Here is a 72,089-nt window from a genome sequence, read left to right as displayed (position 1 = left end):
ACTCCCTTTATGAGCTTACTTCCTCCGACGTTGTCCGGGCACAATCACTGCATTGCCTGGGACCGGCCTTTAAGACTGTTTGTATTATCCTGCATTGGGATGAATTCCCCTTCGGTTTCTGGTAGTAAGCTTTGAAAAATCCTTTCAAGACACGTTTTAGGAAAAGAATAAAAGATATGGAAAGGAGAAAATCTTTCTGAACCAATAATTTTTGTGGGAGGAGACAATCAAAAGAACTTATCTGGAGGACACAACTGGTCCCCGTGATCATGACGTGCACCATAGATTCCCGACCCAGTCTATTTGTATCAATCGCTTTGCCCGATGGTCTGACTTGCTGGGGATGAAAAGGGGTGTCCGTTTCGGATCTTGTAGCTTTTGCTGATCTGTCTTGTCGTCTCATAGTGCCCTTCGAGGGGTTTTCACTAATGAGACTCTCTCGTTTCTCTCATCTCCCGGCGCCTTATGGCGCCTGTGAAGGTTTTCACCAATAAGACTCTCTCGTTTCTCTCATCTCACATCGCCTTATGGTGCCTGTGAAGGTTTTCACCAAGAAGACTCTTTCATTTCATATCCCTCATCTTACATCGCCTCTCGGTGCCTGCGAAGGTTTTCACCGATGAGGCTCTCTCATTTTATTTCTTTCGAGGAATCGGGGCGTTGTAGATACGACCCTCTCTTCTGGAGATTCCTTTGACTATCAATTCATTCCTAGTCTTACGATCCTCTTCTTTGTTGGGGGTCAGTGTATTATTCTCGGTCTTATTCGCCGGACTTGGCATCTCTCGAACATTGATCGGGAGGTCTTTTGGATGCTGATGTTGGTTTTGGTGTGGGTTTGAAGAAAGGCTATAAAAATGAAAACAATTTGAGTGGTGATGTGCTACAACTTTTGGAATCAAACCTTTGTTGGAACTTAAAACATAACCTCTGCCCCAGTTTTCTTGCTTGGGGCATTTATTTCGCTTATGTTGAGCTACGTGCGTTACGCACATTGTGCTATATTGTGCACACTATGTACATTATGCATCCTATATTCACTATGATGCATACTATGACCGAGCCGTGAGGCGCCTACGTATCCTCTTTGAGGAATCAGGTCAAACGTAGTTCCCACGGTTTTGTATTTGTGATTTTATCTTCTCTTTCTTTTCATTTTCTTTTCCTTTTCTTTTTCTTTTTCTTTTCTTTTCCTTTCTTTTCTTTTTTTTTCGTATCTTTCCCATTAGTGATTCCAAAAGAGGGGTATTGAAAGAATTTGCTTAAGGCTCAAAGGGGGAAGCGAGGGTTAAAAGTGTTTGGATAGAAGAAAGAATTGCCTCCGTCATCTCATTATTCAACAAATGCCAAATACAAACAAACAAACCGAAAATTGCCATAATTAAAGAAGTTACGCATAATATCTCTTGACTGCATCTGAATTGATAGCCATGTCGACACATCTACCTTCGACATCTGTCAAACACAAAGCACCGTTGGACAATACTCTGGTCACGATATAAGGCCCTTGCCAATTTGGGGCGAATTTGCCCTTTGCCTCGACCTGATGTGGGAGCATCTTCTTCAATACTTGCTGCCCTACTTCAAATTTCCTAGGGCGCACCTTCTTATTATACGCTCTTGCCATTCTCTTCTGGTACAGCTGACCATGGCACACTGCTGCCAATCTTTTCTCATCTATCAGGCTCAACTGTTCCAAGCGAGCTTTGATCCATTCATCATCATCAATTCCGGCTTCAGCGACAATTCGGAGGGACGGAATTTCGACCTCCGCTGGTATCACGGCCTCAGTTCCATACACCAACAAATAAGGAGTTGTGCCTATGGAAGTCCGGACAGTAGTGCGGTAACCCAACAAGGCAAAGGGTAATTTCTCGTGCCATTGTCTGGACCCTTCCACCATTTTTCGCAGTATCTTCTTGATATTCTTATTGGCTGCTTCGACTGCTCCATTTGCCTTAGGACGATATGGGGTGGAATTGCGGTGTGTAATCTTGAATTGTTGGCATACCTCTCTCATCAAGCTGCTATTAAGATTCGCACCGTTATCCGTGATGATCACTTTTGGGATCCCAAATCTGCAGATGATATGGGAGTGAACAAAGTCCACCACTGCCTTCTTGGTTACTGATTTGAAGGTTTTAGCCTCAACCCATTTGGTGAAGTAATCAATGGTCACTAGAATGAACCTATGACCGTTGGACGCTGCTGGCTCGATGGGCCCAATGACATCCATGCCCCATGCTACAAACGGCCAGGGTACTGACATCGTATGTAACTCTGTTGGCTGAGAATGAATCAAGTCTCCATGTATCTGGCACTGATGGCATTTCCTCACGAAAGTGATACAGTCGTGTTCCATGGTGAGCCAATAACACCCTGTTCGAAGGATTTTTCTTGCCAATACATATCCACTCATGTGTGGCCCACAAACTCCAGCATGTACTTCTGCCATAACCGTTGTTGCCTGCCTGGCATCTATGCATCTCAACAATTCCAGATCCGGGGTTCTTTTGTACAATATTCCCCCACTGAGGAAGAAACCATTCGACAAACGCCGGAGGGCTCTTTTTTGGTCTCCAGAGGCATGTTCGGGATATATCCCCATCCTGAGGTATTCCTTGATATCATGAAACCAGGGTTCGCCATCTGCTTCTTCTTCTATGGCATTGCAGTAGGCGTGCTGATCACGGACCTGGATGTGTAGAGGATCAACATACATTTTGTCAGGGTGGTGCAGCATTGATGCCAAGGTGGCCAAAGCATCTGCAACCTCATTGTGAACTCTCGGAATGTGTTTGAATTTCACCGATCGAAATTGCTTGCTCAGATCATGCAAGCATTGTCGGTATGGTATGAGCTTTAGATCTCGGGTTTCCCATTCACCCTGAATTTGATGTACCAAGAGGTCCGAGTCTCCCAAAACCAAGACGTCTTGGACATCCATGTCAGCAGCCAAGCGCAGACCCAGAATGCAAGCCTCATACTCGGCCATATTGTTGGTGCAATAGAAGCGTAGTTGAGCCGTAACAGGATACTGCCGTCCTGTTTCAGAAATGAGTACTGCTCCTATTCCAACCCCTTTTGCGTTTGCAGCTCCATCGAAGAAAAGCTTCCAACCCGGTTCCTCAGGTAATTCCAACTCATTCGTATGCATCACCTCTTCGTCAGGAAAATACGTTCTTAAGGGCTCGTATTTTTCATCAACGGGGTTCTCTGCCAAATGGTCTGCCAGTGCCTGGGCTTTCATGGCCGTCCTCGTTACGTAGATGATATAAAACTCCGTGAGCAGAATTTGCCATTTTGCCAACCTTCCCGTGGGCATAGGTTTCTGAAAGATGTACTTCAATGGGTCCAAGCGGGATATGAGATAAGTAGTATATGAAGACAGGTAGTGCTTCAACTTTTGAGCTACCCAAGTTAGGGCGCAGCATGTTTTCTCGAGTTGAGTGTACTTGACCTCATGCACTGTGAATTTCTTGCTAAGATAGTAGATGGCCTGCTCCTTCCTTCCTGTGTCATCATGTTGCCCCAGTACACAACCAAATGAATTCTCCAAGACCGTCAGGTAAAGGATTAGGGGTTTCCCAGGCTTAGGCGGGACCAATACGGGTGGATTAGACAGATACCCTTTGATTTGGTCGAAGGCCTCCTGACACTCTGCTGTCCAACCTACTGCAGCGTCCTTTCTCAGCAGCCGAAATATGGGCTCACAAGTTGCTGTGAGTTGAGCGATGAACCTGCTGATATAATTGAGTCTACCCAGCAAACTCATTACCTCTGTTTTGTTCCTTGGCGGTGGCAAATCTCGGATGGATTCAATTTTGGATGGGTCTAACTCAATCCCCCGTCGACTGACGATGAATCCTAGCAACTTTCCTGATGGAACCCCGAATGCGCATTTGGCCGGGTTAAGCTTGATATCATACCTCCGGAGTCTTTGGAAAAATCTCCTTAGGTCTGCCACATGGTCCTCCTGACGCCAAGATTTGATGATCACATCATCGACGTACACCTCAATTTCCTTGTGTATCATGTCATGAAACACCGCAGTCATTGCTCGCATGTATGTTGCCCCAGCGTTCTTTAACCCGAACGGCATTACCCGATAGCAGTAGGTTCCCCATGGCGTAATAAACGTTGTCTTCTCAGCATCCTCCTCATCCATTAGGATCTGATGATAACCTGCATAGCAATCCACAAAGGATCCAATCTCACGCCCTGCGCAATTGTCGATTAAGATATGAATGTTGGGCAGCGGAAAATTGTCCTTGGGACTTGCTTTGTTGAGGTTGCGGTAGTCAACGCACACCCTGATTTTTCCATCCTTCTTTGGGACTGGTACCACATTGGCCAACCACTCGGGATATCGAGTGACCCGAATGACCTTCGCTTGTAACTGCTTAATCACTTCTTCCTTGATCTTTACACTCATTTCTGTTTTAAATTTCCTCAGTTTTTGCTTGACCGGAGGGTATGCCGGGTCAGTGGGTAATTTGTGAACCACTAAATTGGTGCTTAATCCAGGCATATCATCATATGACCAGGCAAAACGTCTTTGAATTCCCTGAGAGTTTTGATCAATTCTGCTCTGACATTCGGCTCAATGTGGATGCTAATTTTGGTCTCTTGGACGTTATCAGCGTCTCCTAGATTCACAGCCTCGGTGTCATTTAAGTTAGGCTTGGGTTTCTCTTCAAATTGGCACAGTTCTCTGTTTATTTCTTCGAAGGCTTCACCTTCGTCACATTCAGATTCATCGTCACAAACGACCTTTTGCATCACTGAGTCGGTTTTAGATTGATTTATTAGACTAGGTCGAAGATCCGCTGTACATGCCATGTCATTAGAACCAGTAAAAAGAGAACTGTTCAGAAAGAAAAAGAACAAGACAAAAATTAAAATGAGACAAAAGAAGAGAACTTTATTAAATTTGCGGGATAAAAGGGTTCACACTTTTACAAAACGAAAGTAAAATTTGGATTACACCCTTGAATAATCCGATCAAACAAATAAACAAACAAAACATTAATCAAAGCCTACTACCAATACTCCCCTCGGACAGGAAGAGGAGTAACCGTCCAATTGTTGGTCTTGGCCTCAGGCCCCACAAATTGTATCTCTGCTCTGCTGGAACCTTTTCCAGCTTCCACCATACTGACATCCGCGAACAGCCTCTCAAAACTCTGATTCAGGTCTTCATTTATACCGATCAAAGGTCCTTGAATCTTTGGGATCACTGACCCCTTGGCACTTGCTTTAACAAAAGACCTTGAGAGGCGTGGCACTGGTTTAGGCAGAAACCAGACCCTCTTCTTCATTCTTCGCGCCTCCTTCCTGTCTGCTGCGGTTGGTTTGAACCCCAACCCGAAGGTTTCCAGATTCTTAGGAAGGGAAACAGGTTGGACTATCCCTTGAAGTTCAACTCCCAGGCCTTTTCCTGGTACAAATCCATTACCCAGCATTTCTGATACCATCATGGCTGTTGCGGCAGCTACCCTAGGGTGCGGGATGATTTCTCCTTCAGAAATTTTGTTGGCCGACCCTGTATCGAGAATCTGGTAGACCCAGGGACCCTTGTCACCAGTGGTCTCTATGAAAGACACAACGGTTCCGCCCGTGGTGCATGCTGTATCCTCGCCGTGCAACACGACCTCTTGTCTTTCCCACTCGAACTTCACTGTCTGATGTAGGGTGGAAGGCACCGCTTTAGCTGCATGAATCCAGGGTCGTCCTAACAGCAAGTTGTAAGATACCGTGGCGTCCAATACCTGGAATTCCATGGTAAACAGGACCGGACCAATGGTCAGTTCAAGTACAACATCCCCCACAGTGGCTGTTCCGTTTCCGTCAAACCCCCGGACACAGATGCTATTCTCCCGGATTCTTCCACGGTCAATCTTTAACTGGTCCAGGGTGGATAATGGACAAATATTGGCGCTGGAGCCGTTATCCACCAATACTCGGGTTACAACCGAGTCTTCACATTTGACAGCTAGGTATAGAGCTTTATTGTGCTCTGTTCCTTCCACCGGCAGGTCATCATCTGAGAACGTCACTCTGTTCACCTCGAAAATCTTGCTGGCAATGGTTTCCAGGTGGTTTATAGAAATCTCACTGGGTACGTGAGCCTCGTTCAATATCTTCAACAGGGCCCGACGATGTTCCTCAGAATGGAGGAGTAATGACAATAGTGAGATCTGGGCCGGTGTTTTTCTCAGCTGCTCAACCACAGAATAATCTTGTACCTTCATCTTCCTCAGGAATTCTTCAGCCTCTTCTTCAGACACTGGCTTCTTGGTTGCCACTGGGTTGGTTTTTCTTAGCTCCACCGGAGCAAAACATCGACCTGATCGAGTCAGCCCTTGCGCTTCACAACTGACTTCTTCCACCTGTTTTCCTTGATACGTCACCACTATCTTTTCATATTTCCAAGGCACAGCCTTGCTGTCAATCATCGGTAGTTGGACCACAGGCTTTATGGTCACCCGTTCTCTACATACCCCTTTCAACATGACTGCCAGTATGGGCAGGATCCCTGGTATTACCAACTTGCTTGGCTCGGGTTTGCTTGCTATGACGGACAGGCTCTTCCCCAATATCACTACCGGCTTGACGCCTTCTCCCTGCGACTGTACACTCGTTCCTCCACTGGTTAAGACTTCTTTCGGGGCGGCTTGGATCATCATCACTGTTTGTGAGGGTTTTCTTAATTCTCCTCCCTCACACACCAACTCAATCATGTGAGTTTCGTGGTGCGCTGGCAGTGGGTTTTGGTTGATGTTAGGAGCCTCCGGTGTCTGGACCTCGATCTTATTGGTGTCAATAAGATCCTGTATGGCATGCCTTAACTTCCAGCACTTCTCGGTATCGTGCCCGAGCATCCCTGAACAGTATTCACAACTGATTGAACGATCCAAATTTTGAGGCAGGGGATTTGGTTCCCGAGTATGGACAGGACTAACCAAACCCAATTGCCGCAGCTTATGGAACACAGCGGTGTAGGTTTCTCCCAGTTCGGTGAAGGTTCTTTGCTTCCGCAACCTGTCATTCCTAGCATCTGGATTTCCCCGGAAACCTGCCCTTGAAGGGTTTCTATATGCCCTTGGTGGAGGGTAGGTGTTTTGTGGCGGTGCATATATGTTCTGGGGAGCCGGTGCGCGCCATTGTGGGCGAACCGGAGGCTGAGTGTATACCTGGGCTTGGTGTACGGAACAATGTGGTTCTCGAGGTGGATAGAAATTTTGTGGTGGGTTGTATGGGTAATTTGACCTGTGAGGCCTGGGTTGGTTGTAATGCGGCCTGCCAGCCCTGGACCAACTGGCCTTGATCGTGGCAACCTCTTCTTTCTTTCTTCTCAGCGCACCTCCCATGCCGCTTTGAATAGCCTGGGTTGTGGCCTTAAGCGCCGAATAGTTCAAGATCTTGTCCGACCTCAAACCTTCTTCTATCATGACCCCAATTTTGACCACCTCGTTGAAAGATTTTCCAACCGTCGTCACCAAGTGACCAAAGTAGGTTGGATCCAATGCTGCAAAAAATAGTCCACCATCTCTCCCTCTCTCATGGGAGGATCGACTCTAGCTGCTTATTCTCTCCAGCGGAACCCGAACTCGCGAAAACTTTCCCCGGGTTTCTTCCCAGTTCTCAATAACGTGAGACGGTCAGGGACTATCTCTAGATTGTACTGGAAATGACCTGCAAAAGCCTGCGCCAGATCATCCCACGTGTACCACCTGCTGAAATCCTGCCTGGTATACCATTCCAGTGCAGATCCGCTCAGACTTTGGCCGAAATAAGCTATCAAAAGCTCATCCTTGCCTCCCGCCCCTCTCATTTTGCTACAGAATCCCCGCAAATGTGCCATGGGATCACCGTGCCCTTCATATAAATCAAACTTGGGCATCTTGAACCCAGCCGGGAGTTGGACATCTGGGAAAGGGCACAGATATTTGTATGCCACGCTGACTTGATTGCCCAGCCCGTGTAAGTTCCTGAAGGATTGCTCCAGGCTTTTGAACTTTCTCAACACTTCATCCTGTTCAGGGGCCTTAACCGGCTTCTCAACCTCTGCCGGTACTTCCAAATGGGGATTGTAAGCCTATGGTTCGGGTGCATGGAATGTAGGCTCAGGGGGATAGTATTGGGTGTCGTGAGCCTGAAACAATGGCTCACTAGTCGTTCGCTGCAAAGGAGCTGATGTAGGTCCCACAAAAATGGGAATGTTGGGTGTTGGGAGAGGTTGATGGGGTGGTGGAGCTTGGGAATCGTGAGGGCTTCTTTCTTGATGATAGAGGGGATTTGGGCGGCTTGTGGAAGGGCCAGAGTGAGGGTATTCCGGCATGTGTCCCAGTGTCTCAGGGCTCTTTTGTGTTTTGGCCAGGGCTAGCTGCATTGCATGCATCTCTAGTCCCATCCTTTCAATCTTTTCCATTGCCTCTTTTAGCAACTGGCCCATCGGCCTTTCTTCCTCATTACTATTCTCTGAAGTAGTCATGCTTGTTGCTACCGGTCCTTTGGATCTGGTTTGGTATGAATGTGTTGCCAGAATTCTTTAACAACTAACTGTCTGGTATCAGACAACAACAAACTTTGTTAGTGTTAGAGCTTAACAGATTTGATCATAACACATAGAGTATGCAATGCACCTAGGCAGTTAACCGTTTCTACATGCTTTGTTTCAAACCACATGCGTCATCCCGGTTTGTTCATTCGTCTCTTTTAAAGTATTTTGCGAAACCCTGCGTTTTATTCTATTTACATTTTCTTTTCTTTATTTATTAAAAGCGGTCGAATCTTATGGGGATTGCCTACGTATCACGTCCCCGCGTGAATCAGACCAGGCGTAGTTCTGCCTCAAAGCAAAGACACACAGTAATTCTTCTGGAGTCACTTAATTTCATTATCAAAATTTGCTATTACACAGTACTTAAAATAAAAATAGCAGAAGTACAGACTCCACGGTTTTAAACTTGGTTTAATGAAAAGAAAACAACATATGGAAAAACAACCAAAGCCAAATAAACAGGACTTGACCAAAACTAATTCTCCAATTTAAGGGCCCGCGAGGCATCATTCGGCCTTTTCGCGGCTCTAGGTGTAAGGTCTCTTTGCAGGCTCTTCAACTCGTTCATAATCCGGCGGACGCAGCCCATGATGGAAACAAGGAGGGTCTTCCGAGGTGTTCGCTCACATGCCAAGCATTTCATGTAGATGTAATGCCCTATTTCATCAATCCTTGCTCGAATGTTATCTCTTTCACTGAGCAACTGCCTGATTTGTTGGTTCTTTAACCCCAGTGCCTGAGCATCGTCGGCAAGTCGATCCTGAAATAACCCCATTTGTCTTTCCATGCAGGCCATTGCATCGTAGCACTGTCTTCTGTCGGCCTGGGCGTCTCGTGCTTGTTTGACGATCCGATCATGTAGAGTGGAGCTCGTCTCCCTTAATATTCTGACGCTCATTTCATAATCCCTTATGACCTGTTGCAAACGCTGCTTCCGGGCCATTGCGTACTTTGCCCCTCTGACCTTCATCCTTGTTATGCAAGCTCTTGATTGTTCTAATTCTTCTTGGCTTTGGATGACCTGATTTCTCAAACTTGCTATCAATCTTTCATCAGAGCGACGCTTCTGTCGGTCAACGTTACTCTTACTGGCTTGGCGAAGGCGGGCCTTCAAGGTTTGGTTTTCTTGGGCTAACTTGTTTCTTTCAGCCTGCTCCAAGGCGACTTGCACATTGTTCTCAAATACAAGCCTTTCAACTTGTTGCTTTAGCTTCCCGATTTCGACCCGGTAACCTTTCTCCCTTTTTAACCATCCCCATTGCTCTTGTGAATCATTGGTGAAGTGTTGGACGTGGGCCCTTTTAGCAGGTCTTTGCCGAGTCTGAAACCTTCTTTCGAACCAAGCATCGTACTTTGGGTCTACCTCACCTTTAGCTAGCTCTCGTACCATGGTTTTGGGCTCCAAAAATCTACATTCATGCCACAGTTTTCTAATCTTCCCCTCGGGGAATATGACTCCCGGGCTTAATTCCAAGGCATGCTTGCTCAGATTTTCATCATTAGGGACTACTTGAAACCTGCCCAGTTGTCGTAATACCCGATGAGGGGCATATGGCTGGATGCTGCGAAGCCCCATTAAGAGAACATGACATTCTTCAGCTGACATGTAGATAACCTCAGTATCAGTCAACCAACCAAATGCCCATTCAATTTGGTCAGCTGTTGTTGACCTTAACCGTGTAAACCATTCTTCGACACCTTCAGGAAATCTGGCGCCTGTCATGCGCTCTTGAATCCGCTGATACAATTCCTCTCGGTCAACCCGTGGTTCATGTATCCTACTCGGTGATGGAGGTGTTCCTGCATCCATAGCTGAAGTAACAGGTTGCAACCTTGGAAGAACGTACCTCCTTCTCGGCATATAGTCAGAGCCCGGTAGATTTCGGACAAAATCAAAGGAACCACAGTACTATTGGTTCTTTTGATTGCCACGTCAGCCATCCCTACTAGACCTATCTCTATCTTTTTGTCCTTCCTTGGGCAGACCATGACTCCCAAGAATGCTGTGATAAAAGCCAAAGTACGTCTTGCTTCCCATTTGTTTCTGTTCCCGCCGTGAGTTAGCCCAAGGTTCGGTTCCTCGAAACCCTGCGGGGTTCCGTACCGCTGATAAAAGAAATGGAGATCACAACACCCTCTCGATAAATCGTCATGTTGTACCTTCCGACTAATGCTTAGTAGATCCAGAAACGCATGCGGGGACACTGGCCTTGGCGAAAGCAAATATTGCCCTCTTAACTTCTCATTCAGTCCCGCATATCCGGCAACTTCCTCAAGTGTCGGTGAAAGTTCAAAGTCAACAAAACGGAATACATTGCAGGTGGGGTCCCAAAATGGTATTAGAGCTTCAAGAATATCTGTCATCGGCTCAACACCCAACAAATTTACAAAACCTCCCAATATTCTTCCTATTACCCCTTTGCTATCGGCTTCCAAGTCATTCCACCACATGTGGAGTTGTAGAGGGACCTCGCTGAGGGCTGAGAATGGTTCATTTTGCTCTGTGTTCATCCTGCACATTTATTAGGGTGACCTTTTAGGTGAAAACAAAAACCTTTATTTTGACTCTAACCAAAAATCTTTGGACAAAAACAAAAAATTTATTTATATACATGTGTATACATATATACATATATGCTTTATGGTATATCATTTTTGGTAAAAATGGAAAAAGAGTTGGACCCGATGAGGGTTGCCTACGTATCTCACATCCGGTGAGAATCAAACCGACGTAGTTCGGGTGATAAACTAACTGGTTTATTTATTTCTATATTTTTTTTTATTATTATTATTTTTTCTTTTTTCTTTTTTCTTTTTTTTAATTTTATTTATTTATTTATTTATTTGTAAAAATTTCCCAACATTCAAAACCGGTCATCATGCATGTTTGAAGCAAATAAATGCACAAGCAGTGAGTAGGATGCATCAGGATGGCCTTTTCTATTTCAGGTTGCTATTCCTAGACGGACCCAACCCCTGTGTTGAGTCCCCTAAGTCAAATGCACATGATGCAAATAAACGTTCCTACTAGGGATCCGGCATGTGGCTTTGTTATACTAGGTTCAGAACCTGGGTGTTTGTTCTAGACCTGGCTTACCCGAGCGGACAGCTCGAGCCGAGGGGGGCAGCGTACCGGGAATACAGAAGCTTCACCGGCTTAGCAACTTATCCGAACCTCGTTCTAAATTGGGATTTGACACTATACAGAAAAGAAGTCATACGAAGTATGCCCTTCTTCATGATTTAGAAGACTCAGAAAGTATAGGGATTTCGGCACAGTTTATATACAGTTCAGATAATATTAAAGCGGTAAAAGCATCATTAAGCACATTAAGTATATATTATGTAAAAATCAGATAATAAGTAAAGCCAAATAACAACAATTATTCTGAGCTCGAATTCTTAACCCTGAACCAGTGGTTCTGGGTACAGAGATCCCCAGCAGAGTCGCCAGAGCTGTCACACCTCCTTTTTCCGCACTCGAGGGCGCAGGGGGAGTTTTTCCAATTAAAGGACAATCGAAACGGGATTGGTTTAATTATTTCAGAGTCACCACTTGGGAGATTTAGGGTATCCCAAGTCACCAATTTTAATCCCGAATCGAGGAAATGAATGACTCTATATTACAGTCTGCGTACCAGAAATCTAGATAAGGAATTCTGTTAACCCGGGAGAAGGTGTTAGGCATTCCCGAACTCCGTGGTTCTAGCACGGTCGCTCAACTGTTATATTTGGCTTATTTATCTGATTTTAAAATACAATTATGAACCAATATGCCAATTTTAACTTTTAACCGCTTTATTATTATTGTATTTACAAGAATGTGAACATCGCTTAAAACACGTCTTTGGACTGCGTCACATGAAATGCACCCACAATTCGGAACGCATTTTATTTGATGTTTTGAGATTTGGATTTGGGTCGCATGAAATGCACACCCGAGTTTAAGAAAGTAAATTATTAAACGCGCGCCTAAAGAGACTATCGCGTTATTATTTTTGGGAAGGCCACGAAATTCACTAAGCGGCCCTCCTGAATTCTAAGTAATTTAAAACAAGTATTTACTGAGGGCCCCGCATCTGCGTTTTGTTTATTTTTATCGAGGCTCATCTCGTTGTTATTTTTAAAGGATATCCTATAGCACCTACGTTTCTTGTCGTGTTTGTCTCTATCAATTGAAAGCAGTAAATAGCCTTAGTCGATTATAAAATCGGATTTAAATTGCTTTTACAGGATAATAAAACGTGACTACACTTATGGACAACTAGTCGCAGATTATGGGCCCAAACTAGCTCATGCGAGATGGCCAGACTTGGGCCCTGTTTTTCCGATACAGGCCTAGCTGATCTTTCGATTTGGGCTCGGCCTTCCTGAGGCTGAGGCCTAGAACTGATTCTTTGTTCTTTATCAATTTATATGTGACAAACTAGCAAAAGGGGAAAGAACTTTAACTCATGTGGATAGTTTTCTTATTTTGGCCTACATTACAGCATATATGGCAAAGTAAACTAAATCTGAGATGCAAACTAATTCATTGAGACCACCCTTATCTGACAGCAATACATATACAATTATCATTCGATACCCTACATTGACATCTACTATGCTTGCAAGCTAACTTCAGTATCCCAAAATGTGGTCTATTAGACATTACATGACATTCAACACACCAGTACATATATATAAACAACATTTGCAGATCTTCTCTTTTATACTCATTGCTCAAACTTTCGAGTTACATTGGTAGTGTAATTGTGTACCTGGTATGGATGACAAAGAAGAAAGGAATGATCAGCTGGGCAGTATGCAGTAAACACAACAACAACAACAGGTACACAGCAACAGCACGGCAACAAACCAACAACCAAATGTTTTCCACAATCCACGAACAACCAACAATAATTCCCAGAACAAAAGAAACCAGCAAATAGTCGAGTGCCAAACCAGTAATTCCAGACGAAGAGTAATGAAATACCAGAAGTAAAAGAGTGTTCAATGCAGCAAATACCAACAGTTCAGCAACCAACACACAGCTCAGTCAATGCAGACGACAGAACTTGGCCAAGGCAGCTTGACCAATATGAGTTCTTATTCAACTCTCAGATGGTGTTTGGTTACAATCTATTTGGAAACTAACTTATGTTTTCAGCTTTCTTTGAACTCAGTAAACCTTTCTTTAGACTAAAAGTTTCAGCTTTAAGACTAAAATTCCAGCCCTTTTTCTCTTTTCTGAAGACTAAAAGTCCAGCCCTTTTCTAAGTTCTCAAATGGCCTATTTATAAGCCAAATGACTCAGTGCAGCTAGGCTGCCCTCGTGCTGCAACTTTGCAGCCTGCCCATACTCTGTTAAAGCCATGCCTAAGCATCTTTTGTGCCAGCCCCTTTGGTTCCCCACGCCTGGTTTTGTTTTTTCAGGAGTTATGGGCATCATTTTATTATTCAATTTAAGCCCCATACCCTTGTGTCTTGTTCCCCATTGGTATTAGTTTAATCCTAAATTAGTACCCTAGTTGTCAGCTCATTTAAACTAATCATTTTTGTTCTTTTCAAACCCCAGACTACCCCTGTCAAACCCTGCTTATTACTGCCCTGCCCCCTTGCAATAATGGGTTATTTTGGACTTCTGAAAAATTTAAAATCGAAATTGCCCTAGACTGAATCTTTTAGCTGTTTTGTAATGCAGTTTATAGGCTAATCTCAGGAAATGTCGAGCATTCAGTTAGTGACATGGTTCATTTAGTCATGTGAAATTATTAGCTTATTTGATCCATTAGTTATATAGAATTAATCGACGACATTTATCGAGTCGACTATACTAATTATAACATGTAATAATCAATCGTTCAAATAAACAAACACATACAGGGACCTAAAGGGCTTCGGACAACTTTGGTCGATCACTGGGAACCTATATAAGTTATTTATGCGACGACTATCCTAATCGGACATGCTTATCACAGGATACATTCAAATCATACATAGAAAACAATCGACCAAATAAAAAGGTCTTTGACAGAGATGGAAGAAATTAAGAAAACTATCAGAAAATAACAAACAAATACAACAAAGCATGCTAATGACTTAATCAGCAGTTGATATAAACGAAAAGGGAAAGAAAAACTTACCGACAAAGTTTGAAATCAAAATGGACCCCAAGTCAGACTCAACTTCGAACTCTTGAGGCCGAACAAACTTTAATCAAGGTGTTCTCACATGAGAACAACTTGATTAAGGTCTATTAGACCTCGAACCCCTGTTAAGGTCGGCTGGATTCCAAGGCTATCCGTGTTCTAGGTTTTGGATTCTCAGATCTGGATTTTTGGGAGTTGTGGGTAGATTCGGACCAAACCAAGTTTGGTTTGGTCACGAGGAAGGTCAGGGGAGTGTCTGGTATGAAGATGGGGTGGTTCGGCATAGGTCCAGGTTCGACTCAAATCTTCAAATGAAGATTCGATACGAAGGAAAGTGATTCGAGTCTAGGGAGTAACAGATCCATGTTCAGGAGAGTGAGGGGGTCTTAGGGTGTTCAGGAGGTGGCCACCGGCGTCCATGCCGCCGGCTTTAATGGCGAGGGAGACGGGGGCGGCTAGGGTTTCTAATGGGGGGTCCGGGTTTGAGCTTGGGGACGAAGGGGTGGGGTGTTGGTATAGGGGGCGTGGGTGTAAGGGAAGGTTTATATATGGTCTATGGGATTGGATCTGAGCCGTTAGATCATATGATCTCAACGGCTTGGATCCGAGGGTGAGAAATGATACGGGGTCGTTTGGTAGTGAAACGAGGTCGTTTGGTTTAAATGAGGGGTTGGGTCAGGCTGGTTATTTGGGTCGGGTTTTGAAACGGGTTACTGCTAGTGTCCTGAGCCGTTGGATTGGCCTGGACGGATGGCTCAGATCGAACTCCCTCATACGGCGTCGTTTGAATTGCTGCTTAGGCAGCCGGTTTTGGACTGGATCAGTGCTGGTTGGGCCTGTTTTCGTTTCATTTCTTTTGGGCCCAACCGATTTCAACTTTCTTTTGTTTTCCAATTTAAAGAAAAAATAAAAATAACTAATAAAACAAATGAAATTAAAACAAATAACAATATAGCACTTCAACATAATTATCATACCAAATAAAAATGTTTAAGTAAGTTAAATCACAACCTAAAACGGACGATGCACACATATATATTTTGAATTTTCTTTTAATGACACATATTTTTGTATTTTGTTTGATAATGATTAAAATGCAAAACGGACAGACCTACAAACGACTAATAACACATGTCACGGAAAAAATCGAAAAATTGTACAGCGAAATCATTCGTCACTATTTTTATTATTATTTTTTTCCTTTTGGAGTGATTGCTCGTGAAGCAAAAATCACGTGCTTACACCAAGTCACTGGGACTTTCCAAATCAAAGAACAGAGACTACAAAAGTACCTGTCAGAAATTCACAAACTGCTGTCAGAATTCGACGAATGCCGCCTCGACCAGATACCCAGGGCGCCAAAAATCTAAGCAAACGGTCTCGCCAAGCTAACGACATCCACCAAAAATATCAACAAGGAAAACATGGCCACCCTTCTCCATTTCTCAATAGACCAGGTCGAGGTACATTCTGTAAACCTAACTTGGGACTGGCGCAACCCTATCATAACATATTTGCAGGAAGAGACGCTCCCACAAGATAATAAAGAAGCCAAAAGCTCTGAATACAGACGGCCAGATACAACATAGTAAATTATGACCTTTATAAAAGGACATTCGACGGCCCCCTTGCCAAATGTCTTGGGCCGAATCAAACAAGGCGGGTAGTAGAAGAAGTATACGAGGGGCACTGTGGCGCCCATACAGGAAATCGTGCCCTCGTGAGATGCCTCATCCACGCAGATTACGTCAGGAAATATGAACAATGCCAGAAATACGCCCCTATGATACACCAAGCAGGAGAACTACTGCATTCCGTCACTTCGCCATGGCCATTCATAAAGTGGGGGATGGATATCATCAGACCTCTCCCTGCAGGACGAGGTAAGGTACGCTTCCTTTTGGTTTTAACTGACTATTTTTCTAAATGGATGGAAGCAGGTGCATACACGCAAATACGTGAGTAAGAAGTTATCGCATTCATATGGAAAAGTATAATATGTCGCTTCCGCATTCCCAAAGAAATCAGTTGTGACAACGGACCTCAGTTTGTCGGAAAGAAGACGACCGAGTTTTTTGAAAATGGCACATCAAGCGAATACTCTCCACACCATACCATCCCACCGGTAACGGCCAAGCCGAATCCTCTAATAAAACGATTTTGAATATATTGAAAAAGAAGCTAGAGGACGCCAAGGGGCTATGGCCTGAACTGCTGCCAGAAGTACTATGGGCATACTGCACCACACCAAAAACTAGCACAAGCGAGACGCCATATTCACTAGTCTACGGGACTGACGCGGTTATACCCGTCGAAGTAGGAGAACCTAGCCTGAGATACTCCAACGAAAGCGGACCAAGTAATGACAAAAGCAGGCTACAAGACTTGGATGAAGTCGAAGAACGAAGAGATATGGCCCACGTAAGAATGGTAGCCTAAAAGCAACAAGCAGAAAGGTACTATAACAAGAAGGCCAAAGTACGACCACTCAAGGTCGGAGACTAGGTTCTAAAGGCTAAAACACAAGCAGCGAAAGACCCTAATAAGGGAAAACTGGGAACAAATTGGGATGGGCCATACAAAATTACGGCGGCAGCAAACAAAGGAGCATTCCAGTTAGAGACAATGGAAGGAAAACTACTCCAAAACAATTGGAATGTCTCCCATCTCAAACACTTCCACTTCTGAAAAGTGGCACCGCCTAAGTCGTACTCTTTTTCCCTCATCTGGGTTTTGTCCCAATCGGGTTTTCTCGATGAGGTTTTTAATGAGGCGGCAAGGGAGACGTCTCAAGGTCCGAAGTGTTGTTCATTACCCCGCCCGTCGATGTGATCTCCAAGCCGAGTAATGAAGGGACTAGCTATAGATAGCCAAATCTCCATTATATGTACAAAGTCAACTTGTATTTCCTACAGGAATATAATCAAATCTCCAATGTATGAATGAAACTCCCAATGTCCAAAGCCATCGACAAAAATATGAGCTCGACTTCAATGTATGATCAAATCTCCAATGTATGAATGAAAATCCCAATGGCTAAGGCCATCGAATAAAAGTATGAGTTTGACCTCACTCGAACTACGACAGGACACTACTTCGGCGCAAGCCCAAAAGTAACATCCCAATGGCTAAGGCCATCGACAAGAATATGAGTTTAACCTCATTTGAACTACGACGGGATACTACTTCGGCGCCAGCTCGAAAGTAACATCCCAATGGCTAAGGCCATCAACAAAAGTATGAGTTCGACCTCACTCGAACTATGGCAGGATACTACTTCGGTGCCAGCCAGAAAGTTACATCCCAATGGCTAAGGCCATCGACAAGAGTATGAGTTTTGACCTCATTCGAACTACGACGGGATACTACTTCAGCGCCAGCTCGAAAGTAACATCCCAATGGCTAAGGCCATCGACAAAAGTATGAGTTCGACCTCACTCGAACTACGATGGGATACTACTTCAGCGCCAGCTTGAAAGTAACATCCCAATGGTTAGGGCCATCGACAAGAATATGAGTTTGACATCATTCGAACTACGACAGGATACTACTTCGGTGCCAGCTCGAAAGTAACATCCCAATGGCTAAGGCCATCGACAAAAGTATGAGGTCAACCTCACTCGAACTATGATGGGATACTACTTCAGTACCAGCCAGAAAGTTACATCCCAATGGCTAAGGCCATCGACAAGAGTATGAGTTCGACCTCATTTGAACTATGATGGGATACTACTTCAGTGCCAGCTGGAAAGTAGCATCTCCAATGGCGAAGGCCATCGACAAAAGTATGAGTTAAACCTCACTCAAACTATGACGGGACACTACTTCGGCGCCAGCCCGAAAGTAACATCCCAATGGCTAAGGCCATCGACAAAGGTATGAGTTCGACCTTACTCGAACTACGACGGGATACTACTTCGGCGCCAGCCTAAAAGTAACATCCCAATGGCTAAGGCCATTGACAAAAGTATAAGTTCAACCTCATTCGAACTACGATAGGATATTACTTCGGCGCTAGCTCGAAAGTAACATCCCAATGGTTAAGGCCATCGACAAGAGTATGAGTTCGACCTCATTTGAACTACGATGGGATACTACTTCGGCGTCAGCTCGAAAGTAACATCCCAATAGCTAAGGCCATCGACAAAAGTGTGAGTTTGACCTCATTCGAACTACGATGGGATACTACTTGGTGCCAGCCCAAAAGTAACATCCCAATGGCTAAGGCCATCAACAAAAGTATGAGTTCGACCTCACTCGAACTATGATGGGATACTACTTCGGCGCCAGCCCGAAAGTTACATCCCAATGGCTAAGGCCATCAACAAGAGTATGAGTTCGACCTCATTTGAACTACGACGAGATACTACTTCGGTGCCAGCTAGAAAGTAACATCCTAATGGCTAAGGCCATCGACTAAAGTATGAGTTCGACCTCACTCAAACTACAACAGGATACTACTTCGGCGCCAGCCCGAAAGTAACATCCCAATGGCTAAGGCCATTGACAAAGGTATGAGTTCAACCTCACTTGAACTATGACGGGATACTACTTCGGCGCTAGCTCGAAAGTAACATCCTAATGGCTAAGGCCATTGACAAGAGTATGAGTTCGACCTCATTCAAACTACGATAGGATACTACTTCGGCGCCAGCTCAAAAGTAACATCCCAATAGCTAAGGTCATCGACAAAAGTATGAGTTCGACCTCACTCGAACTATGATGGATACTACTTCAGCGCCAGCCCGAAAGTAATATCCCAATGGCTAAGGATATCGACAAAAGAATGAGTTCGACCTCACTCGAACTACGATAGGATACTACATTGGCGCTAGCCCGAAAGTAACATCCTAATGGCTAAGGCCATCGACAAAGGTATGAGTTCGATCTCACTCGAACTACGAAGGGATACTACTTCGGCACCAGCCTGAAAGTAACATCCCTATGGCTAAGGACATCGACAAGAGTATGAGTTCGACCTCACTCGAACTACGACGGGATACTACTTCGCCGCCATCTCAAAAGTAACATCCAAATGGCTAAAGCCATCGATAAAGATATGAATTTGACATCACTCAAAACAAAATCGGCTTAGCAGTTCAACAAATACCTGGAATATCGTAAATATAACAAAGATTGCCACCAAATCGACAAAACAATTTTTTCATTACAACAAAAATTACTAACACCTATCTTTACAGTGGGCTCATAAATGCCCTTACAAAAATCCTGAAGCAAAAGTATGTACGAACCAAATATTACACTTCATCCACGGTAGCATACACATCCTCGTACCAAGATTCAGAGGCAAGACGGTTCGCATCATCAGAGTTGACATCCTCTCCGTCAGGCGTAAGTGGATCATATCTGCATGCCTCACGAGCTGCACGAGCTTTGGCATGCTTATCCTAAAGTTCCACTTTGATGCCCCTCCCATCGGCATGTAGAGCCCTGTACACATCAAGTTGGGCCTCATCATGAACCCACAACTCATATAGACGATGAGGCACGACAGGATCGGCCAAAGCATGAGACGTAAAAGGTTGTGAGTGTCGACGCACGTCCTCCATTCTCATTGACGCTATTTGTCCAGTTAATGTGAATAGCTCCGCTTCCAACTCCTTAACGCGCCCCTCAAGACCCTCTACCTTAAGCGCGGATGCCTACTTCTCTTTAGTCAGTTCCGATCTATAAACACAAAAGGTATTTTCCAAGACTGCCACTTCGGAAATAGCAGTCACCAGCTTATCAACACTAATACTCAACTCGCCCTTTACCCCATTAATCTTCGCCGCCTTCGTACCCAAATCGGCAGTCAAACTGGTCACCTTTGCTTGTAAGTCAGCATTCTCAGCCATCATCCATCTACTTAACTCGAGCTTATCTTCCTTCACTTCAAGGGATGCCTCAAGTTCACTATTGCGGGCGACGGCCTTCATAAGGTCCTTGTCTCACTCCCTCAACTCCTCGACCTTGCGCGCCAATTGATCCTCCCTCTGTTTTAGCCCTTCGCGGAATAGTTAGAAGTTAGGGTCCTAGTTGTATATGTCAGCCATCACACGGTGCTTAGTACGATATTCTTGATATTTGGAAGACATTTTCATGTAGATGGTCGTCCTCTTCCTTTCCTAACGCTCGCACTCGGTCTCCATGATAAGGGTCTGGCACAATAAGAAAAGAACTAAAATAAAAAGACAAGTCGACAATAGCAACGCAAACCCAATGAGGAAAAGCAAAATTAAGACATCTACCCGCAAGGCCATGCCGGTGACGTTCCGAGACAACTCCATGTCGCTTATCGCTCTAAGCGCCTCGCTCTCGGGGGTATCACATAAAGGGGCTAAAGAAAATGCCACCTGATCACAGTTTGACAACAGGTTGTAGTCCCCTGGGACAACTATATGCCGATCAGAAACCTCCTCCGGGTCGACATCTGAACCTGAGCCTTTGCCCTCAATGTGCAGGTCGCCTCCAACGTTAGATGATGTGCCACCCTCAGCGGAGCGCACAGAGCCGCCTCCTAGGTAAACCCCTTCCGTTTGGGGAGACCTCCCAGGCTAGATGGCATCGGCCATAAATGTGGGCACAGGTGCCATCTGCGACGCGCCCACCCTACTTCTTCCGGTGTCCATGGACACATCCTTCCTAAGCTACACTCTCCTCCTTTTTCTTAGTAACGACTCGTCCCAGTTAGAGGATTCGCCCAAGAGGTGAGGAGTTGGTATGGAAGAGGCCTATTCCCTCACAACCATATCCCGAGAAGGACCTTCCACTTGTATCGTTGAGTACGACCCCTGGACGGATTCATTCAAAGTAAACTACATTCTCGAAGTAGCGACAGCCTGTCGGGATGCAGGGACTGGGGCCCTCCGCCTAGAAGCTCCTCGACATGTCATCACAAAGAGTCGTGTCAATAGACAACGGTATATAACCAACAAAGTGATATATGGGAAGACATTTACCAGACGAAACTCTCGGCCCATAACGTTTCATGAAGGCGGGCCAATATGGGGTCTCCGCTGCATGGGGCAACAGACGGGCAACCCAATCCCTTATACTTATAATAGGGCGGGGTGGACGCCCTATAGCTGCAAAACTAGAAGCTAACAAACCCTATAATGAATGAAGAAGAAAAGGAAGAGTAAAATATGTGGCGACACCTACGATTATCGTTCCACCGCTCCGGGAACCTAGCGGGGTCAGACATAATGTGTTTAATTTTGACAAAGAAGTACTTATGCCAAAACCTATGACTTGATCGGTCGTCGGTCCCATGTACCAGCCCTTTTGTTCCACGGTGCCTCAAATGCACCATAGTGCCCCTATGAAAGCTAGGTGAGAACAAGTGCAAGAGGTGGTGAACGGTAGCCACGCACCCTGCCAACTCTGCCTACTTTGTCAACAGTAGAAGTATTTTAAGTGTGTACAGGGAAAGTTGCGCCGGTTAAACTTGATAGAATATACAGAACTCTTCCACTAACAGAATAAGGGGGAAAGAATGACCGATCACGAAGGGGTACTTATAAAAAGCACAGTACCTAGGCCTATGGACTTCCACGAAGTCCCTTCCAGCTGGAACCATATCAATATGAGCGGGGATGTTATACTTTGTATGGAAAGCATCAATATGAACTTGTTCCATTTCGGAGAACGCGGGAGTAGGAGGAGGAGGATCCTTGAGAAAGTCGCTTCGACACATGGGGTGTCTCGGCAGAAACTCCTCCACGGTGCGAAAACTGTCCTCCTCTTCCACCGTCATGTCCTCACCACCGGAGGGGAGCTCCATAGACAACAGGGTGGCGTCAGAGACCCCCTCACAAGATCGATGCGTTCTGGGCATCCTTTAGATGGAAAAGGTGTTAAAATAGTAGAGAAAGTTATAAACAAAGAATGGGAGAAGAGAAAGCAGAAAGTTGTCGGAACAAACGCGGGAGGGATAAGAAAGGATAACCAGAAATAAAATGTCCAAGAGTTTTTGAAAAAACAAACCCTCCACCAATTTATAGGATTAGGTGGCGCCAGAATCGAAGCGGAAGACTACAGAGTGGCACCAAAATTGATGCGACAAGCCCTCAACCCCTGTCTCGAAAACACGTATGATGATGACGCACGTGGAGATGATGTCATTTCCCGATAAGATACACCATCTGGTGTCTTGTTGAGCACGCTGAACTCCCATTATCGACCAAGCCGTAATGCTTCGTAAGGCCAAATTTCTCCACAAGAGCGAGCGGTGTCCGCTTATCAAGGACGCACCAAGTTGCAACCTCGACAAGCAGAGGGACTAACTGTATGGGTCTAAATTTGGACGACCACGACTGTTGATGAATACGACAAATGACGAGATCTTCGTAGCTCGACGTCATGTGGAGGACGATAGACAAGTGAACAGAGACGGCACGACTTTTATAGCAGTGTAGGTCTAATAGGGGCATTAGGAATATTCTTTCGAATATTCCTTATGATTTGTCTTTTAGGGCTTAGAAGGGGTTTTGTCCCTTATATATAGCGGGAAAACAACCTTGTAAGCTCTCTCCTTTTTTTCCTGATGCTTTTTCAGCTAAGAATACTGATTGTAATACTGGTATCTGTCACACCTCCTTTTTTCGCCCCCGCGAGGGTACAGGAGTTTTTTCCAATTAAAGGACAATCAAAACGGGATTTGTTTGTTTATTTCAGAGTTGCCACTTGGGAGATTTAGGGTGTCCCAAGTCACCAATTTTAATCCCGAATCGAGGAAAAGAATGACTCCATATTACAGTCTGCGTACCAGAAATCCGGATAAGGAATTCTGTTAACCCGGGAGAAGGTGTTAGGCATTCCCGAGTTCCGTGGTTCTAGCACGGTCGCTCAACTGTCATATTCGGCTTAAATATCTGATTTTTATACAATTATGAGCTCATGTGCAAATTTTTAACTCTTTACCGCTTTTATTATTACATCTTTTAAAGAATGTAACATCGTTTAAAAACATGTCTTTGGATTGCGTCACATAAAATGCACCCGTGATCTGGAACGTATTTTTATTCAATGTTTTGGGATTTGGATTTGGGTCGCATAAATGCACACCCGTGTTTAGGAATGTATTATTATTAAAATCGTGCCTAAAGCGATTAGCGTATTATTATTTCTGGGTAAGACCGTGGAATTCACTAAACAGTCCATCCCGAATTCTAAATATTCAATTAAACATTTATTGAGGGCCCCGCAATTGGTGCATTTTATTGGGCGAGGCTCATCTCATTTTATTTTTAAAAGGACAGTCCTAAAATGCCTACATTTTTCTCTTATTAAATTTGTCTCTACAAAATAAAAGAGAAAATATCTTAATTTATTTACATGCTTGAGTTGTTATAGATGGATTTCGAATATGATTCATAAAATCTGAAAATGATGCAAACAGGACAGTCTGTTGCCACTGCGGGCCCAGGCCCAACGTGTATGACATAAAACTAGACTTGGGCCGTCTTATTCACATGTTACTACCTAGTTACATTATACTAGGCATGTTCTCAGTTTGTCAAATTAAAAAAAAACTTAGCAATCTAATTTTAACCCTAGACCATTTACATGCTGAAATTAACCAATAGTTCATCCGTTAAGCTATCGTCGGATGTTCCACTATATGTATTAAATAGCTACATGATTCTGATTTTTTGCAAGCTAAATAATTTATATATACAAATAAAAATTCAGAATATAATTAAAGTAAATTTAGAATTTCAACTCTTCATTTTCGTATTCATGCTTCCTGTTTGAGTTTACAATAATCAGCGTGTCAGTTGTGTACCTGATATTGGAAACAAAAGAAGATGAAGATGAGAATCAGCAGCAGTAATAACAATACAGTACAACAACAACAGTCCAGCAACAGTAACAACCCAGGAACAGAGTTAGCAAACCGGTGGAGTAGTAATCCCAAAACAAAAGCTTCAAGCTTTGATGAAACAACAACAATTAATGCTGATTTCAAACAATGAAAGAAAGCAGAAGATTTTTTTTAGTTTTTTTTATTTGAAAGTTTTAATATTTTTCGGAATTTTTCTTTCTCTTAAATATTCAGCTCTTTTTTTCTCTCTCTTATTCTTTCTGTCCGTTCTTTTTTTTATTAAAATCTGATCAAGCCTCTTATATATATCATATCCCCAAACCCTTTAATTCATTAATAAAACCACACTTTCTCCTACCAAACCCATTATCTTCCCACTCATCCCCCACTACACTAAACTAATATATCAAACCAACCCATTACATTTTGTCCCCCATGCCTACCATAAACAATTACCATATTCCCCTCCACTACATTATGTCTTGTCCCCCATTTATATTAAACAACTATATCACCTACACCTCAATACATTTTGTCCTCCATGCTTAATTACTTTAATATTATCTTAATTTTAATGGAAAGAACATTCAAAATAAATAATTATTCAGAAATTAAATTCCAAAAATACCCCTCTGCCCTTACTGAAATTATCAAACTACCCCTGAACGTACTGCAAATTACCAAACTACCCCCATCAGCTATAAACAACTTCACTTAATCAATTTCAACTAAAATATAGCAAATATGACCAATTTCTAACAATGTTCATCAACAAATTCAACCTAAATGATGAACAACAAAGAAACAACTAAAATTATCTTAATTGAACAACATCTTTAACAACAAACAAACCTAATTTCAGATTCAACACCAACAAACATGTATATTCAGATTTCTAAATTCAATAATCATTTGAACTTAAAATTAAATCTAACAACATTACAACCAACAATTTCTATATTAAAACTAAACAAAATCATGAAGCATGCTGAAGAAATAATCATAAATGATAAACAATAAATAAGAAATCAAACTATACAAATTTCGGATTCAAGATCAACCAAACAAAGTATGAACATGAATGAAAATATTCAATAACAATAACAAACAAACTTTATTCAAACTTCGAATTAAACTTAAACAAAACAAATAAACATATTCAAATCACTAATCTTCAAATAATCAACTAATATTTCTTAAATTAAATCCAACAAAACTTATAACAAAGATACATGATCCAAAAATTAAAACCAAAACATAACTTCGCATTAAATTACTAAATTAAAAACGAACTTCAATCAAAGATGAATATGAATTAAATCTATTTTTAAACAACAAAACATGATGGATTCACATGATTTAAACTAAATCTAACAATATTGAACTTAAACTAACAATTCCCTTTTTTACAAAATAAATAAAATTAACATGAAATAAACTGAAAAACAATTAATTAAATTTTCATTTGAATCTGAAAACTAAACCAACAAAGCAGATGAACAAACTAAAAATTTAACAAAACGATGAACAACGAACAAAACAAGAATCAAACATTTAACGATTTTAACTTCGAGAAATATAAAAACGAAATATGGACAAAAATAAAACTCAAAACCAACTAACCGGAGATGATCAACGACGAACTCGATTGTATGGACTGTTTCGACAAACCTCAACCAAAGCTCGAACAAACGAGATGGTTTGAGTCTCATTTTCGGACTGGACTGAAGCAGTAGCGATACACAGTCGAGCTTAGACGTGACGAAGAAGAAAGCAGAAGCAACTGCGTGAGCAACAATAGCAGAACGGAGGGGAACGTGCAACCACACATTAGTGAAGCAGTAGCATCCGCTACTGCTGGACATTGGAGCTTGAACTAAAGCAGAAACCCATCGATGCAGCAGCGACCATAGGGTCATCCATGGACGTCGAGCTCGAACTTGAGCTTGACGCAGAATGACGAAGATGAAGCAGAAGCAGCTGGTGATGATGCTGCCATGGCCAGCAGATTAACTCCCAGAAATGTGAGCAGCAGCAGCAGTTCGTCGAGGAGGAAGACGGGGAGAAGAAAGCTGAAGCAGAAGCAGCGGGGAGCAGAAACGGAAGCACGGAGGAGCTGGAGGTGGACGAACCATTCGTCGTCGATGACTGGATGTAGCAGCTGGTCGTTTGGACGTGAGGTTGAGGGTAAAGGGAAGCTGCCATGGTTGTGTGTGTTCTCAAGTTTGGAGAAGAAGAAGCAAAATGAGGGGGGGCGGATACCTTAGCTTTTTTTTAGGGTTTTCTATTTATTTGTTTTGTAAAAAATGAAAAAAATAAAAATGAAGAGGGGGAGTTGGGTTGTTGGTACTGGGTCGACCCGGTTTGGAATGGACCGGGTCGTGGGGAAGGTTGGGCAATTATTTGGGCTTGTGGTTTGAAATTGAAGAAGAGGCCCAATTTCGATTTTTTTGTATTTTTGCTCTCTTTTCTTCTTTTATTTTTCTAAAACTAAATTCTAAAAATCCTTAAATTATTATAAGAACTAAAGTAAGTTATAAAAGCGCAAATTAACTCCCAATAACAATTAACGCACAATTAAGTAATAATTAAGCATAAAATTGTATATTTGGACATTAAATGCAAAAGATGCCTATTTTTGTAATTTTCATTTTTTTGTAAAACAAATTTGATTACTAACAATTGTAGAATTAAATCCTACATGTAAAATGCGACATATTTTTGTATTTTTATTAATTTAACAAATAAAAATGCACAGACAAATACAAATAATAATCCAAAAATATCACAAAATTCCACACCAAGGAAAATCATTTTATTTTTGAATTTTTTGGGAGTAATTCTCATATAGGGCAAAAATCACGTGCTTACAGCTGCCCCTCTTTGCCCGAAGACACGAAGGGTTTTCGTGCAAAGATAAAGTGAGCGATTTTTGTCCATCCGAGTACTCCGTGTGAAGCATTTTTTGAAAAAGATTTGACTGAACCTTTGCTTCAGAGGTTTCCTACATATCCTGGGCTAAACAGGAATCAGGTCGATGTAGTTCGGGAAGTTTTGGTAGCTGGGACTACCGTGGGACTGCAATGTTACTGTTGTTGCATGCTATTACCACTGCTTACCGATCTCCTTGTTACACCGTGCTTAAAAGAAAACAAGAAGCTAGGCTAGACTGCAACTTGTTCTTGTTGCCTTGCTTTCTTGTCTGCTTGCGTTTCTTCCGGTGCTTTTCTTCCGATGCTTTTCTTCCGAGACTTCTGGCCCTTTGCTTTTCTGAATACCAGTTTTATCATTTTGTTCGGTCTGATGGGGACATGGCTTTCTTCATTAAGCTTTTCGGCGGTTCCTCTGGGGATTCCTTTCTTCATCAGATTTGTTATGCTGGGCATGATTTAACGTTCTCCCGCTGCTTCTTTCAAGACGCGTCCTTTCTTCCTTTTGACTCAGGCGCTTGAATTTGTGCTGGGACCTCTTGTTGCAACCTTCTGCTTCCCGGTGCTGGGGATTTTTATTGTTTCCTGCTGGGGATTCCTGTTGTAACCTTCTGTTTTACTGTCTTCTGACTTGATCTTGAAATGTATTCCTCTATTATATGGGCGGGCTCCCAACTTCAATACTTGAAAAGTAATACTGAAATGTATTCCTCTGTTATATGGGCAGCCCAACTTCAACACTTGAAATGAAAAGACTGAAATGTATTCCTCTGTTATATAGGCGGGCTCCCAACTTCAACACTTGAAATGAAAAGACTGAAATGTATTCCTCTGTTCTATGGGCGGGCAACCAACTTCAACAATTGAAAATGAAAAGACTGAAATGTATTCCTCTGTTCTATGGGCGGGCTCCCAACTTCAACACTTGAAATGTAATACTGAAATGTATTCCTCTGTTTTATGGGCGGGCTCCCAACTTCAACGCTTGAAATGAAAAGACTGAAATGTATTCCTCTGTTCTATGGGCGGGCTCCCAACTTCAACGCTTGAAATGTAAAGACTGAAATGTATTCCTCTGTTCTATGGGCGGGCTCCCAACTTCAACACTTGAAATGAAAAGACTGAAATGTATTCCTCTGTTTTATGGGCGGGCTCCCAACTTCAACAATTGAAAATGAAAAGACTGAAATGTATTCCTCTGTTCTATGGGCGGGCTCCCAACTTCAACACTTGAAATGTAATACTGAAATGTATTCCTCTGTTTTATGGGCGGGCTCCCAACTTCAACGCTTGAAATGAAAAGACTGAAATGTATTCCTCTGTTCTATGGGCGGGCTCCCAACTTCAAATAAACAACTTTTAAAATAAACACCTTTCCTCTCTTCAGGCGGGCTCCTGACTTCAACAACAACTTTAAAAATAAACGTCATTCCTCTCTTCAGGCGGGCTCCTGACTTCAAATAAACAACTTTTAAAATAAACGCCTTTCCTCTCTTCAGGCGGGCTCCTGACTTCAACAACAACTTTAAAAATAAACGCCTTTCCTCTCTTCAGGCGGGCTCCTGACTTCAAACAAACAACTTTTAAAATAAAATGCCATTCCTTTCTTTAGGTTGGCGAGATTTCAATAACTTTTTAAAGAAAAAATGTCATTCCTTTCTTTAGGTTGGCGAGATTTCAACAACTTTTAAAAATAAAATGCCTTTCCTCTCTTCAGGCGGGCTCCTGACTTCAACCAATAATGTCAAAAATAAATCGCCATTCTGTTCTTCAGGGGGCTCCTGACTTCAAATAAACAACTTTTAAAAATAAACGCCTTTCCTCTCTTCAGGCGGGCTCCTGACTTCAACAACAACTTTAAAAATAAACGTCATTCCTCTCTTCACGCGGGCTCCTGACTTCAAACAAACAACTTTTAAAATAAAATGTCATTCCTTTCTTTAGGTTGGCGAGATTTCAACAACTTTTTTAAAAAAAAAATGCCATTCCTTTCTTTAGGTTGGCGAGATTTCAACAACTTTTAAAAACGCCTTTCCTCTCTTCAGGCGGGCTCCTGACTTCAACCAATAATGTCAAAAATAAATCGTCATTCTGTTCTTCAGGGGGGCTCCTGACTTCAACCAATAATGTCAAAAATAAATCGCCATTCTGTTCTTCAGGGGGGCTCCTGACCTTGAAATTTGAATTATATTCCCTTGTTCTCCAGGTGGACGCCTGCTTGCTATTTCAACTATTCTTCCTTGTTCTCCAGGTGGACGTCTGCTTGGTGGGGATAATACCACTGGGGAAGTCTCCTTTCTTCCCCTCCTTCAAAAAAAAAAATTTCTCTCAACACTGCTGGGGATAAAAGTGTTATCTTCTTGGGATAACGTTGTTGAGGATAACGCTGCTGGGGAATTTTATCCCTTCAAATCGATGCTTCATTCTTCTGGAAGCTGTTGGGGATGATAATGGCTTTTGCTTTTTCGAAACATCAGTTTCATCTCTTTGGTTCTGTCTGCTGGGGGTACAACTCCTTTTATTAAAACTTATTGTGTTGGGGGCAACACTGGTTCGAAGACCACTTCCTTTGAGACTGGTGTTATCTTTATTCTTCCCCTAATGGGTATCTGACTTCCAGAAAATTTTCTGAATGAAAGGAAAATTTTCTGCCCCAGTTTGACAGTCTCCCTTATGGCATGCATTTCTGTCATCAATGCCATTTCCTTTACCTGTTTCAAATTAAACAAAATTTGTTAGTTTAAAATGCGGTGATTGGTTGTGATACTCCTACTGGGGATGGCTTTCCCTTTCTCCTTCCTTGCTTTGCGTTCCACAACTTGTTGGGGATGATATTATTTGCTGGGGATAATCCCTTTCTGTTGGGGATAAACCTCTTCTTTTGTGGCATAGTTCGGAAACTGTCATTTTTCCGACCTTTTAGTCTCGCATGAATTTCCCAAATCATGCTCATTGCTCTCTTTGATTTGTCCATGGGCTCTGGTCTTGAGGTTTAATAACCTTTGATTTCGGCAAGGATATCCCTCTTGACACTCGTCAATCCTTTTGTTGGGGATATCTTTCTTGACACTGGCCTCGCGCTTGTTCCTTCCTGACTATACCACTTGGATGTACTAGTCAGATCTCATCCTGCAAGATTGGAAAGTTGATGGCCTATTTTGAAGTCAATTCTCACTTGTTCTGACCAGACAGACTCTATTGGGGAATTTTTCTATGAAAGGAAAAGATAAAAGGGAACAAAATAAAAAGACAAAGGAAAAAGGTGACTCTTTAACAAAAGAAACTATGAATAAAAAACCTATCAAACGCAGATACCGACTCTAATGGTCATGACATGCACATGTGGCCTATCCTCTGCTGTCAATCGTCTTTCAATACCTTCAACTGGCAATTCCCTATCTGATTCCCAATCTTATTCGACTTGTAGTGCCCAAAGGGTTTTCACTATCAAGCCTCTCTCATTTTGGTTTTTCTCTCAGCTTTCATCGCCTTATGGTGTCCGTGAAGATTTTCACCGATAAGACTCTCTCATTATTATCACCTTCCAGCTGGGGATTTGGAGTGTTGCCGGTATGACTCTTTCTGTTGGGGAATAGAGTCCTTTCTGCTGTGGAACAGAGTGTTATGTTCACCGGTAAGACTCTCATTTATCTGACTTGGCATCTTTTGAAGACTGATCAGAAGGTCTTTCTTTGGACCGTAATGTGGGTTTTTGGATAGGCTAGAAAGAAAGGGTATTAAAGGCTCAAAAAACAAATCAATTTGGGGTTCAAAATTACAACCTTTGGAACCATATTTGTTTACAACAAGCGCAACCTTTGCCCCAGTTTCTTGCTTGGGGATTTTTATTTTTGTTATACTATGTTACACTATGACCATTATGACCATTATGCACCCTATGACCGAGCCGTGAAGCGCCTACGTATCCTCTTTGAGGAATCAGGTCAAACATAGTTCCCAATTCCTCTGTTTTCTTCTGACTTTCTTTTGTTTTTTTGTCATCATTTTTCTCTTCTTTTTTTTTCTTTTCTCTCTTTTTTTTCATTTTGTTGTTTTCTTTTCTTTCTTTCTTTTTTCTTTTTCTTTACCTGTCATGCTTGTGTTTTCTAGTCGTTGCTAATGATTCCGAACAAGGGGTATGAAAGAAAAATAAATAAGGCTCAAAAAAGGGGTAACGAAGGATAAAGTGTTTAGGTAGCACAACAAAATGTCTTCGTCATTCCAGTCTTCAAAACATGCCAAGTGCAAACAACACAATTAAACAAAGATTTGCAGTCTCTTCTGATGGTGCTGGACTTGACAATTATATTCACATTTTCTTTTTCATTTGTCATTTCTAAAGCACCGTCGGGCGACACTCTCATTATCACGAATTACCCTCATGCCAATTTGGCGAATCTTGCTTTTAACGGTTTTCTTTGTGTTTTACTTGTCCTAGTTCCACATGACTCGAGCTCCGAATAATCTCAAACCGTCCTTATTTCCTTTAAACGTTCTGATCACCTTTCAGGGGTTTTATGATTAACTTTTAAGATTAGGCCCAAACTGTGTGCGCATGTCATGTCACGAGAATCGGCGCTGAACAAAAATGATAAAAGGACTAAACAAAAAGATGACTGGAAATAATAAAAGACCGGATTTGCTTTAGACTACCGGTGGAATGGTTTGAATAACAAGACAAACAAAACAAACCAGAATAAAATCCTAAAACAAACTGGACAAAACTTAAACAAACCGCTATGACAAATGGAAAGATAAGAAAGTTTGACACCAGACAACATCCGGACTACAACCCTAAGAATAATCAACAGAAATGACAACAAAAATAAACCATTAAAAACTTCTCTCTTGATAACCAAGGAACGGAGTGTCCTCCCACTTTATCAAAATTGGCATCTTAGCCACTGAGCTTCGCATCAGTATTGTCCGGACTATTGCCAACTTCGATATCATCAACCTTAGTCAACAAGTTCCCAATAGGACTCGAATGCTTCTGTCATCAGGCCTGATCCCCGCAAAGTGTGCTTTTGGATCTTGTATTTCTGGCTTACCACAAACCAACCACCTTAACTTTCTTTGTGATTCAAAGCGAAACAGGTTAGAATGGACTCCGTCGGTCCCCATTATTAATAACATTTTTTTTCTTTTTTCTTTCTTTTTTTTTCATTTTTCTTCTCTCTTTTTTTCATTTTTTTTTTCTTTCTTTTTTTTTCTTCATTCTTTTTCATTTTTTTTTCTTTTTTTTTTGTCGTGGTCGAATCTTATGGAGATTACCTACATATCATGACCCCGCATGAATAAGACCTTGCGTAGTTCGGACCACTAAAAGATAAACAATATTAAACATTTTTTTTCAATATTCATATTATAACAAACTGGGTTTCAAAGGTTTGAAGATAACCTACAAACTGGAAAATCAAACAACCCACATATTCTAATTAAAATATTTACAAACTCCAAAACAAATGGCCAGCTTCCTTTCTCCGTTTGACAAATGCAACCGAACGGTTATTTTTGCAAATGTGCCCCCCTCCAAATTTCACATGAATTTGAGGTCGGGGAGGATTATTTTATGACACTTTACAAACTTGTCCGTTCTTTTACGAAAATAGCCTTTCGACAACTGAAAGATACTCTAAGGCTATTTCGGCAAGAACGGTTTAAGACGCGGCCGAAGCTGGCTCGACTTATTTTTGACTAAAAATCCAAACGGTATTCACCTGACCGCTGACTCTTTTTTTCCAAATTATAATGAAAACGTGGTGTTGCAAACACGGCCCTTCAGCGCCTCGGGGACGAAGATTTTTAAGGCTGTGTGGGTCAACTTGACCAAATTTTAAACATGACCCAAAAAGTGGCTGTTTATGCAAAGTCAGCCTTTCGGCGTCCCTTTCGGGAACATTTGGCTATTTTGACAAACAGCATCACCCGACTTATTTATGACAAAATTAAAATTTTGACATGTTTTTTTTTAATTTGTTTTTGGCTATTTTAGCAAAAGGTGGGGTTGGACCCGATGAGGGTTGCCTATGTATCTCACATCCGGTGAGAATCAAACCCGCGTAGTTCGGGCAATCATGAATAAAGTAAATAAACTAACCCTTTTTCTTTTTATTATTATTATTATTATTATTATTATTTATTTTTGAAGAAAAGACTTATAAAGAAGAGTTTTTTTTTTTGAATTTTGAAAGAGAAACTTCTAAAGAAGAAGGAAAATATTTTTGAAATTTTATTTTCAATGAAAGAAATACTTCTAAAAATATTTTTGAATTTTGACTTTTCTTTTCAAATTTGAAAGAAGAATGAAAATATTTTCGGATTTTTGGAAGAAATTCAAAGAAAATATTTTTTTTTATTCAAAACAATTAAAAAGACTTTCTAAAGACATCAATAATGGAAAATATTTTTGGATTTTTTTCTTGAAAATTGGGGGTCTAAAAATACTTTTTTTAGAAGGGAAATAAAGAAAAATACTTTTTGGATTTATATATATATTGCAACAAATAATAAAACCACGTTCAACGCAAGACTCTTTTTATTTTCATTTTTGGCGTTTTCATAAACAACTAAATAAATAAATAAAAAAACATTTTAAAAATAAGACTCTTTTTTCAATTTCATTTTTCATGGCAAGACAAACTATTTTCTTTTTCTTCTTTTTCATTTTTTCATTTTGAAGACAAGACAAAGTGAAGATTTTTTAGTTTCAACAAAATGACCAACCTATTCTTCAACCTAAAAATAAGGGACTCTTTTCTATTTTTTTTCTTTTGCTTTTTGAGCAAAACAAACTATATATAAAAAATATTTTTTTTCTTTTCTTTTCTTTTTTCCCAAAATTTCGGCAGAATTTCGCCAGTATTTGGACATTGTTATTTTTTCAAAACAGAAGAGTAACCTTATACACTGCTATTTTCCTTTCTTTCTCTTTTTTTTTTAATTTTTCCCCATACTCAAAACCGGTCATCATGCAAGTTCAAAGCAAATAAATGCACAAGCAGTGAGTAGGATGCATCAGGATGGTCATTTCTGTTTCAGGTTGCTATTCCTAGACGGACCCAACTCCGGTGTTGAGTCCCCTAAGTCAAAAATGCATATGATGCAGATAAGCGTTCTTACTAGGGATCCGACATGAAGTTGAGTTATTCTAGGTTCAGAACCTGGGTATTTGTTCTAGACCTGGCTTACCCGAGCGGACAGCTCGAGCCGAGGAGGAGGCGGCAGTCCGGGAATACAGAAGCTTCACCGGCTTTGCGACTTATCCAAACCTCGTTCTAAATTGGGACTTGACACTATACAGAAAAGAAGTCGTACGAAGTACACCTTTCTTCACGATTCAGAAGACTCAGAGAGAAGATGGGTTTCGGCATAATTTATATACAGTTCACAAAATATCAAAGCGGTAAAAGGCAACCAATTAGCACATTAAGCCAAAACATGTAACAAAATCAGATTAAACCAAATATAACAATTTATATAAGCTCGAATTTCTAACCCTGAACCAGTGGTTCTGGGTAGTTGTTCCCCAGCAGAGTCGCCAGAGCTGTCACATCTCCTTTTTCCACCCCCGCGAGGGTACAGGAGTTTTTTCCAATTAAAGGACAATCGAAACGGGATTTGTTTGTTTATTTCAGAGTCGCCACTTGGGAGATTTAGGGTGTCCCAAGTCACCAATTTTAATCCCGAATCGAGGAAAAGAATGACTCCATATTACAGTCTGCGTACCAGAAATCCGGATAAGGAATTCTGTTAACCCGGGAGAAGGTGTTAGGCATTCCCGAGTTCCGTGGTTCTAGCACGGTCGCTCAACTGTCATATTCGGCTTAAATATCTGATTTTTATACAATTATGAGCTCATGTGCAAATTTTTAACTCTTTACCGCTTTTATTATTACATCTTTTAAAGAATGTAACATCGTTTAAAAATATGTCTTTGGATTGCATCACATAAAATGCACCCGTGATCCGGAACGTATTTTTATTCAATGTTTTGGGATTTGGATTTGGGTCGCATAAATGCACACCCGTGTTTAGGAATGTATTATTATTAAAATCGTGCCTAAAGCGATTAGCGTATTATTATTTCTGGGTAAGACCGTGGAATTCACTAAATAGTCAATCCCGAATTCTAAATATTCAATTAAACATTTATTGAGGGCCCCGCAATTGGTGCATTTTATTGGGCGAGGCTCATCTCATTTTATTTTTAAAAGGACAGTCCTAAAATGCCTACATTTTTCTCTTATTAAATTTGTCTCTACAAAATAAAAGAGAAAATATCTTAATTTATTTACATGCTTGAGTTGTTATAGATGGATTTCGAATATGATTCATAAAATCTGAAAATGATGCAAACAGTCTGTTGCCACTGCGGGCCCAGGCCCAACGTGTATGACATAAAACTAGACCTGGGCCGTCTTATTCACATGTTACTACCTAGTTACATTATACTAGGCATGTTCTCAGTTTGTCAAATTAAAAAAAAACTTAGCAATCTAATTTTAATCCTAGACCATTTACATGCTGAAATTAACCAATATTATTTAACTAAACAATATTCCTACCAAGTTCCTACTAGATGGCCTATTCGTTTGATTTTTGACTTGACGGAGTTACTACACCATTTATTTATTTTTAGGCAATATATAGATAGTTCATCCGTTAAGCTATCGTCGGATGTTCCACTATATATATGAAATAGCTACATGATTCTGATTTTTTGCAAGCTAAATAATTTATACATATAAATAAAAATTCAGAATATAATTAAAGTAAATTTAGAATTTCAACTCTTCATTTTCGTATTCATGCTTCCTGTTTCAGTTTACAATAATCAGCGTGTCAGTTGTGTACCTGATATTGGAAACAAAAGAAGATGAAGATGAGAATCAGCAGCAGTAATAACAATACAGTATAGCAACAACAGTCCAGCAACAGTAACAACCCAAGAACAGAGTTTGCAAAACGGTGGAGTAGTAATCCCAAAACAAAAGCTTCAAGCTTTGATGAAACAACAACAATTAATGCTGATTTCAAACAATGAAAGAAAGCAGAAGATTTTTTTTAGTTTTTTTTTTATTTGAAAGTTTTAATATTTTTCGAAATTTTTCTTTCTCTCTTAAATATTCAGCTCTTTTTTTCTCTCTCTTATTCTTTCTGTCCGTTCTTTTTTTTTTATTAAAATCTGATCAAGCCTCTTATATATATCATATCCCCAAACCCTTTAATTCATTAATAAAACCACACTTTCTCCTACCAAACTCATTATCTTCCCACTCATCCCCCACTACACTAAACTAATATATCAAACCAACCCATTACATTTTGTCCCCCATGCCTACCATAAACAATTACCATATTTCCCTCCACTACATTTTGTCTTGTCCCCCATTTATATTAAACAACTATATCACCTACACCTCAATACATTTTGTCTCCCATGCTTAATTACTTTAATATTATCTTAATTTTAATGGAAAGAACATTCAAAATAAATAATTATTCAGAAATTAAATTCCAAAAATACCCCTCTGCCCTTACTGAAATTACCAAACTACCCCTGAACGTACTGCAAATTACCAAACTACCCCCATCAACTATAAACAACTTCACTTAATCAATTTCAACCAAAATATAGCAAATATGACCAATTTCTAACAATGTTCATCAATAAATTCAACCTAAATGATGAACAACAAAGAAACAACTAAAATTATCTTGATTGAACAACATCTTTAACAACAAACAAACCTAATTTCAGATTCAACACCAACAAACATGTATATTCAGATTTCTAAATTCAATAATCATTTGAACTTAAAATTAAATCTAACAACATTACAACCAACAATTTCTATATTAAAACTAAACAAAATCATGAAGCATGCTGAAGAAATAATCATAAATGATAAACAATAAACAAGAAATTAAACTATACAAATTTCGGATTCAAGATCAACCAAACAAAGTATGAACATGAATGAAAATATTCAATAACAATAACAAATAAACTTTATTCAAACTTCGAATTAAACTTAAAAAAAACAAATAAACATATTCAAATCACTAATCTTCAAATAATCAACTAATCTTTCTTAAATTAAATCCAACAAAACTTATAACAAAGATACATGATCCAAAAATTAAAACCAAAACATAACTTCGCATTAAATTACTAAATTAAAAACGAACTTCAATCAAAGATGAATATGAATTAAATCTATTTTTAAACAACAAAACATGACGGATTCACATGATTTAAACTAAATCTAACAATATTGAACTTAAACTAACAATTCCCTTTTTTACAAAATAAATAAAATTAACATGAAATAAACTGAAAAACAATTAATTAAATTTCATTTGAATCTGAAAACTAAACCAACAAAGCACATGAACAAACTAAAAATTTAATAAAACGATGAACAACGAACAAAACAAGAATCAAACATTTAATGATTTTAACTTCGAGAAATATAAAAACGAAATATGGACAAAAATAAAACTCAAAACCAACTAACCGGAGATGAACAACGACGAACTCGATTGTATGGACTGTTTCGACAAACCTCAACCAAAGCTCGAACAAACGAGATGGTTTGAGTCTCATTTTCGGACTGGACTGAAGCAGTAGCGATACACAGTCGAGCTTGGACGTGACGAAGAAGAAAGCAGAAGCAACTGCGTGAGCAACAGCAGCAGAACGGAGGGGAACGTGCAACCACACATCAGTGAAGCAGTAGCATCCGCTACTACTGGACATTGGAGCTTGAACTGAAGCAGAAACCCGTCGATGCAGCAGCGACCATAGGGTCATCCATGGACGTCGAGCTCGAACTTGAGCTTGACGCAGAATGACGAAGATGAAGCAGAAGCAGCTGGCGATGATGCTACCATGGCCAGCAGATTAACTCCCAGAAACGTGAGCAGCAGCAGCAGTTCGTCGAGGAGGAAGACGGGGAGAAGAAAGCTGAAGCAGAAGCAGCGGGGAGCAGAAACGGAAGCACGGAGGAGCTGGAGGTCGACGAACCGTTCGTCGTCGATGACTGAATGTAGCAGCTGGTCGTTTGGACGTGAGGTTGAGGGTAAAGGGAAGCTGCCATGGTTGTGTTTGTTCTCAAGTTTGGAGAAGAAGAAGCAAAATGAGGGGGGGCGGATACCTTAGCTTTTTTTTAGGGTTTTCTTTTTATTTGTTTTGTAAAAAATGAAAAAATGAAAATGAAGAGGGGGAGTTGGGTTGTTGGTACTGGGTCGACCCGGGTTGGAATGGACCGGGTCGTGGGGAAGGTTGGGCAATTATTTGGGCTTGTGGTTTGAAATTGAAGAAGAGACCCAATTCCGATTTTTTTGTATTTTTGCTCTCTTTTCTTCTTTTATTTTTCTAAAACTAAATTCTAAAAATCCTTAAATTATTATTAAGAACTAAAGTAAGTTATAAAAGCGCAAATTAACTCCCAATAACAATTAACGTATAATTAAGTAATAATTAAGCATAAAATTGTATATTTGGACATTAAATGCTAAAAATGCAAAAGATGCCTATTTTTGTAATTTTCATTTTTTGTAAAACAAATTTGATTACTAACAATTGTAGAATTAAATCCTACATGTAAAATGCGACATATTTTTGTATTTTTATTAATTTAACAAATAAACATGCACAGACAAATACAAATAATTATCCAAAAATATCACAAAATTGCACACCAAGGAAAATCATTTTATTTTTGAATTTTTTGGGAGTAATTCTCATATAGGGCAAAAATCACGTGCTTACAGTATCTTTAAACGTTTGATCATTCATCTTCACAAGATCAAGAAATATTATCCATTGTGTTCATCTTATATACCTTTTGTTCTAGAGATTATTATACTTAGCTAAGATTTACCCCTTCATTTTCTTAAATTGATTTATTCAAAAAGGTTCCAATATCTTTTGAATCAAATAGGTCTCATCTGCACTCTGTCGCCAAGGCCTACACAAACATAGTGGCCAAAATTTATCAGCACGAAGGATACGGGGAAGAAATATGATATAGGTGGCAAGAAGGATTTTACCATGATTCTTGGCCACCCACCGCGCTTTGGCCAAGACCGCCCGAGAAATGGGAACGAAGCATCCAATTGCTTAATCCATCCCGGCAGATCCTGAACTGCTTCAGGATACCAAACGGTAGCTGCAAAAACCAAGGGGGGATCATTTTTTGGAAGAAAGGTAAGAAGACAATAAAGCATGTTCAAAGGAGAGGTACTTACGCTGCGTGTTCCACTCCTCCGGGAATGGCATCCTTTCGAATGGGATGATGTCTGAGGTCCTTACTCAGACAAACCTGCTCATCCACCCTCGATCCTTGTCCTCATCAATGCTCGAGAAAAACGGCTTCTTGGACCGAGGGTGAAGCTTAATCAAACCTCAATAAAATTGAGGGATATACAATCTAATCAAATGGTCAAAGGTAAAGGTCGCACCCTTGACCTTGTTGGAGAAGTGGCGGAGCATGTAGACTATCCTCTAGAAATATGGATAGATTTGGCCGAGCGTCACTCGGTACTTATCGCATAAGTCGAGAATAACCGGATCTATCATCGGGGAAGAAGGGTTTGAAGAATCGACCGAACCCAAAGTGAATGGGTATGTATATACATAAGGAAGCCAGCCTTGTGGTTCGTTATGCTCTCGTTAGAATGGGGGATCTCAACCAACACTACCTCTCTCCATTGACAGTCTACCTTCACTTTCCCTATATCGGTTACGATGCTAATATATCGGGACACGTGTTTGCATCGGCCTGGTGTAGACGAGGGTCAGTCGACGGAAAAATCCTTCGCCATGCTGAACTCGACAGGGGTACACTGTTCAATGGTGGGTATCACTTTGGGCTTTCCTTTGGATGTTCGAGAAGAAGAGGCAGCATCTTCTTTTCGAGCCACTATTTTAGAGGTTCTAGCCATGGTGGTGGAAAGACTTTTCTGAGAAAGTAGGCAAAGAATCAAGAACGGAAGAAGAAAAAATGTAAAGGGGGATGGATTTGGCCTTGAAAACTTGAAGATATTATAAAAGTGTGAATTATCAAACGACTGATGCATTTATAGAAGCCATATGGGCAGCGGAAAGGACGACCAAGAGTGGTTCGTGGGCTTCTCGATAGTCGCATTTGACGGCGGCCCTTGTGCGGCTTTTGAGTTATGGCATTTAATGCTCTGATGGGCTGACGTCATGATGATGATGCTTAAGGAGTAGGAGTTCAAAATCATTTCCTAGCACTTTGTTCTAGGAAATGCGGGGATTATCTGCATACGGTAGAAATCGGCGGTTCGATTTTACGATCATCAGGGCATCTCGAGGATTTTTAGTGATCGACTCCGAGGGTTCTCAGTGATCGACTTCGAGGTAGTGTAAGTAATGACCGACCTCGAGGCAATGTAAATTAATGGTCTCGGTGGATCAAGGTGAAGTTCTCAAGGCGCGTACATATAGCTGGCCAATTCTAGTGGACTAGTCAAAAAAGCAAATCAAGGCATTAAATGGTTGTACCAGCCCTATATCTTTGTAATTAATGCATTTGTACTATGTTGAGATTCCCCCTCATATATAAAGGGGATCCTTGTCATTTTGTAAAAGGATCTGTTGCTCAATACCAAATACGCAAGAACATTCTCTCTACTCTCTAATATATTCTCTTGATCTCGTTGCTTCCATTTATTGCTTACATTCATTGTGTTATATTTATTGTTGACCATTTATTGCTTATCACTGATCATAAAGAGCAATCATTTTAGCTCTCATAATTGTTAGTCCTCCCACGGTTGCCTTAAGTCGACCTCCATACTCGACCCCGAGGCCCCGAATAAGCAAGCTCGAGGCCCCAATTGACAACCATTCGGTTTGGTTAACATTTTATTTTTAATCCCTTATCTTGATTCCAAGTACCTCACTTAGTATCTATTGCCCAAACAACTAGCATAAAAATAGATCACGTATTTTTAGAACCACAAAATCAAATTTAATTATTATTACCATTTTCACGGTAAACATTGATGTAATCTATTTTAGCTCTGAATATTAGTCACATCAACTCTCGAGAGTGACAGATAATTTGGAACGAATAGAGTAATTTATTATCTCAGGATTGAATAAGCAGTTAGTAATTCTTTCCCAAACACAACTACATAAGCCAAAGTTATCGTATTAATAATTGAAGCTGAAGCTCCCCAAATCTGGAATCCATATCATTAGATTCTGTTGGAGTATATGTATATTATATTAAAATTATAATATTAAAGTACATTATTTTTTGTTATGTTACTGGTTATAAATTGACAAGAAAGTGATCACCCTTTTTGGTGTAATTCATGTAATCACTAATATCATGATCTACTACAATTATCCACAAAAACTTAAATGGTCGTAACCACTAACCCATGTTCTACAAATTTATTATGTCACTACCTTTTTAGGAAGGAGAGACTTGGCGTAACTAGTAAAGTTGCTGCCAAATGACCAGGAGGTCATGGGTTCGAGCTGTGACAACAACCTTTTGCAAAAATATAGGATAAAACTGCGTACAATAGATCCTTATGGTCCGACCCTTCCTCGGATACCGCCCACAACGGAAACTTAGTGTACCGGGCTTGCCTACTTTTTTTTTTAGTGTCATTACCTTGTTATTACTTCATGAAAGTGATTTTACACCTATAATAGTGGTGTTTTTTCGAAGGGTTGGAGTTTGGGAAAGTATTATAGTGTGGATAGAAAAATAAGGTTGGTGTAGTAGAAACGAGAGTTGCAAGAAAGAAAAACACTTCAAAAGAGCGTTTTATTCTTGTTGAAGGAAAGTATTCTTTGAGGTGGAACTTTGGAGTTTATTTTTGAGTCACACGATGTTGTGGGACTGTTGTATCTTGAAGGGACAAGTCAAGAGTGTAATTGTTAGACTGGTGAAAAATTTATCGCAATGAGCTTGAATCTTCTTTAAAAAGCGAAATGTCCGCACCTCAACTTGAAAAATATTTTTTTTATTTTTTTCTTTCAACTGTAATTACTTGTATTTTCATCAACAAATTTAAAGTGGATACTATTATTCATTTTGCTCTCTCACACACACATAGTCGAGTCAAAGCTAGAATGCAGTGATAGTAATCCCGTCCAATGATTTAGAATATTAAGGTTTTGAGTATTCTACCGTCCAATGATTTAGAATATTAAGGTTTTGAGTATTCTATTTTCTTTAACAAATGGAGAAGAAGTAAAAAGAAAAATAGCAGTGGGAACCTAAAAGAAAAAGTCAGCAAGTGATAAAATGGATAGAGTCAACAGATAATATATTCCACATTTTTTTCGGAGAACTGTTCATTTGACAATGAAATATAAACCAGCAGTAACAGTCGTAAAGCAATTGGTTGGTGAACTAAGCGCTTAGATTATTTAAGAATTTTTCATAAAGCACCATCTTTTAGGTCCAATTAGTCATTTATAGATACCCTTTGCTATATTACGTGTTATAGATACCTTTTATGTTTTTATACAATGTATTTAAGTTGTTGTATTCATTAATACAACAAAAAAAAATAGGCGTAAAAATTGAAATTCCAGCTAAGTTTGACATGTATTTAGCTGTATTCAAGCGGCATTAACGTTAAATACAGTAATGTATCTGCGCAAAATCTGGAAGGTTAAACTGGTTAAAACGGAAGGAAATCAAATCACATGATATTCTCCTAATTTAACTCAACGAACTAAAACGATCCCTCATTAATCTGTATTTGAAAGATACATAATAAAGATTATAGCTAAATAAAGAGAAATACATATGAATAATACAGTTGAGTAGAACTGTATACAGTTGAGTACAACTTAATTCATCTGAATAAAACACTTGAATACAACAAAATACAACTGAATACAGCTGAATAAAACTCTTGAATGCAACAAAATACAACTAAACTTTTGCTGAATAAAATAGTTGAATATAACTAACTACAACTGAATACAGTTGTATAAAACACTTGAATACAACTAACTACTGCTGAATAAAATAGTTAAATACAACTGATTAAAACTGAATACAACAGAATACGCATAACTTTTTAATACATCTAAAATATATAAATGAATGCTACTGAATACATGTGAATACAGTTGAAATATACATTCGAATACAACTGAATACAAATAGACGATTTGGGCGATCTAGAGAGAGAAACAGCCTTATGGCTTCGCCGACCGGCGGCCGGCCATTAATTCCGGCTGGTCAGCCCCCTAACACATCTGTCCAACCTCCTACAACAACTACAAACAATCCCCAGCCCTCAAATCCCACAAACGAAGCCATGAATTACGCAAAAGCTGTGAACCCTACTTCGACGACCACTACCAAGCAGAATCGAGCCGCTACAGTTGAACCAATTGCTCTTCGTCTATCAAAATCAACGAATTAAACTTACCCTAAGCGATTATAATGGAGTGATAATGGAGGAGAACTAGAGAATTTGGGTGGGAGAAGAGGCATGAATCGTGGGTTGAGGGAGAAAGAGTAAAGTGTATGCAACAAGAGAGAGAGAGAGAACGTGGTTAGTCAATTTTACTGTGATTATGTGAGAGAAAAGACTAAAAAGGAGAGAAAAATATTATTTAGCATATATGGTGCCTTAAATGTAGGATGTAACTATAATTAGATATTTGGCTATAAAGTATAAAAAGTATCTATAGGATATAATATTTTAAAATGGTATTTATTTAAAATAAATAGGGTACTAAGGTTTTCTATAGGGTGTAAAAATTCCTTTAATAATTACATTGCAAAATTTGGTATATTTCAAGAACATTGCCATCTTACACGAATGCTACATCGACTAATATACTTAGGAGAGTCCGGAACCAAAATGTGGTTCTTTTGGACAAGTAGCACCTTAATAGATGTAAAAAAAAAATGACATTTTTATATATATTTGGGCGCTATACATTAATGTTAACTGTGCCGTTAATGTATAGCGCCCAGTATTTGGGCGTTATACATAGAAAGCTGACACTAACAGATATAGCACCCAAATACCCAGCGCTATACCCCTTTTTTTAAAAACGAGTCGTCTTCTTCAAGACGACCATTCTGCTTCTTCTTCCTCAATATTTTATATCTTCTTCTTCTTGATCCCCCACTCCCATACCCGCTGCCCCACTATTTTAAAAAAAAAAATTTGGGTCCCCCATCACATAAAAGGTGAAGAACGTAGGTCCCACATTCGAGTAGAGCTTCGTATTATTGTCGATTCACACTTTCGGAGTCAAAATTTCAATCTATTTGCTTTCCAAAAATTCTAAATCGAGGTATTTCGGTTTATTTTAAGTTGAAACTTTTATAATAATGCATATTATTTGTTTGTATGTGTTCTATTTCGGTTTGTATTTTTTTTTCGAAACTAGTATGTTAAACTTATCCGAATTTAATATTAGTGTTTTATAAAAAAATATATATATAAATTTGTCTGTTAATATCCTGATTTATATATATGTGTTTTCATGCCGTTTTGTGTTTTATTTGCAATTAAATTTATTTGTTGTTTATGTTTAGTTTAGATTATTTTTTAGCGTAGTAAAATCTAGACCTTTTTAGCGTAGTAAAATGTAGACCCTTTTAGCGTAGTAAAATTTAGAGCCTTGTAGCATAGTAATGTGTAGTATTTTAGCTTAGAATTCCTTTTGTTTAAGTATCTTATACTGGTAGTTGAAAATGCAAACTTTGTACAATTAAGTTAATAATTGTATCAACACACATAATTAGTAATTTGTACAATTAAGTTATTAAAATAAATTTAAATTATAAAACAAACACATAATTATTAATGATAGCTTGGTGCCACTGGGCCTCAAAATATCAGCCCGGAACCTATAGGTATATATATATATATAATTTGTACAATTAAGTTATTAAAAAATATGAATTTAAATTATAAAACAAACACATAATTATTAATGATAGTTTGGTGCTACTAGGACTCAAATATCGAGCCTAGAACCTATAGGTATAATTTTTGTATAACGCTAAAAATTGTGTATCTCAAAAAATTAATATTTAATATACAGAATAAAATACAATTAATGTTGTTTTAATTTACAGTTGACGACATGGACGCGACTATACATCCCGGCCCTCGGACGTTGGATCTATTAGCCCTACAGCCCCAGCATAGATCCGAGTATATATGGGACGGACAGTTGCTTACGCAAACTTTCCGGGCCAGGAGAGTGGATCTATTGTTGGACTTTTTGAGGCATAGAGTTCTACATCGCTGCGTGGTCCATTACCTGGAGGGGATGGAATTATATAGGATTATTAGGATTGGCCGGATACAGCTCGACTGGGCTTTGATCACGGCCTTGATTGAGCGGTGGCGACCGGAAACGCACACTTTCCATCTGCCCATCGGCGAGGCCACCATCACACTCCAGGACGCTGAGATTTTATATGGCCTGTCCGCTGATGGCTTGCCAGTTTTACTACCTGCAACCATGAGATATTATTTGCGGCAGTCTTATTGGGATATGTTGCACATGCTCACGGGTTTCAGGACGGAGGACGAGACTGTAGCGTCTGGGTCCAGTCGTATGCAATTGGTCCCCATTAAAGACCACCTAGAGCAGATCCATCATACTATCACCGACGAGTCAGCAGAGGTGGATGTACAGCGATATACGAGGCTGTTGTTGCTCCTTCTACTTGGGGGGGGGGGGTCTTGTTCTCGAACACTTCGGATGGTTCAACTTGCTTGTTTTCACTGTACAACCAACAAAAATATAAGCTACTGAATTAATAAATGCTTTCCATATAGCTATATCACTTCACTTACGAGTCGTAATGTGATGAAATTCCATGATGGATGTTTTCAATTAGGTGATGACTACCGGATGGGCCACTTGTAAAATTCATATTCGGCCGGTACCCCCTATTAAATATATGAGTGTTAATACAAATTCAATACACCAAAAATATACATAATTAACACAAATGAAAATTGAAGTTTACCACTCGTCTTGTGAATAATGGAAAGCAGGGTATAAATTATTTTCTCGCTGCTCATTCGCCGACGGTGATAAGTTTAAATCAAGGAAAACTCTTTCATCCTGAACCTGTCCGGCAAAAGCTGCTCGAGAATAACCACCCGATGACTGGGGGTTATCTCTAATACGCACAACCTCGTTTTTTGGAACGTCTTCGACCTTCACGTACATCTCCAACATTGTGATTACAAGAAATTCCCGACATTCATCCGGAGTCCTCAGAAAATCACTCAAAGTTTCATCATCGTCGATGTTAAACTACGAGTAAAAAGCAACCCCTTGCGGAGTGACGGAACACGGATATCTTCCGGTTACTTTAGGTATCACTGAACATTTCCTCACATTTATTTTTTTGCATAACAACGATATCAATTTATCGTACTCCATTGTAAGTGGCAATTTAACATGACACTGAGCAGGTAAACTGTAGCCCACAGAGTTATTCTCCATCACAACCTCCCCCCCCCCCCCCCCCCAATATAATGAAACTCTTATTCTAGCTCTTCAGACATAATGAAAAAATGCTAGAGAATTTAACAACAATAAACGTTTCAACAAGCGTGTCGAAATGGCTAGCCGGAAAATTTCTACGCTATACACCTTTTGAATGAATTTTATACAATCCTAACCTGTTTATATAGGAAATGGCTAGCCGGATTTTATATATATATATATATATAGCGCCCAAAAAGTGGGCACTATATGCTTTTGAATTATTGAAGTCAGGAATTATTGGTGGGGCTAGGAAAAAGGTGTATAGCGCCCAAATACTGGATGTTATACATAAAGTTTTATGTATAGCGCCCAAATAATGGGCGCTATACTTGTTAGTGTCAGCTTTCTATGTATAGCACCCAAATAATGGTATTGAGATGCATACAAAGGAATATTATTGAGCATAACGTGATTAGATGTTGATTGGTTTTATCTCGTAAAGTATGATCAAATACAGTGGAGTAGCATTTTGGTTAAGTGATAGTGTAAAAATTCTATTACGTGGTTAACATACTCTTAGCGATTGTACAGAATATTTGTACTTTTTTTTTCTCGAGTTACTAATTTACACTGACTATAATCAGTTATTCAAGAGGAAATAAGTGTAGATTACTGGCTTAGAAACTGTTCTCATTTCTGTTAAATGAATTTCAGATTATGCTAGATTCCTATCTTTATGAATTACAAATTTTATCCAGTCTAATTTAAGACCTCTTGCCAAATTCGCCATACTTTCTTGAATCGTTATTCCTATGATAATATTTTTAATTTATTTTATTAAAAGAGGTCAAACCTCCTTTTTTCATAGCACCATGATAAGTACTAGTAATAATACTTTATACGTTCATCAAAATGTAGTAATATACTTATATTATTATTATTATTATTATTTTAATACTATTACTATTGTTATTATTATTATTCTTTATTATTTAATACATACAAGTGTCTAAAGCATGACTTGACTTTCTTCTTCCTCTACTAGATTTTTCAGTTAACGTAACTGTGGAATTTGGCAGGTTTTGGGATACGGTTGGGCTGGGCTTTTAAGGAAATACGTGGTTGAGCCGGCCCATATGTGGTGGCCCAGTACACTTGTTCAGATCTCCTTATTCCGGTGCATTTCCTTTCTCTATATGCTTTAGTTATTATTATTATTATTATTATTATTATTATTATTATTATTATTATTATTATTTAAGCTTCAAATTGCAATTAATAATGTCACACTTTTGTTTCTGCTTGGTTAAAAATTATTGTGGATTGAGAATCTTTTCCTGGAATCTTATTATATCATCGTTATTTTCTAAATTCATTATTAAACTATAAGCAAATGGTCTTTGGTTTGATCGGACACAAATATCTTCAGAGAACTTAAGAATTCCCACCAAAAAGACAGAAAGCTAGTGGGAAAAGAAAAAATTAAAGAAGAAAATGAAAGAGAAAGGAACAAAATTTATGTACCCTAAACCAATGCACCTCACTGATTAATCTTATAGGTGTTGAATTATGTCAAATTTCCATCCCACATCGGTGGGTTAAGGAGTTGGTGGGAAACTTTTCCCCTATAAAAGAAGGCTTAATGTTTAGGATTTAAACACACCTCTCATTTGCCTTCTCATCTGTTTAAGGCATTTGTATCTTCTCTCTTTAGTATTATTTCACTTGTATTTTTGGAGTGGAATAAAATATTGGTTGTGTCCGAGGAGTAGGCAAAATTAGCCGAACCTCGTAAATTCTGGTGTTCCCTTTATTGTTGCTTTATTGTCTTATTTATTATTTGGTGGCTGTCATAATTTTTGGTATAGTAGTTGTGACTTATTCACACTATATACATTTGGCTTCCGCAACAATTGGTATCAGAGCCAAGGTACTGTCTTAGTATGCTCTGTGGTTGCAGCATAGTCTGATCTTCCACATCAGAAAAGATTTATCTTGGTAACTGTGTCAAGATTCTGTCTTAGTATGCTCTGTGGTTGCAGCTTAGTCTGATCTTCCACACCAGAAAGGAAATAATCTTGATTTGTGTCGTCAGCTATTAAATAATATTTGTGTCAAAGATGGGAGACAATAAACAAGAAGAATCTACATCAAGTGTCAACAATACGTCATCATTGGCATCTTCTCTTATGACAAGAATTGTGTCAAATGCGAAATTTGCGGTAGAAATATTTGACGGGTCCGGACATTTTGGGATGTGGCAAGGCGAGGTTCTAGATGTCCTTTTTCAACAAGGGCTAGATCTTGCTATTGAAGAAAAGAGACCAGATGCTATTGGAGAAGAAGATTGGAGAATTATCAATCGTGTTGCTTGCGGTACCATTCGATCCTACCTTGCTAGAGAGCAGAAATATCCATACACAAAGGAAACTTCTGCAAGTAGATTATGGAAAGCACTGGAGGATAAATTTTTGAAGAAAAACAGTCAAAATAAATTGTACATGAAGAAGAGACTGTTTCACTTCACCTATGTTCCTGGTACCACGATGAATGAACATATCACCAGTTTCAATAAGTTGGTCACAGATTTGCAAAATATGGATACAACTTATGATGATGGTGACTTGGCCTTGATGTTGTTGGCGTCACTTCCTGATGAGTACGAGCACCTTGAAACTACTCTACTCCATGGAAATGACGAAGTTTCTCTCAGAGAAGTTTGTTCGGCTTTGTACAGCTATGAACAAAGAAAGCGAGAAAAACATAAGGGCGGAGAAGGAGAAGCACTATTTGTGAGGGGTCGTCCTCAAAATCAAACGAGGACAAAGAAGGGAAGATCCAAGTCAAAATCCAGACCCAGCAAAGATGAATGTGCCTTTTGTCGAGAAAAAGGGCACTGGAAGAAAGACTGTCCGAAGTTGAAGAATAAGGCCAAATATAATAATGGAAAGGCCATTATGGATTCAAATGTAGCTGATTGTGATGAATCAGACTTCTCATTAGTTACAACAAAGTCATCAACATCATCAGACATATGGTTGATGGACTCAGCTTGTAGCCATCATATGTGTCCCAACAGGGACTGGTTTGTGGAATTTCAAGAAGGAGAATATGGAGTCATCCACACAGCGGATAACAGCCCTCTTACCTCATATGGCATTGGTTCAATACGATTAAGGAACCATGACGGAATGATCAGAACATTAACAGATGTTCGATATGTACCGGATTTGAAGAAGAATCTCATCTCTGTGGGAGCCCTAGAATCAAAAGGGTTCAAAATCATTGCAGAAAATGGAGTGATGAGAGTATGCTCCGGTGCACTAGTGGTAATGAAGGCTAATCGGAAGAATAATAATATGTACCGCTATCGTGGCAGTACAGTTATTGGGACAGCGACAGTGACATCCAGTGACGACAAAAAGGCAGAAGCAACCAAGCTATGGCACATGCGCTTGGGACATGCTGGAGGAAAATCCTTGAAAACTCTATCAGATCAAGGATTGTTAAAAGGAGTAAAGGCTTGCAACTTGGAGTTTTGTGAGCATTGTGTTAAAGGGAAACAGACAAGGGTTAAATTTGGTACAGCGATCCATAATACTAAAGGCATTTTGGATTATGTACACTCTGATGTTTGGGGTCCTTCCAAAACACCTTCATTGGGTGGGAAGCACTATTTTGTAACCTTTGTTGATGATTTTTCTCAAAGAGTGTGGGTGTATACAATGAAAAACAAAGATGAAGTGTTGGGAATTTTTCTCAAATGGAAGACGATGGTGGAGAATCAAACAGGCAAGAGGATCAAGTATATTCGCACAGACAATGGAGGTGAATACAAAAATGATCATTTCAATAAGGTTTGTGAAAATGATGGCATCGTCCGACACTTCACTGTTAGACATACACCACAACAAAATGGAGTGGCAGAACGTATGAACCGGACCTTGCTGGAGAAGGTACGGTGTATGTTGTCCAATGTTGGCTTGGGCAAAGAATTTTGGGCTGAGGCAATTACATATGCATGCCACCTCATTAATCGTCTATCATCTGCTGCTATTGATGGCAAGACACCATTTGAAAAATGGTATGGAAAACCTGTTGTAGATTATAACTCTTTGCACGTGTTTGGCTCAACAACATATTATCATGTGACGGAGTCAAAATTGGATCCAAAGGCAAATAAGGCTATTTTTATGGGAATTACTTCTGGAGTCAAAGGATATCGCTTATGGTGTCCTATGACAAAGAAAGTAATATTCAGCAGGGATGTTACCTTTGATGAATCTGCTATGGTAAATAAGGTAACAGAAGATACCAAACAAAATGAAGGTGCTTCTAAGCAGGTGGAGTTTGAGGGAAAATTTATTTTTCCTACACAAGAAGCAGAGGAGGAAACAAATGAAGATTATCCTCTAGAAGGAGAGCCAGTAGAGGAGATTCCAACTCAGGAACCTCAACAACAACTTGAATCAATAGCAACCAGCAGGCCAAAAAGAACAATAACGAAACCTGTTCGTCTCATAGAGACGGTTGCTTGTGCAACCTCAATTGTAGCTGATGATGTTCCTACTACTTATAAAGACGTTGTCCAAAGTTCAGAAGAAGATAAGTGGAGGATTGCCATGAATGATGAAAAACAGTCCCTTCATCAGAATCATACATGGAGATTGGCCAATCTCCCGAAGGGAAAGAAAGCAATTGGGTGCAAATGGGTATTTGCAAAGAAGGAAGGATTTCCTAACCAAGTAGATGTTCGCTACAAAGCAAGATTGGTGGCCAAAGGATATGCTCAAAAGGAGGGAATTGATTACAATGAAGTGTTTTCTCCAGTTGTAAAACATTCCTCCATTAGAATTATGTTGGCTTTGGTAGCACAATTGGATTTGGAACTAGTTCAGATGGATGTAAAAACTGCGTTTTTACATGGAAACTTGGAGGAGGAAATCTACATGACTCAGCCAGAAGGATTCAAAGTTGCTGGAAAAGAAAATATGGTGTGCAAACTTGAAAAATCGTTGTACGGATTGAAACAATCTTCTAGACAATGGTACAAGCGATTTGACGAGTTTATGTTGCGGCAAGGGTACAAGAGAAGCAAATACGATCATTGTGTGTATTTGAACAAGCTTAAAGATGGTTCCTTTGTATATCTTCTCCTATATGTTGATGATATGTTGATAGCTTCCAAGAATTTGGAAGAAATTGATAAGTTGAAAATTCAACTGAAGAAGGAGTTCGAGATGAAGGATTTGGGTGAGGCAAAGAAAATTCTTGGCATGGAGATAATTAGAGATAGACGTTCAAAGAAACTCTGTTTATCTCAAAAGGAATATTTGAAGAGAGTACTTCAACGTTTTGGCATAGATGACAAGACTAAGCCAGTTAGTACTCCACTTGCTTCCCATTTTAAGCTAAGTACTACTATGTCGCCAATGGATGAAGTTGAACGAAAGTATATGTCAAAGGTACCATACGCAAATGTTGTTGGTAGCTTGATGTATGCAATGGTTTGCACAAGGCCTGACATTTCACAAGCTGTTGGAGTTATTAGCAGATATATGCACAATCCAGGGAAGGAGCATTGGCAAGCTGTGAAGTGGATTCTACGGTATATTCATAATACTGTAGATGTCGGGTTAGTTTTTGAGCAGGAAGACAAGCAGTCTGTAGTTGGATATTGTGACTCAGATTTTGCGGGTGATCTGGACAAACGAAGATCAACTACTGGTTATGTGTTTACTTTTGCAAAGGCACCAGTTAGTTGGAAGTCTACTTTGCAGTCAACAGTTGCTTTGTCTACAACAGAGGCAGAGTACATGGCTATTACAGAGGCTGTGAAGGAGGCAATTTGGCTTCAAGGATTGCTAAAGGAGCTTGGTGTTGAACAAAAAGGTATCACAATTTTTTGTGATAGTCAAAGTGCTATTCAATTAGCGAAGAACCAAGTTTATCATGCAAGGACGAAGCACATTGATGTTCGGTATCATTTTGTACGAGAAATCATAGAAGAAGGTGGAGTCACAGTGAAGAAAATTCATACTACGGAGAATCCTGCTGATATGCTGACAAAGGTGGTGACTGCGGTCAAGTTTCAACATTGTTTGGATTTGATCAACATTGTTAAACACTGAAGATTGAAGATGAAGACACAACCAAAATTTGTTACCGAGAGAAAATTGAAGATGTGGAATTTTGCCAAGGTGGAGATTTGTTGAATTATGTCAAATTTCCATCCCACATCGGTGGAATAAGGAGTTGGTGGGAAACTTTTCCCCTATAAAAGAAGGCTTAATGTTTAGGATTTAAACACACCTCTCATTTGCCTTCTCATCTGTTTAAGGCATTTGTATCTTCTCTCTTTAGTATTATTTCACTTGTATTTTTGGAGTGGAATAAAATATTGGTTGTGTCCGAGGAGTAGGCAAAATTAGCCGAACCTCGTAAATTCTGGTGTTCCCTTTATTGTTGCTTTATTGTCTTATTTATTATTTGGTGGCTGTCATAATTTTTGATATAGTAGTTGTGACTTATTCACACTATATACATTTGGCTTCCGCAATAATAGGAATGTATATTTTTAGCCGCTCTCAATAATAATAGCCGACAATATATATATATTTGTAAACATGTGAATTATATACGTATAATATACATATTTTATACGCTTCTTGGCTAGCGAATGCAATTAGTTTTGGCTGACTAGCCAATTTTGTACTTTGCTCGAAATTTTATTTCAAAGCTTATTAGGTTATGTAGTTTATTGTTGTGTTCAATTGTATTTTCTTAAATGTGATTTTGGAAAAAAGAGAGGGAAAAAGCATGATATAAAAATGTAAAACTTAGTTTTCGATGATGTGTCTGTCTTTACGGTGAACCATCTCTTTACAATTATTAGATATTGACAATCACTAATCTTTTGTTTCTGCTAACTGGTCTATGATAACTAATAAGTTTTCGCTTGCTTATGTCACACCCTAACCTTGGGAGGTGTGGCTGGCACCCGATGCCCGAAGGCCCGAGCGAACCAACCATGAGATATGATCCGAAATATAATAACCTGCAGGCAGAAGAGCCCAACACGACATATATATATAAACTAGGCTAACAAGGCTGTATATATATATATATATATATATATATATATATATATATAAACTAGGCCAACAAGGCTGTAACAACAGTATAACAGCTATCCAGAAGGCCGATAGGGCGATACGAAAAATATATATATACAATGACCGCTAGTCTGCAAGCCTCTAAGAGTGTAAGACAATCTCAACAGGGCGGGACAAAGCCCCCGACATGCCCAAAACCACACATATACATCTGTAATAGTACCTATGGACTCAAAGTCAGCAACTCCGAAGAAGTGGAGTGCGAAACCCAACGCTGATCCTGGGGGTCCTACTGAGGAGGCACGCCACTCTGTCTATTCGAACCTGTGGGCATGAACACAGCGCATAAAAATGCGTCAGTACGAAATATGTACTGAATATGTAGGGCGACAAGTGTAACATGAAAAATGTAATTAACAAGAGAAGAGACATAGAGATAATTTGAATTCTGAAACTAGCCTCGGTAGGAAACTAAAATTCAACATGGATATAAATGTATGCTCGTGACACCGTCGTTCACTATCGCTACTTATAATATATCACATTATATAATAATAAATCCCTCTGTGGGGCTATAATATCCATAACATACCCGGCCATAATAAAGGCTCGGTAGAATCGTACCCCGCCACGTGAAGCTCGGTAATCCCAACTGATCAGTGGTTACACAATATGTGTCATACCCAGCCGTCTATAATGCGGCTCGGTAATGAAAGTAAATACATACATATACTAAATCATAAATTATATAGGTGCAATGCGAAACCAACCTTAAAAGACGTATTCTAAGAAGAGTCGAAGTGGCCTATCATCATTATTCCCCGACTATCATGGTTGTGGCTAAAAATATTTAATTTTCAACTACGAGCCAACAAGTACTAAGAACATGAGAGTTGTGTATTATGAGTACCTTTGAAGTAAATGTTACTTATTCATGATTTATATGAACGTCGAAAGGAGAACGAGTAAAAAGGCTCTAGTTCTTTTTAAGCAAGGAACAAGGAAATCCGAGAATTCATAGATATCCTCTAGAGTAAGCAATCTATGAGAAAAGATCAGGTCTAAGCATCTTTATAAGTTGAAGGTGAAATAACTCGAATCCGACGAGACAATTTGATAAACGTTTATTCGAATTCTAGTCATGCCGAAAAGTATAGCGAAAGCCCTACATACCTTGTCGATGGAGTTATATACTGTTTCCAAGACCTCAAAAGCCTTAGGAATGATTTCCTACATAATACAAACCATTCAAAATCAAATTCAAGCTCATAGCTTAAATAATTCTTCATTTAGACATTTACGCGAACAACTTGTGGCCATGAATTTGTAGACTCTTTTGTAGATTAATTTTCCCCCAACACAGCACCAAATTTTACTTTACTACATCTCCTCATTGATATGATTCCATGCATGTCTTCACATATCCAAACAACACAATAAATCCATATAGAACAACCCCAACAAAACAGTAGTAAGTAGTACATTCCAAGTATGAACATTTTAATAAGTAGTTCTTAGATGGGGAAAGTTTTATAATTTTATGAGCAAAAAGAAACATGTGGTTTACTAATTTATTAATCTGCACAAGTAAACAAGCATAGTTAATGAATGTTTCATGTCTTCAAAGGATGAGTTGTAATAAGACTAATCCTATTATTGGGACTAGAAAACGGATAGATTCAGTTGATAATCTGACGCAGAGTAGGTCCCATGTTGCAAGAAACTTTGTTCTTATGGTAGAAGTTTACAAAGATCAAAGAGGAAGTTAAATCATACCTTATGTGACCAGAATTACTCAAAATTCGAAATTACTTCAAGGCGGAGTCTTGTTATGAAAAGTGAAACACAGAAGAATTCATGATTCCGAAGCTACCATGGTGTTCTCCATCTTGAGGATGACTAAATTGTTGTTATGCTTGGCTAGATGGATGGGAGAAGTTTGAGAGGAAATCCCTAGGTTTTTGGTTCTGTTTTGGAGAGGATAAAACGCAGGGGTTCTGTTTTAAAAATTGACTTAAATAAAGAAATTTTGACTAAACCCGACTAGGCACACTGTTCCCGTAACAGTGTGCACCCCTGTACAAAAATGTTAATATCTCTCTACTCCGAAGTCGTATTAACGAACGGTTTGTTGCGTTGGAAACTAAACTCATAGACCTTCGATTCGGTAGGTAGAACACACCATAACTCCCAGTATATTGAGAGAAAAGGTCATCAACATTTTATCCAAATTCCAGTGAAATTTAAACTCGTAACTTGCGCGCGATCTTTGTCGAATTTTTAATCACAACTCAAATGACTTCCAATCTTAACGTATAACTATCACATCATTTAAATATCTCATAGAAATTATCTTCCTATCGAATTATCCCATTTACAGCATGATAACGCCGAATACACAAGGTGTAACAGCTTAATTCTTATGTCTACTTCACTTTTTTATGTAATCCAAACAAAGCTATAATCAAGCCATACATGACCAGTGGACAATCACATAGTGTCATCTAAATTTCATTTTCTTTTTGGCTCCTATCATTTCTTCATATTAATTGTTTTAATTCAAGATAAGGATACATATAAAATATAACAAATTTTATTATATACATATACACACACACGAATGTACAAGAATTTTGATTGATTTAGTTATTCAGCTAACAAGCACTCTTACAAAGTCATTAATTTTATAGGGCACTCCATGAAAAAGAAGATGAAGATGAAGATGACAATGAAATTGCGAATGGCAAAGGAAACAAGCGGGAAATGTCCCGTGCAAAGTTCTTTGTGATAGCATTAGTATGCAGTTTTTCATGGTACTTATTCCCTGGTTATATCTTCCAAGCTCTATCAAGTATTTCATGGGTGTGTTGGGCATATCCAAACTCAGTCACTGCTCAACAGATTGGATCACCTGTGAATAAGTAGCCACGTTAGAGTGGGCTACTAGTGATCGCCTAGGAGTCGGGGCGTTCACGTTAGACTGGGCCACTGTAGCTTCATTCTTGTTCAGTCCTCTTATTTGTCCATTCTTTGCAATAGCCAATGTCTTTGTTGGCTATGCCTTGATAATGTATGTAGTGATTCCTGTATCCTACTGGGGTTTCAATGCCAAAAATTTCCCTCTATATTCGTCTGATTTGTTTACCGCACAAGGTCAGGAGTATAACATATCACTGATTGTGAATAAGCAATTTAATCTTGATTTAGCCGAGTATGAGAAGCAAGGGAGAATAAACCTGAGCCTTTTCTTTACTCTTACTTATGGATTTGGATTTGCCACCATTGCTTCTACGCTCACTCATGTTGCTTTATTTTATGGAAGGTTATATTCTCCTCATTTTTCCTTTCCATAAGCAATTTTAGTTCGTTTAAATTTATACGTTCCAAGCCTGAGTTCTCACATTTACTGGTCCTTCATGAAGAGAAATTTACCAACGCTATCGAGCTTCCTCAGAAGGAAAGGTCGATGTCCACACGAGGCTGATGAGAAGATACAAAGACATACCTTCGTGGTGGTTTTACTTGCTTCTTTTCGTGACAATTCTTGTATCACTTGCCCTCTGCATTTTCCTGAAGAATCAGGTTCAGATGCCTTACTGGGGACTCATCCTTGCCGCTGTCCTTGCTTTCACATTCACCCTTCCCATCAGCATCATTACTGCAACCACGAATCAGGTAACCTAAATGCTGATCTATCCTTCTCTTTGATTGTCTGATATGACCACAGACTTCCAATTTACCTATTATATTGTTTTTTTTTTCTGTTTTTGGTTTCGGCATAGTAAGATACCACGACTGATTGCTTTGTGTATTTGTTCATTCCGTCAGACTCCAGGACTGAACATAATCACCGAGTACATTATGGGGGTGTTATATCCTGGAAGACCTATTGCTAATGTGTGTTTCAAGACTTATGGCTATATGAGCATGACTCAAGCAATCTCTTTTCTCAGTGATTTCAAGCTTGGTCATTATATCCGCGGTCAATGTTTTTAGTTCAGGTACGATTTTATCCCATAGTAAGTTATGCAGAGTTCAATACATGCTAAATACTTCAACCTAGGTAGTAAATCTACAATAACCTCCAAATTCAAGAGTTTTAGTGTTACACTCTTGAACACTAACCTAGCTAGGTTCCTTTCTCTTAGAATCACTGCTTGACGTTCTCTCTGTTCCAGTTCCTTGGAACCATAATTGCAGGAACAGTTAACCTGAGTGTAGCATGGTGGCTTTTGGATTCTATAGACAACATATGTCATCAGGATAAATTTTCCAACAGCCCTTGGACTTGCCCCGGTGATCACGTCTTCTTTGATGCATCAGTAATTTGGGGTCTCGTGAGTCCTAAGCGGATATTTGGTCATCTTGGCAATTACTCAGCACTAAACTGGTTCTTTCTTGGAGGAATGCTTGGACCAGTTGTAGTGTGGTTACTACATAAGTCGTTCCCGAAGCAAACGTGGATACCCCTTATTAACCTTCCAGTACTTCTTGGAGCAACAGCTATGATGCCACCAGCAACTGCACTCAACTACAATTCTTGGATTTTGGTCGGGACGATTTTCAACTTTTTTGTTTTCAGGTATAGGAAGAAATGGTGGCAGAGGTATAACTATATCCTATCAGCAGCTTTAGATGTTGGAGTTGCCTTTATGGCTGTGTTGCTCTACTTTAGTGTGGGAATGGAGAATAGAAGCATAAATTGGTGGGGAAATAATGACCCTGAGCATTGTGATTTAGCATATTGTCCTACAGCCAAGGGCATATCTGTAGACGGTTGTCCTACTTTTTAAGTTTCTCCAATGGGTTTTCTCCATCGGAAACACGTATGGTTTTTCTTTAACAGATATTTAGTTTTTACACATTGTAGGGAAAATTCCCCCCCCCCCCCCCCCGACAAGGAAATGCGAAACCACTAGCTTATAAATTGTTCTATACTCACGTTTGAAATTGTATATAGCTTTTCGTTCTTGTGTGGTTCAGGTTGTGTCTTGTTCCTTTGTATTTTATTGAACAAGTACCGATTGGATATAAGATCAAACTTAATGCAATTGATTTTCAGTATCAATTTAAACCCAATACTGGTACCCTAAAGCAGTAATGCCATTGATCACAAGGCAATATACATACCAAAAGATCAAAGAAAACCACTGAATTACAACTATGAGCAGAAACCTAACGATATTATAAGTACTAGAAATGATCAAAGCAATGGACAGCCATCAACTTGAATTCCTTTAGCAGTTGGACACTTGGCCAAATCGCAGTAGTCGTCAACATTTCCCCACCAATTGATGTTCTCATGATTCGTAAGACCGAAGAACAGATAAATGAAAACCCCCATGAAAGCCAATCCAGCATCCAATGCTGCAGAAAGTACGTAATTGTACCTCTGCCACCATTTCTTTCTGTATCGGAAAATGATGAAATTGAACAAAAATCCAACCACAAACCAACTATTGAAGTTCAAAGTTGAAGCTGGAGGCATTGCTGCTGTTGCTCCAAGTAACACTGGGATATTTATAAGTTTAATCCATCTCTGTTTTGGGAATGACTTGTGTAGCAACCACACTAAGATTGGTGCTATAGCACCTCCCAAAAAGAACCAATTCAGTGCACCATAATTTCCTAGAGGTCCGAAAAATCGCTTTGGTCCTACTAAACCCCAGATCACTGATGCATCATAGAAAACATGGTCACCTCTACAAGTCCATGGACTGCCTTTAGGTAGTGAATCTAATTGACATATGAACGGAATGTGTGTAAGCATATACCACGCCGATGCCATGTTGATAGTTGCAGCAATGAAAGTTCCAACTAGCTGCAAATTTGAAAAATGAAATCAAAGATGTGCTAAGAGTTAAATTTGGATTTCATCCATAGAAATGAAAAGGGGTCGCTAAGTTGGTTATAGAAGAAAAAAAAAAAAGTCAAGAAATGGTTATTTTTACAAGAGTAATACCTGAACTACAAACATTGATCTTGGAGGAATCTTCATATAATGGCCAAGCTTAAAATCTTGGAGAAAAGATACTGCCTGAGCCATGCTTATATAACCATATGTTTTGAAGCAAACATTGGCTATTGGTTTCCCTGGAATTATCAGTCCAATAATATACTCCGTGATCACGTTTAGTCCATGGTGACTGTCACACGAAACAACAACACACTATATATGATTTGAGATATTCTAAGAAAAAAATCTAAACATAATTCCTCATTTTCGACTTACATTGTTTGTTGTGGCTTGAATGATACTAATAGGGAGGGTGAAAATAAGGGCAATGCCACAAGCGAAAATGAGTCCCCACCATGGTAGCTGAATCTCCGATTTCATGACTGTGCAGAGCACAAGAGAGAGCGCAAGTGAGAGAACAAGGATCGTGTGGAACCACCACGAAGGAATGTCGTTGTATTTTCTCATAAGCCTTGTATGTATATCTGTTTTTTCTTTGTATGATGCTCGAAATCGGCCATATATTTCCCTGCTCAAGAATAAACTATCTTTTCAGCTACTTCATATGCATAATTGCATAAACATGTACTAGTTAGTAGTCTCTTATATTTTTAAGAATTAAAGAATAAATGTTGCTTGGATCCTAAAAAATGCATTTTTGAAACAAAAGCGACAATATTTTAGAGGATCCGAGCAACATAACCACACATCTTAATAACTTGTAAAGTTATTGAGAGAAAATTGAAGATGTGGAATTTTGCCAAGGTGGAGATTTGTTGAAGTTTGGCAAAACCTTTTGTCCCACATCGGTGGGAAAAGAAGGGTTGGGGGGATTTTCCCCCTATAAAAGAAGGCTTAATGTTTAGGATTTAAACACACCTCTCATTTGCCTTCTCATCTGTTTAAGGCATTTGTATCTTCTCTCTTTAGTATTATTTCACTTGTATTTTTGGAGTGAAATAAAATATTGGTTGTGTCCGAGGAGTAAGCTAAATTAGCCGAACCTCGTAAATTCTGGTGTTCCCTTTATTGTTGCTTTATTGTCTTATTTATTATTTGGTGGCTGTCATAATTTTTGGTATAGTAGTTGTGACTTATTCACACTATATACATTTGGCTTTCGCAACAATTGGTATCAGAGCCAAGGTACTGTCTAAGTATGCTCTGTGGTTGCAGCATAGTCTGATCTTCCACATCAGAAAAGATTTATCTTGGTAACTGTGTCAAGGTTCTGTCTGAGTATGCTCTGTAGTTGCAGCTTAGTCTGATCTTCTACATCAGAAAGGAAATAATCTTGATTTGTGTCGTCAGCTATTAAATAATATTTGTGTCAAATATGGGAGATAATAAACAAGAAGAATCTACATCAAGTGTCAACAATACGTCATCATTGGCATCTTCGCTTATGACAAGAATTGTGTCAAATGCGAAATTTGCGGTAGAAATTTTTGACGGGTCCGGGCATTTTGGGATGTGGCAAGGCGAGGTTCTAGATGTCCTTTTTCAACAAGGGCTAGATCTTGCTATTGAAGAAAAGAGACCAGATGCTATTGGAGAAGAAGATTGGAGAATTATCAATCGTGTTGCTTGCGGTATCATTCGATCCTACCTTGCTAGAGAGCAGAAATATCCATACACAAAGGAAACTTCTGCAAGTAGATTATGGAAAGCACTGGAGGATAAATTTTTGAAGAAAAACAGTCAAAATAAATTGTACATGAAGAAGAGACTGTTTCACTTCACCTATGTTCCTGGTACCACGATGAATGAACATATCACCAGTTTCAATAAGTTGGTCACAGATTTGCAAAATATGGATACAACTTATGATGATGGTGACTTGGCCTTGATGTTGTTGGCGTCACTTCCTGATGAGTACGAGCACCTTGAAACTACTCTACTCCATGGAAATGACGAAGTTTCTCTCAGAGAAGTTTGTTCGGCTTTGTACAGCTATGAACAAAGAAAGCGAGAAAAACAGAAGGGCGGAGAAGGAGAAGCACTATTTGTGAGGGGTCGTCCTCAAAATCAAACGAGGACAAAGAAGGGAAGATCCAAGTCAAGATCCAGACCCAGCAAAGATGAATGTGCTTTTTGTCGAGAAAAAGGGCACTGGAAGAAAGACTGTCCGAAGTTGAAGAATAAGGCCAAACATAACAATGGAAAGGCCATTATGGATTCAAATGTAGCTAATTGTGATGATTCAGACTTCTCATTAGTTACAACAGAGTCATCAACATCATCAGACATATGGTTGATGGACTCGGCTTGTAGCTATCATATGTGTCCCAACAGGGACTGGTTTGTGGAATTTCAAGAAGGAGAATATGGAGTCATCCACACAGCGGATAACAGCCCTCTTACCTCATATGGCATTGGTTCAATACGATTAAGGAACCATGATGGAATGATCAGAACATTAACAGATGTTCGATATGTACCGGATTTGAAGAAGAATCTCATCTCTGTGGGAGCCCTAGAATCAAAAGGGTTCAAAATCATTGCAGAAAATGGAGTAATGAGAGTATGCTCCGGTGCACTAGTGGTAATGAAGGCTAATCGGAAGAATAATAATATGTACCGCTATTGTGGCAGTACAGTTATTGGGACAGCGACAGTGACATCTAGTGACGACAAAGAGGCAGAAGCAACCAAGCTATGGCACATGCGCTTGGGACATGCTGGAGGAAAATCCTTGAAAACTCTATCAGATCAAGGATTGTTAAAAGGAGTCAAGGCTTGCAACTTGGAATTTTGTGAGCATTGTGTTAAAGGGAAACAGACAAGGGTTAAATTTGGTACAGCGATCCATAATACTAAAGGCATTTTGGATTATGTACACTCTGATGTTTGGGGTCCTTCCAAAACAACTTCATTGGGTGGGAAGCACTATTTTGTAACCTTTGTTGATGATTTTTCCCGAAGAGTATGGGTGTATACAATGAAGAGCAAAGATAAAGTGTTGGGAATTTTTCTCAAATGGAAGACGATGGTGGAGAATCAGACAGGCAGGAAGATCAAGTGTATTCGCACAGACAATGGAGGTGAATACAAAAATGATCATTTCAATAAGGTCTGTGAAAATGATGGCATCGTCCGACACTTCACTGTTAGACATACACCACAACAGAATGGAGTGGCAGAACGTATGAACCGGACCTTGCTGGAGAAGGTACGGTGTATGTTGTCCAATGCTGGCTTGGGCAAAGAATTTTGGGCTGAGGCAATTACATATGCATGCCACCTCATTAATCGTCTACCATCTGCTGCCATTGATGGCAAGACACCATTTGAAAAATGGTACGGAAAACCTGCTGTAGATTATAACTCTTTGCACGTGTTTGGCCCAACTGCATATTATCATGTGACGGAGTCAAAATTGGATCCAAGGGCAAAGAAGGCTATTTTTATGGGAATTACTTCTGGAGTCAAAGGATATCGCTTATGGTGTCCTATGACAAAGAGAGTAATATTCAGCAGAGATGTTACCTTTGATGAATCTGCTATGGTAAATAAGGTAACAGAAGACACCAAACAAAATAAAGGTGCTTCTAAACAGGTGGAGTTTGAGGGAAAATTTATTTTTCCTACACAAGAAGCAGAGGAGGAAACAAATGAAGATTACCCTCTGGAAGGAGAGCCAGTAGAGGAGATTCCAACTCAGGAACCTCAACAACAACTTGAATCAATAGCAACCAGCAGGCCAAAAAGAACAATAACAAAACCTGTTCGTCTCATAGAGACGGTTGCTTGTGCAACCTCAATTGTAGCTGATGATGTTCCTACTACTTATAAAGACGCTGTCCAAAGTTCAGAAGAAGATAAGTGGAGGATTGCCATGAATGATGAAATACAGTCCCTTCATCAGAATCATACATGGAGATTGGCCAATCTCCCGAAGGGAAAGAAAGCAATTGGGTGCAAATGGGTATTTGCAAAGAAAGAAGGATTTCTTAACCAATTAGATGTTCGCTACAAAGCAAGATTGGTGGCCAAAGGATATGCTCAAAAGGAGGGAATTGATTACAATGAAGTGTTTTCTCCAGTTGTAAAACATTCCTCCATTAGAATTATGTTGGCTTTGGTAGCACAATTGGATTTGGAACTAGTTCAGATGGATGTAAAAACTGCGTTTTTACATGGAAACTTGGAGGAGGAAATCTACATGACTCAGCCAGAAGGATTCAAAGTTGCTGGAAAAGAAAATATGGTGTGCAAACTTGAAAAATCGTTGTACGGATTGAAACAATCTTCTAGACAATGGTACAAGCGATTTGACGAGTTTATGTTGCGGCAAGGGTACAAGAGAAGCAAATACGATCATTGTGTGTATTTGCACAAGCTTAAAGATGGTTCCTTTGTATATCTTCTCCTATATGTTGATGATATGTTGATAGCTTCCAAGAATTTGGAAGAAATTGATAAGTTGAAGATTCAACTGAAGAAGGAGTTCGAGATGAAGGATTTGGGTGAGGCAAAGAAAATTCTTGGCATGGAGATAATTAGAGATAGACGTTCAAAGAAACTCTGTTTATCTCAAAAGGAATATTTGAAGAGAGTACTTCAACGTTTTGGCATAGATGACAAGACTAAGCCAGTTAGTACTCCACTTGCTTCCCATTTTAAGCTAAGTACTATTATGTCGCCAATGGATGAAGCTGAACGAGAGTATATGTCAAAGGTACCATACGCAAATGTTGTTGGTAGCTTGATGTATGCAATGGTTTGCACAAGGCCTGACATTTCACAAGCTGTTGGAGTTATTAGCAGATATATGCACAATCCAGGGAAGGAGCATTGGCAAGCTGTGAAGTGGATTCTACGGTATATTCATAATACTGTAGATGTCGGGTTAGTTTTTGAGCAGGAAGACAATCAGTCTGTAGTTGGATATTGTGACTCAGATTTTGCGGGTGATCTGGACAAACGAAGATCAACTACTGGTTATGTGTTTACTTTTGCAAAGGCACCAGTTAGTTGGAAGTCTACTTTGCAGTCAACAGTTGCTTTGTCTACAACAGAGGCAGAGTACATGGCTATTACAGAGGCTGTGAAAGAGGCAGTTTGGCTTCAAGGATTGCTAAAAGAGCTTGGTGTTGAACAAAAAGGTATCACAATTTTTTGTGATAGTCAAAGTGCTATTCAATTAGCGAAGAACCAAGTTTATCATGCAAGGACGAAGCACATTGATGTTCGGTATCATTTCGTACGAGAAATCATAGAAGAAGGTGGAGTCACAGTGAAGAAAATTCATACTACGGAGAATCCTGCTGATATGCTGACAAAGGTGGTGACTGCGGTCAAGTTTCAACATTGTTTGGATTTGATCAACATTGTTGAAAACTGAAGATTGAATGAAGACACAATCAAAATTTGTTATTGAGAGAAAATTGAAGATGTGGAATTTTGCCAAGGTGGAGATTTGTTGAATTTGGGCAAAACTATTTGTCCCACATCGGTGGGAAGAGAAGGGTTGGGGGGATTTCCCCCCTATAAAAGAAGGCTTAATGTTTAGGATTTAAACACACCTCTCATTTGCCTTCTCATCTGTTTAAGGCATTTGTATCTTCTCTCTTTAGTATTATTTCACTTGTATTTTTGGAGTGAAATAAAATATTGGTTGTGTCCGAGGAGTAAGCTAAATTAGCCGAACCTCGTAAATTCTGGTGTTCCCTTTATTGTTGCTTTATTGTCTTATTTATTATTTGGTGGCTGTCATAATTTTTGGTATAGTAGTTGTGACTTATTCACACTATATACATTTGGCTTTCGCAACAGAAACAACATCTTTCAGAAATGCAGGGTAAAACTACGTACGTACAATAGACCCTTATAGTTTGCCCCTTCCCAGAATCCGTGCATAGCGTGAGCTTAGTGCACCGGGTTGTCCTTTGCCAGTTAAGTGCAACCAAAATAGGATAATAGCAAAGGATATTTTCACTTACCTCCCATTGAATAAGATGACATGTGTGAGGGTAGCCACAATTGTTGCAAAACTGAGTCCATATGAAAGAGCAAACATGATGCTAAGATTTATTCGTCCTTGCTTCTCATATACAGGCATGTCTATCTCAAATTTGTCATTGACAATAGCTGAAACATTATACTTGTGGCCATTGGCATCAAATAAATTAGTGGAGAAAAGGGGAAATTTGTTGGCATTGTAGAGATTAAAACCCCAATAGGCTGCAGGTATCATGATGTAGACTATTATAACATAGCCAACCAAAATGTTGAGGATGGCAAAGAATGGAGTGACCAATGGACTGGTTAGATATGCAACGACTGACCAATCAAAAGTGAAAGATAAAATGCCAAGCCCATTTTGGCCTGATCCAAGTTGGTGTGCTAATACTGATTTTCGAAATGCCAAACAGAGAACAGAAACTGTTGACAAAGTTTTGAAGAGATATCCAGGGATAATGTACCAAGTGAAACTGCAAGTCATTACTATTAAAAAGAACTTTCCTCTAGAGTAATTGCCACTATTGTCTTTCTCATGTAATGCCCTGCAAAATTTCATAAATGTCAGAATTGTTCAGCTAAGTAATTCGACCAAATGACCAAAAAAGGAAAAAATATATAGAAGCAAACTAATGGTAAACACAGGGAGTAATATTAATAATGTGACATAGTGGAAGAAGGTGAACTCTTGTACATTATTGACAAATTCTAGCATTTGTTACATTATAATTGTAAAACCATTACGTAAGACTAGCTAAAATCATAATTACTAAAACATTTTTGTTATTTTTCTTTTAAAGATTATGTGATGTACTCCTTCATCAAGATAAGAATGTTAGGAACTTGAAATTTCTTTGACCTTAAAATTGTTATTTCTTTGAAAAGTGAAATAACAATTTTTGGGTTGACAAAAATACATAGATATCCTTAAAATTAAAACATGAGAACTATTTCACCAGAAAGTCGTAAGTATTTGTTTATAGTTCTTACCTGAAAATAGAGACTTGAACAAGGGTAGATGGCCACCACATTTCTGCAGGCTCTACTACGTACTTCCTCATAATACCAGCCCAACCATATCCTAAAACCTGAATCCATTGAAAATTGCCATTAACACAAACAAAATAAAGATATTGCTCACAAATAGAAATAGAGTGCTTCTCCAATTGCCACTCATGTGTAATTTAAAATATTGTCTCTTCCAATCTATACTTTGAAGAAAAACCTGCAAACAAAAGGATGTTTTTTCTCACAGAATACTGTTTCAATTTATTTGTACTAGAGGGAGAAGCATATCCAGGATTTTAAGATCATGTGTCCACTAATATCTTTAGATAAATGCTATATGATCATTTGAAAATATAAATTTTTTTGCGATGACCCCAGTTGACGAGCAAATTCTAATTAATATTATTAGCATTCGATGAATTTTCGTACTTTGAAAACTATCTATATTAATAATAGAATCATTACTTACCGTTTAGTAACCAAAAAGTTAAAAGGAAACAACAAAGAAAATAGAAGCATGTTTAATTAATAACTCTAAGGGAGCAAGTAGGAAATAAACTTTGGACCAAAGCTGAACTCATTGACCACTAAGCCAAACTGCCCACTTGAACATGAATTTACATATGCTTATTTAAGAAATAAAATAAAATAAAATAAATATAAGTATTATATGGAGGGGAACATGGGTTCACGTGAACTCAACCACATTCATATTTTGTCACATGACACATGTCGTGTCGTCCGTAACTCTTTTAAATCTAACTTTTTTAATTTATATTCAGTGTCCAGTCTAATTGCGCCAAACAAATAAAGACAAATGGATTAAGAAATGAACCTGGGTAGTAATGACAAGGATCCAACCAGCCAAGAAGGATATTTTCCTGTGATAAAAGACCTTAATAATATCCACAATACTAATAGCATAAGCAGTTCCACCACCAAAACCAGCACCAGCATTAGCAAATATAGAAATCAACACATGTTCTTTCATACTAAAAGGACCTGGATTAAGTGAAAATTCCCTCGAAGCAAATCCAGGCAAATGAAACTTTCTCGTCGGTAGAACTTTTGCCATTAGTTGACCTAATGGTAACGACGCAACTTGTGCAGTAATCATTGAAATAATTAGTGGATTTTGCCTGTAACTAAAGAAAATGTTGATAAATGACAACAATGCACAAGAAATTATCCCCAAAAAACACATTCGAAATGTCCATACTGGCACTGAAGGATCATCATCTGTTGGTACAGTTAAACGAACTTCTTCTACAGTGGATTGTTCGTCTTCATTTTCTAATATCTTCCAGTTTTGTCCTTCTTCCATGTAGAAATATTATTGTGAAGTTGGAGAAGAAAATTTTGAGGGTGGTGTATTTGTATTTTTTTTCCTTTGGAATTTGAATGGTTATATTATATGGTGTTATATTATGATAAGATACTTTATATATAGACTGTATTAGTTGGTTGCCCTAAAATGGTTTGGTTCTGTTTCTTGACGTGAAAATGGAATGGATTCAAAGTTTTGTACGCTTAATTGACTGTTTTATTTATGGATATTCATGCAATTTATTATTTGCAACTCATTGACAGCTAGCTGACTAAGGAAACGTAGTAAAACATGCAAACAGAAATAAATTTATTTCTTTCCTTGAATCTTTTTGTTTCCTTTTCGGGTATTTACGACGTGAATATTTTCTTACATTTTGTTATTTTATTTTATTTAGGAAAAAATATCCTAAAGACTGACGATGTTAAGCAGGATATTCATTAATTTCTAAATTATACCCGTTGAAGATTCTGGTATCTCCTGTAGCTTTTAGCCTTGATGTATATTTGAATTATCTTCTATATTTGCAGACTGAAACTGAAGTAATTGTTACGGACTTACGGGTTACACGACCAAATCAATGCATACAAATGCAATATACATGTGAACTTTTACTTACTTAACCATAGTTAAGAAATATGCATTTTCACTTTAATTAGATTTGGTACAAATGGGTGAATATAATTAGCCTCCCCCCCACACACACGCGCGCGCGCGCGCGCAAGTATTTTTCCAAAGTGATCGTGTTTGCTATATGCTACGTATATTCGATAAAAATCTTAATTTTTATCATTGTTATAAAATATAATTATAGTGGATGTCCATAACCACCAAATGAATAATACCCACTACTCTTCTTCATTATCTTCATAACTCCCACTACTCTAATACTTATGGAGTTATGGTTTTAGCTTCCATACCTCCCCCCATGATCTCAAATGCTTAATGACATATTTATGGAATTCTTTTGGTATACTTATATGTAGTACTATAAATAGAGGATGAGAAGTCATTTTGTAATACACTTGAATATATGAAAGAAATAAGAATCTCTTATTTCTTGCTTCCTACATTCTTGTCTATTTTCTTGTTTTATATTATTACATTGAGCTTTTATATTATTACATTGAGCTAAGTTTTTAATACGTTATCAGCATGAAGCTTTAACCAACTTAGAAGATATGAATGGTCGACAACCTTGAACTAATTTGGTTGAACCAATGGAAATATGTGCATTATTACGATGTCATATTAATGTTTAGTTTGCTTCTATTGTCCAGGAAGTATTATTTGTCAATCATACCATAAATTACATGTTTAATTTATGAAAATTAAGACTTCATGTAATTTTGTGTTACTCGGCCATTTAGTTTCATTCGTGCAGGAAAATAAGATGGTTGGATCAAGAATAATCATGTATAATTCTAATGATGGTTGTCTTTGATTAAAAAAAATAAACAAATTACTAAGGCACATATAGAGCACCTCTACTTCCGCATGGCAAACAGGAGGTATGTATTTTTTTCTTTCATGATCTCATGAGCCTTATTTTCTAATGGTATAAGACAATATTTTATCTGAATCAGTATTATTACGAAATGGAATTCTGACTATATGGTTATAAAACCATAAGGTTTTTCAATTATACTTTAATTTTTCATATAATTTATGAGATGTATATTTGGTACATAGAGTGAAAATACTGTGTATGACAATTTCTTTTCACCATTCTTTTCATTTAATGCACTTATTTATTTGGCAGCTCTACGGAACCATTTATTTGGTTAAGTATGAAACTTGATTAACTATAAGTTTCATAGCACAAAAGACTAAGTTGAATATTATGTGAATGTATGGAAAATAGATTGAATATTGTAACGTGTTTTGCTATGCCAATTTTGATTTTATCTTACTTTACTAAGTTGATAGGGAAGCCTATCTATGATCCTTGCATTTCAACATAGCTAAATGTTGCATATAGCTTTCTCTTGTATAGCAATAATCTTTATATAGGTTCTTATTGTTATGCATATGATCACGAAGTGTTCATATTTTTAAAGGTTTGAGGGTGAGTCCCGAAGAATTTTGGCCCATTATGATATTTGTTAAGGGTAAGACGGTGGATTTAAGTTCCAACGCACCAGGAGGGTAAGACTTCGGGTTCGAATCCTGATGCTCCACGATGATAAGTGTTGGGTTCGTGTCCCAACTAAATATGGTCTAACATGCCTTTATATGGGTAAGACATTGGCTTGAGTCCCAATGCACCATACTGAAAATATAGTGATGACAACAGAAAATAATGTATTTTTCATGAAAAAGCATGAAGCTTGTCCCATTTGATTTGCTCCATTTTTTAAGCGAATGTGATAGCAGTGCATAATCTATATATTATATTAAAAGCACGAAGGCCCTTAGCAAAATGGGTTCAGAATTATAGAAGCTTAAAAAAATATTAAAAATTCACATTTGGAAAGTTTCTAATATTTTGTATTATTTTTAGGTTTAGAAGTCCCTTTTTGTTAATAAATTTGTATTAATTGTTTGACTTCTTATAATTAGTTAATGAAATTCATCGCATACTTGTATGGTTACAATTGGAATAGGTAACTTTGAATTAATAAAATCTTTTATTATTTTCTTATATGGTGTCAAAAGAAAAACATTAAACCTCCTTCTAAGGTTTTTAAAAATTTATCCAATCAAGTGACACTTCCGAAATGAAAGAGCTATAATATTAGGACAAAGGAGTATGTTAATACAAATCTGTTCTTCTTGTATTTAATTTTTACTAGCTTTAGGGTACGCGCGATGCCCGTAAATCTCGTATCAATGAGTATAGTTTTTAAAAAAATATTAAATTATAAAATAAAAGTATAAATTCATAAAGATGATCATGAATATCGATTGTGTATAACTAACTCAATAATTAAAGAAACTATCTTAGAAGTCATCAACATGAATAATTCAACATAAGTTTGTTCCAAGGTTTTAATTTCAAAATTTTAGTTTCGCGGGCAAGAACCTTAAAAATCTAAATAATCTTGAAGTATACAACTTACAACGTATAAGCAGGTAACTAATAATATACGAACCTTATATAAATACAAAATCAAATCACAATAATAAAAAGAAAAAAGAAAAAAGACACTAAGAAAAAGAAAAAATAAAGTAAGCTAGTAAGATATTCTACAGTTGTGTCACGACCCCAGTTCGCCCTCCGTGAACTGTCGTGACGACACCTAGTCCTCTACGACTAGGTAAGCCTAAATTGCAGAAGAGAACCAAAATATGGAATAAAAATAAATTAAAACAAAATGAAGAGTGATAAAAACGGTGTTTAAAAGTGTCGCTCGGCATATACAACCCAACATTCTCAGAATCAAGTACACCATCCCAAAACCCGAAAACTCACGGAAACACAAGCCTTTGGAATATCTAACAGTCTAACTCCAGAATATCTAACAAGGAAGAAAAATACAGAAGGGCAGTGTTTAAAGCTAGAATAGAAAGGGACTTCTCGGTCTGCGGACGCGGCAGATGTACCTCGAAGTCTCTAGAGCAGTCGCCTCCCTCAAGGATGGTAGGCCTGAGTAGCGGTACCTGGATCTGCACATGAAAAACATGCGCAGAAAGGGCATGAATACACCACAGCGGTACTCAGTAAGTGTCAAGCCTAACCTCGGTTGGGTAGTGACGAGGAAGGTCAGGGCCCTACTGAGGTTAAATAAAATATAAAGATCAACAGTATAGAACAGAACAGTATAAATA

The 72,089-nt window shown here is 39.0% G+C and overlaps 1 protein-coding gene, 1 long non-coding RNA gene and 1 pseudogene across 2 annotated transcripts; 1 reads left to right on the top strand and 2 right to left on the bottom strand.

The window, feature by feature from the left end:
• Positions 1–54,110: 54,110 nt before the first annotated feature.
• LOC142170664 (uncharacterized) lies at positions 54,111–56,350 on the bottom strand. The gene is made up of 3 exons (XR_012699990.1): positions 55,840–56,350; positions 55,237–55,293; positions 54,111–54,387 (listed from the first exon to the last, which is right to left on the bottom strand). It is a non-coding gene; the product is annotated as an uncharacterized LOC142170664 (long non-coding RNA).
• Positions 56,351–56,923: 573 nt separating this feature from the next.
• Positions 56,924–58,904, top strand: LOC107792001 (oligopeptide transporter 4-like; annotated as a pseudogene).
• Positions 58,905–59,248: 344 nt separating this feature from the next.
• LOC107812354 (oligopeptide transporter 2-like) lies at positions 59,249–68,195 on the bottom strand. The gene is made up of 6 exons (XM_075232708.1): positions 67,827–68,195; positions 66,974–67,071; positions 65,965–66,528; positions 60,375–60,548; positions 60,026–60,209; positions 59,249–59,884 (listed from the first exon to the last, which is right to left on the bottom strand). The coding sequence occupies exons 1-6, from the start codon at positions 68,193–68,195 to the stop codon at positions 59,267–59,269; spliced, it is 2,007 nt and encodes a 668-aa protein (XP_075088809.1). The 3' UTR covers positions 59,249–59,266.
• Positions 68,196–72,089: the final 3,894 nt, after the last annotated feature.

This window comes from Nicotiana tabacum, chromosome 16, assembly GCF_000715075.1.
Source record: "Nicotiana tabacum cultivar K326 chromosome 16, ASM71507v2, whole genome shotgun sequence".
NCBI classification, from domain to species: domain Eukaryota; kingdom Viridiplantae; phylum Streptophyta; class Magnoliopsida; order Solanales; family Solanaceae; genus Nicotiana; species Nicotiana tabacum.
The sequence above is the reverse complement of the archived record's forward strand: the minus strand, read 5'-3'. Positions and strand labels throughout refer to the sequence as shown.

Coding starts and splice junctions, on each gene's coding strand:
- LOC107812354 (XM_075232708.1), bottom strand. CDS start 68,195: ATGTGTTTTTTGGGGATAATTTCTTGTGCATTGTTGTCATTTATCAAC. Junction 66,529..66,973: donor GTTCAAGTCTCTATTTTCAG/GTAAGAACTATA, acceptor GAAATTTTGCAG/GGCATTACATGAGAAAGACA. Junction 60,549..65,964: donor GTCATCTTATTCAATGGGAG/GTAAGTGAAAAT, acceptor ATTCTTGAGCAG/GGAAATATATGGCCGATTTC.